We start from the raw sequence: 68,948 nt of genomic DNA, 5'->3' as shown, positions 1-68,948 counted from the left end.
AAATCAGCAGGTGGGTGCAGCAATGTGAGAAGAACAAAGCAGAGGGCAAGGGCATCTCTCTGGTGAAGAAAGTGACTTAAATTTCTTCTGTGTTTGAAGAAAAGACCCACAAATACCAGGCTGGCTCCAGCAGTGTCTAGAAGGACCCATCTCCCCTGATGCTTGGATCTGCAGGGAGGATGTGGTGTACTTGACCCTGTCAACTTGAAACACTAGAGGCCCAATTCAATTGAAATGTGTGTCCAGGAGAGTCTTGCTGAAGGGTCAATTTGATTGGCCCTCTTCTGGTTATTCTAGGGAAAGATACTGTACACAGATTTTATTTGCCATTGTTTTCTCAAAACTTCTATCCAATAACAATGTGGTTACAACTAGGTAAGGAAATCAAATACATACTTGAGTTAATCTGACATCACTGAAACAAAGTTAACTTATGATTAGCAAGTTATCAACAACTGTTAGAGATGTTCTTTATAAGCCAGACACTGGTAGCTCATGTCCGTGGAGGCTGAGTTCTGAACACATGGTTCAAACCCAGTCCAGGCTGAAAGTTCCCTTTGTGACTCTTATCTCCAATTAATCATTCAGAAATTGGAGGTGGTGCTGTGGCTGAAAGTGGTAGAGTGTTAGCTTTGGGCAAAAGAGCTCAAGATCAGCACCCACGTCCTGAGTTCAATCTCTACAAGTGATAAAAAAAAAAAAGGTCCTTCATAGTAGGCCTATTAAATTAAGTTATTATGATCACTTGTGTCAAAACAAAATAACCCAGAGCATAAAATCCTGCTAATAACATTTCTAAATGAAAGAGAAAAATGACAGAGAAAACCAAATTTTCCATAGTCCATTTCACAATCAATAAATATGGAATGACACTTCTTCAGCATAACTCTTCACCAGACTAACAGCAGCATTCTTAATATTTCTCTCTCTTCTATAAGACAGAATGGACAAGAATGCCAGTTACTTTCAGTCAGTTAGTAAGACTATTGCAACATCTATTTTTTTAATCTTTCTGCAGAGTCTGCTCCTGGAAAAGTTATTAACTCTTTATGAGACCCTCCTTGTCCTGCCTGCATTCCATGTGGACAGCCATAGCCAGGACTCCACACCTCATAGCATGACCCAGCAAGAACTGTTTTCATGTCTCTGTATAACAAACACTCAAGATTAAGTCTTCCCTAAAGCTTCATAATAAGCTACTAAGAAACTGAATGCTGGTTCAGACTTGTACAGAGGAATTCATATTCCACTTACACCATCCAGAGTCTGAAGAACAAACATATCTGTTGCTTTGGCCACTGTGACATTTTCTTATGGGTTTCACAAAAAGTTTTTTCTATTAAACTTATTTTGTAGCAAATTTTTATTGTGATTAAGTGATTAAATAAATTTCACAAATTTCACAGGATGGTAATACTTACAGTCACAAAGTAAGTGATACTTATAGTCACAAACACAAGAATGTGTGGGATAAATTATCTTTATCATTGTTCATAAAGTTTGTTAATTCTATGAGCTCTGACAATACAATTATTTCTTCCACATGGGGTGATATATACATGTCTTTCCTTTTGCTTAGTGTCAGCTTTTTCCTCTTTGCTGCTCATTCCCTCCCTACCATTGCTTCCATTGAGTTGCTTAGTTCGCTTTGATCAATGTCAATTGCAGCTGATAGATCCCACTGTTGTATGTTTTCCCTGTTTCTCTCTGTTTCTCTGTCATCCTCCTAGTTTCCTTCTGATGTGCACATATATACCATATATGTGGTATATATTATTTTTAAATATGTTTTTTTTTTTTGGGTCCGGTCGTGGGCTTAAACTCTGGGCCTGGGCGCTGTCCCTCAGCTCTTCAGCTCAAGGCTAGCACTCTACCACTCAAGCCACAGAGCCACTTCCGGCTTTTTTCTTTTTGCTTATGTGGTGCTGAGGAATCGCACCCAGGGCCTCTGGCTTGCAAGGAAAGTGCTCTACCACTGAGCCACCTTCCCAGCCCTTAAATATGTTTTTTATTTTAAAAACACCATACAGAGGGTATGAGCAAGGTAATGAGTACATTTCTTGTCAAGCATTGTTGCCTCCTCCTTTGTTTCCTCTTCCCATCCATTCCCTTCTCCTCCACTTTCCCCCCTCCAACCCACCCACCTTATTCCCCCTCAGCACCAAAGTTGCAAAGTTCATTTTTCGACAAAACGTCTTGTACATCTCATTATTGCAGTGGGGGCACATGTATCCCTATTTAAACAATTTGTTTTTTCCCTTCTCCTCCCTAAATTATACCAACACCAAATACAGTGAAAACATGGTTTACACCATAGGGGAGTGACATACAAAGCAACAAAGAAATCATCTTGTAAGTATGTTATTTGTAAATTATTTCATTTATTCCTTTGCTGCTTGCTTATGCAAAGAGAATGAGCATACTTTTTGAGATACCAGGACTGAAAGAAAGTTCCAAACAGAAATTAAATGCCCATCACATGGAAGGGGAAATGACTAACACAGGTAATTTCCCATTAGGTTGTAACTTCAATCGTGTATATGAGTTATAAATAATATAGATCAAAAGAAATGATATAAATCAAAATGATATACATCAAAAAAAACCTTTTATTTCCCCCACCCCAAGGATGAGCAACCATAAGAAGACTCATATATGACTAAATTTTTGTGCATTTTTTTACTTTGTGTGTGTTTGTGTGTGTGTGTGTGTGTGTGTGTGTGTGTGTGTGTGTGTGTGTGTGTGTGCGTGTCTTGGGACTTGAACTCAGGGTCTGGTCCATGGCCCTGAGCTTTTGTACTCAAGGTCAGCACTCTACTACCTGAGCCACATCTCCATTTCTGTAATTGTTGGTTAACTGGAGGAAATATTCTCTTGTACTTTCCTTTCCTTGGCTCGCTTTGAACTGGGATCAGCAGGTCTCAGCCTTCTGTTTAGGTAGCTTTTCAGGCATGAGCCACCCGCACTGGCCTCTTGTAGATACATAAGCCATGTAGAACACCAGGATTTGAATTTATACTTCTCAAAACAGGACAAAGTATAGCTCTCCTTGCCAAACAACCAGGCATGGTAGGGTTTCATTCTCAGGCTTGGAACATTGTGAAGTTGCTGATCAGTCCTGCTGAACATTTGCCCTCAACTGCACACCAGGTGATGGTCTGCTCTTCCCAGGTGTTGTGCACTTGTAGAGGCTCAGTAGTGGTCATTGTTTTTGGCAAGTTTGATGCAGCGAAGCACCAGGAAATATAAAAAGATAATAAGTTAAAATGTTGTCATGAATTGGAGAAGAGTGATTGATAAATTATCTCTCAATTGACCAGGGAAAGAAAAATATTACCTCAGCCCCCCCCCCCAAAATATGAAGCAAAACTATTTTCAACATTATACTAAATGAGGAAAACTGAAATTATGAAAGTATTTCCTCAAAAGTAAGAATACATAAGCATAACCAGGAGATGAAACATCTCTAAAAGGAAAACTATTATAATAAAAATAAATGAAATGCACAAATGCATACATACATAGAGCTTTTTTATTTTACCTAGACAGCCTTCTCTTTCCTATGTGAATCCAAAGTAATGGCACAACCCTGACACCCCAGAGTATATAGATATGTCATTTACAAGTCAGGAGAGGCATGATAAAGTCTGAGCTGAGGGCCGTGTAGAGAAAAGAATGTTAGGATAAACAGGATCTTCTCAGTCGCTTACAGAAGAAAAAGTGTATGTACATCTACAAACAATACCAGAAATGCATCCAATTTAGTTGATGTTTTTTTGATTCTGATCCATAAACTAAGCAGGGTTACACCTTCACCTGATAGGCAACATTCTTGAATTCAAGCTCACTGAGAATGGAGCCTGAGTCCTGCTTCCTCACCATGGCTGGAAAAGCAGGAAGAAGAGAAGCAAGTCTGCAACTACATGTCCAAACTACATGTCAATTCCTAAGGCTGATCCTGCTCAGGGAGAGCTGGTTTGGTGACTTAGTTTCCCTGCAATGCCATGGAGAACACAGATATCTTGCGCTGGTAGAAAAATTTATGGAATAGTTATAAAATCAAAGTTCTGGAAGCCGGGAAGTCTAGAGTGTCATCTGTTTTAGACTCTCTTCCTGACTGTTCACTTTCTTGTAATGACCTCACAAGGACTTTGATGTCTGTGACAGAGACACAGACAGGGCCATCCAGGGCCACATCTCCTCAAGACACTAGCACTACAGGACTTGCTACAGTCTCAGAGACCTCACATCACCTCACTCACTGTTACAGAGTTCTCCAAGGGCACATCTCCTTGAAAGGTGGCCTTTGCTGATAAATAAGGCAAGAAAAAGAGGCAAAGCCAAGCTTCCAGTCTATAAATTCCAAAAACAGAAGACATTCCCCCACAATTCAGCCTGCTGACAGCTCCTTCTGAGTGTCCCTGGTGTTAGTCAAATACCCAAGCCTGGAGACTCTTTGTTGATGATAAAACACTAAACTCTGTGATTTCCATAGAAAACTTAGCTAGATAGCTCTTTTAATATATACTGTGGGATTTCACTGCCATCTAGTGGTATTATTCTAACATTAAATGTTTTAAAATCAGGAATTTTTAAAATTTTTTATTAATTAAATTTTAATTTGACTTTATTGTAAAAATGCTGTACAAAGGGGTTACATTTACATGAGTAAGGTAATGAGTACATTTCTTGTCAAGCATTGTTACTCCCTCCTTTGATTTTCTCCTACTATCCCTTCCCTCCCTCAGACCTCCCCCACAAAGTTGTAAAGTTCATTTCCAATATAGAGTCTTGTGGATATCATCATTGCAATGGGTCATTCTGTGTCCTTGTTCAGCGTTTTGTTATTCCCTTTCCCCTCCCCAAATTAGACAAATGTATATACAAAATTCAGGGTAACAAATTCAGTACAGTGAAAACAGGGTATATACCATAGGGGGAAGAACGTACAAAAGAAAAAAAAAATCATATAGTACATTAAAAACAACAACAAAGAAAGACCTCTTGTGTCCATATCTTAGGATTCAGGTTTCCCTCATTTGCAATAATTAGGATACATCTAGGATATTTTTTATCAGAAAAGCAGAAAAGCTTAAAAAAACTATGTACATATGACCATCTAAGATGATGCTAAACTAAATGGACCCCAGCATTCTTTTTTCAGGAAGAGATATAAATTACATTTTGAGATGTGTTTTTAACTTTTCTATGGATTAAATTCAGATAAGATGGGAGTTTTGTGTTTGTGGTGTGTGAATATATCTCTGTCTGTATCTGAGTGTGTATATGTGTTTGTGTGCTTGTGTGTGTGTGTCAGTGGTTTGCCAGTGATAAGTTGAAGATTAAGAGCTAGTAAGTCCACACAGGTGAAGATAGAGAAAAAAGAGGCAAAAGCTGCACAGAGATCCCCAAATGTCTCCGTTCCAAACTCAGGTAATTTACTAAGTATGAATCACTGACTGCATGTGGAGGGCTGAAGTGGTGAGGAAATATTTATCACTATTTGTTGCATGACATGGTACAGGTGGAGAGAATCAATGGCTCACCTTGTGCTTGTGTGGCTTGAGTACTGAGTAGCTAATTTTGGCTTCCTGGACTCTGTCTGCTGGGAAAGTATTCTAATTGGAAGGAAAGGAGCCTGTTGCTCTCCCTGTGTATTTGTCACTGTTCTTAATCACAGTTGTCAAGTGTGCTCAGCACAAGATGATTTATCTCAGGATATGGATTTGTTCACAAACTTTGAGAAGTCAAGGCAGAAGTTCTGGCACCCTTTCCAAGAGTGGAGTTGAAGATGGAGCCAGTAGGATGAGCACTGGCTACTGGGATTCTCTATTCAGTGATCTCTTGCAGAGAAGAGCTGTCCCTTTCCTCCTGCTCTGAGATTATAGAACCCAGTCATGAGTGCTCAGAATCCACCTCCTGGCCTGCAGCTCCTCTTGTGCTGTTTACATCCACATTTCACACTCCTGAGGATAAATCCAATCCATGTGTTCATGAACTGATTCATTTTTAATGACTTGCTTCACTAATACATACATTCCCACATTTAAACTCTGACTTAAAAAAATCTACCTCAACATATTGTTACCACTACAACTAATAGCCATTTCTCTCAAGTCAGTGCTTGGGACCCCAAATGCTTCTGGTGCCTAATTCATCTTCCATCATTGGTTAGAAAGTAAGCTAGGGCCTAAGTTAGGAAGATGTGTTACTTAGCTTTCCCTTATTGTGGCTAAGACCTCAGTAAAAACAATATAAAGGGCAGAGTACTTGATTGCAACTCTTAGATCATAAAGTCTAGTCTACCATGTGGGCAGTTTGGTGAAGATCACAACATGGCACCCAAGAAACAGAGGAAATGTTCTACCTGGTGGCTATATCTTGCTTCCCTTTTCATTTGATGAGATCCTAGCCTTTTGTAAGGGGCTGTGTATAATAAGGTGGGCCTTCTCTCTTAGGAAATTCTCTCTAGAGAATCTCGCACAGCCAGGTCCAGAAGTATATTTTTTCATCTCCAAGCAATCCAACCTAGAGAACCATCATAAAATTTCATCAGAATTTTTCTGTTTCCTTAAACCTTTCAAAGAAAATAGTGAGTATAGAAAGAAGAATATTGAGCCATATATACATGGTTTCCTCTAAAGTCTACATGCTGTGTGTTCATACATATCTTTCTTTAAGACAGTCTCTGCAAAGGATAAACTATGTTTCATTGGATCCCTGATAATTTCTCTGTGTGTGTATTGTAGCTGCATGTTTATCCAGCTACATTTGAACATTTATATGTACATATATACACATCTATATATGTATATGTATGCCTGTTTGTTAACTGTGAATTACTCATATTTGTTAAATCTGTACTACCTATTAAAATATCATTTTATTTCTCTACTTATGCATTGCTATATAGTATTGTATATTACATCATATATTACTGTAATATGGATAAAGTAAACGCTAATTGTTCCTTACATGTTTCTACAAGTGAATTATAATATATTCTATATATTAATATATTTTGCATATTTTTTATTTTTCCTTTTCTCCATTGTTTTTTACATATCCATAGTTATACAATTGGTTTTTTCAACAATAGTATGCAATGAACCACTGGTACACAACTACTAACAGTTATGTATATCAGTAAATCATGCTTTGAGTAGGTGATGATCTTGCTGGAGCTCCTTTAACTGTTGTGCTGCAGATCACTCAGCTGGCCTTTAAATTGGATTATGTTTGATTTTCCACAGTGACTAAAGAGGCAGAGAATTATAGAGATCATGAACAACCTCTAGAGGTCAAGGTACATAGAGAAATTCCGGTCACAAAATATCCAACAAAGAAACACATTTTTAAAGGGTTTGTATTCTGAACATTCAACACTGCTTTGAGCTTGCTAAGCAAGTCCTCTAAAATGAGCACTACTCCTAAACTTTTTCATTTTAGTTTTGTTTAGGAGATACAGACAAGGCCATGTACCACATTATCTGTACCTCCTTGGTAACCATGACTATAGGAGAATACCCTAATGCCTAGATTTCTTTGGAGATAGCTTCTTGATAACAATTGGCCAGTATAACCTCATCTTGAATCCACTTCTTTACTTCTCCAAATTATGAGTATTATCGACAATATTTTGAGTCATATTTAATCTTGACATATCATTATTATTCTCAGGCTGAGACCTTATAATTGATAAATATTTGTGTGTGTCTAAGTAATTTTGCCAAGTGAAGATATCCTTAGCAAAAATAGATCTCTCCTAAAGCCTAGTTTCTAAAACCTTGTATTGATCCTTGTTACCTGCTTAAAGTACAGATTGCTATGCAGTAGGTATGGGTGTGTTCATAAATTTTGTGTGTGTTGTTGGGGTGAGCCAAAACTAACTCCATTTTTAATATACCAGGAGTTACCCCCACACCCCTGAGAATCAAAATACTGGATTCTTACAAGCCCCCAGGGTCAGTAAATATGCTGCTAATTGAGACCCAAGGAAATGTGGAAACTGGAAAGCCCTTATGATTATTGTGATCAGGTTGTGTGATGTGTAGCCCTGTTTGCTTATCAATAGCCCAGACAGGATCTCAATAGTCCAGACAGGATCTGCAGCCCTGTTTGGTTATCAACAGTAAAACAACCCAGCCACCTTTGCTCTTCCAGAAAGGAGCAGCCTTATGTCTCCTCCCATGAGTGAGAATATCCACCTGCTTTGTGTGGGGACCCCAAAATTTGTGTGCCAATTCAAACCAGAATGATAGGTTAGTTCAAACAGATACTATGAGACAGACTGTAACCCCATTGGCCACTGACATAAAAACACAATCTTTGTGTGTGCGCTACAATATCGTTGGCCACCTGTGTCTAGGCAGGATTGACCACATGAATTTTGCCTTTAAGAACCCTAGCTTGTGGGCCATTCAGGGTGGCAGTATCAGTTGCCAAGTCTGTGCTACCTCCCTGGCAGGTCAGCAATCCACTTCCCCAATGAAGTCATATATTTACATGAGGCTGTATCTGAATCGTGGACTCTTTAACCCATAACATGTGTAAAACCAAGTACATGACAAGAACAACAGGGAAGGAAAGTTTCACTAGACAATCCTCGGCTTCCTTGGCCTGTGGTGAGGCCCAAGATCAGGTGGTGGGACCATCTAGCAGAGGCTGCTCAACTCAAGGCACATTAGAATCCAAAGGGGGGAAAAAAAAAAAAACACAGGAAGTGGTAAGGGCAAGATATAGCCCCAAGGACTTGCCCACAAGAGATGTATTTCCTCCAAGTCCCTCCCCATGCTTTTCACACTTCCCATAATACCACCCTATTGTTAACCTATCAAGGGGGTGAATAAACACACAAATACAAGAGTGTGAAGTAAACAGAGGGGACTAAGCTACACCCAGAGAGACCAGGTCTCTGCTAGTTTTCAACAGAACAGAGAACAACATGAGTAAGAAGAAAACATGAATTTCACTGAATAACAAAAAACTGGTTCACTGAAGGAAAATTGTCCTTTTTTCTCTATTTGTACTATGTGACTGCAGATGGAGGAATTAGTCTCCCCTGTTCTTGTTTGACTTCAGTGTGAAGGCCTGGAAGGTTGTTCATATTGGCCTCCTCTTACAAATCTAGTGTCAGAATATGATAGAAACAACAAACAAACATTGTTGATACTATCTGGTGGACTAGTTATTATTTTGGTTTCAAATATCAAAGTCTAAGAAGCAGAAAATATTACATTCTGGAATACTGAATTACAAACTATTGGGAATCTGAACATGTTACATTCTGGAATACTGAATTACAACCTATTGCGAATCAGAAAATGTTACATTCTAGAATACTGAATTACAAACTATTGGGAATCAGAAAATGTTACATTCTGGAATACTGAATTACAAACTATTGGGAATCCTCAAGCAACAAACTACTACCAGTTTCAATAATGCCACTGCTGATAGAGCCTCTGGAGGGTCCCTCATACCTGTGGCTCAACTTTCAGGCTATGACCTACAAAGAAGACAGCTTCTCCTGTCACTCTAGCCACAGGAGGCTCACAGCCCTGCCTACAGGAACCAGAAGCCTGGCCTTGTGGCTTGCAGCAATGCTTGTGTTGACTATATTCCCATGTTGGTCACATGAGGATATGTAGGCTTTGTGGACCCAGGGGCTGTTTCTCCCTCAATCCACATTTGCATTCTGACACCATATTGCAATCTCACTTTTTTTTTCTCACAGAAGATGCTCAGAGTTTTTTTTTTGTTACAAAGGAAAGAAATGTATCTCAAATGACAAGTAAACCAAATGCACTCAGCACCTCCCTCATCAACATTGGGAATGTACCTATGGTCCCTGAAGGACTAAAAATTGAGTTTTAATATACTTCTGTGTAGTTAGTGTTAGTGTTATGCTCACCTTTGTTCCTCAGCTCCAACCAGAACTGGGCCCTCCTCCCATCCTGGAGTTCCCTCCATACTTTGGCTCCTCCCTCTCTCTGCCCAGACCCACCTGAACTCCCATTTACCTCACTTCCTATCCCTCACACCCTCTTGCTATCTGGATGGTGATGGAGGCCATGTGCTACCATTTGGGGGAAATACGACTTCTCTAATAAACCTTACAATATTCTTTCTCCTATGCTTCCTTGCCTCTGCCTGGTCCCATGGATGCATGTGTCCGATCCTCTTACACTTACATTGATGGGCTGACAGCATAGTTCGGGATCATGATCACAAGCCTTATTACTAGAACAACCATGCTGGTACTTGAAAATCAAAGGTCTATCCCACAGGTCTGAACCCAGCTGGAGGATGTATTGCATCCAGGTTGACATAGCATGTGAGAAAAATTCAGACTCTTCTAGGATTGTTTCTGCCCATCAAATGATGGAGATATTCTGTCTTAGAGACACTAAAAGAGACACAATGCTTGAGACCTATAACATGTCAATAGAATCTAGACACAGATATAAGACAGAATTAAATATGAAAGACACCCCTATACAATAATTTTTCAAGAAAAAAAATCATACAATCTGACCAGAAATGGATCTTGATTCTATGCCCATTGAACAAGGGCTCAGACTCAGACTTCTGTGACCTATGAACACTATTACAGGACTTCATCACACTCCACTCTCTTAAGTAGAGCGAGCCCCAGAACAGAGACCACTGTGGAGATTCCAGTACTGTATCAACCCAAGCTTGATTCAATCAGGAACCAGTGAAAGAACTCTGTGAAGGGCTTGATATTCATTCAGGGTTTGGGACAAACAGAGAAGATGCTAGACAAAGTACAACTGGGCTTCCAGCTTCTGAACAGAAAACATAACATAGACTGTATGTATGGGCCAAAACCATGCTCATGATGGAAGTTTTATAAGTTTCCTTATGAAGGGAATAAAATCATAGAAGATACTTGATGCTTATATCACTGATTGTCTATAGTACAACTTAAGAGACAAATATATTTTTTACATAGATACTTCATTGTTTACCTAAAGTCTCTGGTCTTTATGCTTTCATGATTTTCTCCTGCTCTTTGTAGTTTGCAAGTCATCCAATTATCAAATACTCTTCATGTCCACCCAGTCACATTGATCACAATGTCTTCCTCATCAGCTCATTCAGACAATCCTCTCCGCTGCTTCCCAGACAAGCAACACATGAGGGCTGCTCACCCAGCCAGAGGAGAGGTTCTAGTTCAGGGATGTATCACTGTGGGAGGATCATGTGTAGCTTGACAGCAGTAATACACCCCAACAGCCTCAGCCTTCACAGTGCTAACTTTCAATGTGCAATCTGTGCCTGACCCACTGACACTGAATCTTTCTGAGATCCCAGATTCTCTGTTGGAAACCTCTTAGATCAGGAGTTGTGGAGACTTCACTCGCTTCTGCAGGAACCATTTCAAATATGTGTTTCCATTGCTATATAGAAAGTTCTGACTAGACCTTCAGGAGATGGAGGCCGGCTCTCCTAGGGTGACAGGCAGGGAGAGTGGAGTCTGGGTCATCACAACATCTTCGCTTGATTCTGAAATTAGAATAAGATAGAAGTTCAAAGTTATACACAACATACAGAGACATGCTTTTTATTTTTATTTTTATGTATCACCTATAATTAATATTACATGATTTGACTTATAATGTAAAAACATTTTGGATCTAAAATTGTGAGTTAAAACTCTTTATTCATAGCTTGTGACAAGAAATTTGTTTTACTAATGAACTAGTACAGATTATATGCGGGGGAGAGAGAAATGGGGTATTTGAGTAGAAATGATCTTAAATGATTTAATTAAGAAGGAAAAGGCATCTCTCTATCTTCCATGCTCATTAACGTGAAAAAAGAGAGGCAATTTTAAGCATAAATAGGTCTCTAGGCATAATACATTTTTCTCACAAAACATAGGTTTTTCACTCCTTCTGCAGACCTAATCCTCACGTACCCCATCATGATTAACAAGACCTGCACATCTAACACATGGATAGGGCACAACTGGAATCTCAGATCTCACCCTGCCACCCACTCTCATTTCTCATCCTCCTTTGCTGTTACCAGGGATACAGAGCATTAACAGCCACAGGAGCTGAGACAAGGTCTTCATTTTTTAGGACTGAAATGAGGAGTTTTGGCAGGTCAAGGCAAGTTCTGATCTGAGCCTTTATCTCAGACTTAGAAAGAAAGGCCCTCCTTAGGGTATGCAAATAGCCAGCTTGGGGCAACAGTGTGAGAAGAGTCAAGGGGAGGTAAGGCTTGCTCTTCTGAGAAAAGTACAAGCAGATGTGTTCTTTATTTGGTGACAACCAATAAAATCCATGATGCCTGCAGCATGGAAAGAATGACTCCACTGATAATATCTGGAATTGAGGAAAAACAGGGTGCACATCACTCCACCACCCTAAAACAGCATCAGAGGCCCAATGATATGCAGCTTTATGTCCAGGAGAGACTCTAGGAAAGGAATGGACATTGTGCCTGGGTCCTCCATTCCTCCCTCATCTAGTCTAGAGAAAGACACAGTGTCAAGCATCAGCAGCACTGATTCTCAAAATAGTTGAACAATAAAAGCACAGAGTTGAGCTAGATGAAGAGGCATACCATAGTTACCAAGTTATTTCTTTGGGATGCTAGCACCTCTATTTGCCAGGATCTTCATATTAAGATGTAGGGTATAGAATTGACAAGGATGACAAAATTTTCTCTTACAGGTAGTAAGTACCCTAATGGTCTTTTAACCTAATGAGAGAAATTATTGCACTTGAAAGTATGAATTCAATGTAACAGTTTTGTAAATTCACTAAATATCTTATCATTCTTCCACAATGTATTTGTACAGCAAATTAATCAAAGGATTTGTTAAAGTTTCCTCTGGAGAGTACTGCTAGGGTGAAAGGATCAAAATATAGTGTACTTATCAGTTGACATACAGAGGTGAGTCCATTTTGTGTAACTAGTTGAAATGATATAGATGTGTGTGTGTGTGTGTGTGTGTGTGTATATATACATATATATATACATATAATTTTGATTATCTTAAATTAACATAAAATCTCCAAATGTCTCCAGTCCCAATCCAATTTAACCAGTCTCTGTTTATTTGTCTCAGAGATTTCAGTCTCTACTTCACCTGAAGGAAGGAAGCGCACATGCAGGATGTTTGTACTGATGCCCCAATGGATGAACCTGGCCAATGGAAAAGGTGACTTGTGGGAAGTGATTGTATTATGGGATTGGAGGTTATACCACTGCTCACCAGAGGGTAAAAGATACTCTCATGCAGTGAAGCAGTTCTCATAATAGTTACCTGCTATCAAATGAAGACAACCATAGGCTTGGCCACCTCAAATTACAACTGGTTCTCTCTTTATTAACACAACATATTGTACCATGTGCAAGACAGGCCTCACCAGAGAAAGACAGATGAAGATTCGGCATTGGGGATTTTCTGCATCTAAAACTGAGGTAAACCAACTCTTCTTTATTCAGATTTTAGGTCAGTTACTTTGTTATAGAAAATGACTGACACAGGTGTGTCATGTTTGTGTGTGTGTGTGTGTGTGTGTCCAAACACATGTTTGTGTGAGAGAGACAAATGTGGTTTAAATAGAAGTGCTCTTAATAGGGTAATTGAGGAGTAAAAAGCATCTCTCTACGGGTGATACTCTTCTTCTTATGAATATGACTTCCCAAACATTACAGAGATTACTTGTTAACTTGCTGAAAGTCAGATTCACACTCAGTAGATGTGAAGTGGTTTTGTGATATTGTATTCATAACATGCTTTCAGGGATGCTTTTGATGATCCTGAATTCTGGACACATTCTGAGTAGGAAAGAAAATAATACTACATACATGTTTAGTTTTGTTTGCTTCCTTTTTGTCAAGAAATGTTTCTATTTGAGAATGGTCCCTCACATATTTCATGATAATATCTCATTTTCCATGAACTGAGACTTCCTGAAACTCTTGCTATGGTTACAAGTTGCTAGTAGGAAGAGGCATGTGTGTACCTGGTCTTGGACAATGCCCTCAATGATATAGTCTGAGAGTTGGGCGGTGACTTCACTGGTCATCAGCTGTGGGCTCCCATCAGCATAGTCTCTTCAGGAAATACATTTCCCAGCACTCCTCTCCCTCTCTGCTTTCCTGTTTATATTCTGAATGAGATGGGACATCTTATAATCACTTATAAGATTGGAAGGTGGAAGGAACTCAATCCTATCGATCCACAATATGCAAGGAACATGGACAGAGGTGAGAGTGTGGACAAGTGAGAACTCCATACACATCAATTGTCTTAAATTCTATGTTTAATATCAATCAGTAGCTGTACAAAATGATGTCCATTAAACATGCAAGGTTATAAACACAATTCATCTTTACCTATCATTCTGAACCATCATTCTGAACCATCCCTCCCAATCCAGCTCTGTTCTTCCATATAAATTTCCATGTGTAAGAATACATGTTAATTACTAAATGTGAATTTATGACTCTAATTATGTCTCTATGATATATGGAAGTCACTTCTGATTACTCTGATAAATATAGATATAATATGTGTGTAACTGTACCTAGTGCATGACTCCACAAGTGTCTTAATTCTTTTTTTTTTTTTTTTTTTGTGTCGGTTGTGGGCCTTGAACTCTGGGTCTTAGCGCTGTCAGTCAGCTCTTCAGATCATGGCTTGCGCCCTACCACTTGAGCTACAGCGCCACTTCCCACAAGTGTCTTAAATGTATTTGATTTATTCACATATATTTATTTCCATTCTACAGTTTGGATTTATTTGAACTAGGCCAGAAGCCAAGGGTGCTTTGAATATCTGCTCTAAGGTCAAGCTCCAGAAAAAAAAAATGTTCAGACCTTCCAAAACATGTTCAAACCTTCCAAAACATGATACAAAGTTTTAGTTAATTTTTTCTTGATATTTCCTGAAGTTATTTAAAAACTTATTTTTCCACTCTACTTTCTATGGTTTGGACAACAGTAGTGTAAAACAATAATATGTTACTCGGTATCAAAATAAAATAATTTTCTGAGAACTAGATTAAAATGATGGATATTTTAACCTGAAAGTTGAAATGAGTATTTAAAAATACATTTGCTGAAAAAAATTCCCTGACAAGAAATTGATAAATGTTTAAATTACTAAACTCACATGTTTATTTCATTATTTAGCAAACATCATATTCTACTTCAAATAAAATTATTCCATGGTAATCTAAAATTGATTTCAAATAAATTTTAACGAAAATTTTTCTTCAAAAAATTGTTTTTAAAATGTTTTCACAAGGTATTTTTCCTTGCCTTTAAAAACTTACCCTGACATATCTAGAATGGCTTCGTTATTGACTGACTGCAGAATTTTAGGACAGACTGGACCATACATGAGTACAGAGCAGTGTTCTTTGTAAGCCACAGAAAAAGCAGTGGCAGGTGTGTGCTGCTTGGGGTGAGCAGGAGGACAGACAGTTAAGGTATGCAATTGACTCCAGAACCTATCTCCCAATGCTTTCCAGTGACCTTAAAAAGGGGGCTGCATCTGAGATGTTCTGTCAGCAGTTGAAGCACCAGGGTAAGCATCTGGGGCAGCCCAGCCTCTCACTTCTGCTTCCCTGGGAGGATTTCGTTATGACTGGTGTCACAGGGATAGATAAGTAATTACCTTGCTGACAGTAGTAAGTGGCAAAATCTTCAGGCTGCAGGCTGCTCATGCTGAGAGTGAACTCTGTGACAGCTCCACTTCCATTGAACCTCCATGGGACCCCAGATTGCCAAGTAGGTGCAAAATAAATCAGGAGCTTTGGAGTTTTCCTTGCTCTTGGCTGGTAAGAATGTAAATAATTGCTAATGACCTGACTGGCTTTGGAAGTGATGTTGACTCTCTCTCCCAGAGATGCAGTCAGGGATGGCCACTGAGCCAACTGGACATCACAATGGGCAACTGAAATTGGAAACATTAAAACAATTAGTCATTTAATTAATGATATTATCCAAGTACTTCCAAGAAGCCACAAGCTGCTCTATTAATATGAGAAGAGTAATCCCCAACATTGTTCTTCCTTACCTGGGAGCCAGATCAGCAGGAGAACCAGCAGCTGATCAGAAGCCATTATGTCCAAGCTTTTAGCTGAATGGAACCTTCTCCTGATAGGGTGTGAGCAGCCTATGAAGAAGTTCTCAGGGCAGTGGGCTGTGCTCAGGGCACATGAAAATCAGCTGGGTTGAAAAGATTTAAAAGACATGGCTATATATGTAGCTTGGTGATCTTCATGAATTTCTGAGCTAGCAGTCTCCAAATCTCTCAGGTAACATTCCTGTCTCCTATCAATAGCCTCAAAAGACCCCCCTCAAAATAAGATGTTCCCTAAACCAAGAACTCACATCTACTTCAGTCTCTTCTGCTTCATAAACCTTCATGTTCTTACACTATCGTCTCTTCCAGTTCAGAATAACATTTTTGAGTAACTGGGCTAGAACTTGTGGTGCCAGCAGGTTCAGATTTGATGAAATGAAACACAGTAAAGGGTGAGCAAGGCAATGAAGCCACAAGGAATGGAGAAGACATCCTTAGCATGGGAAGCAAGGAAAAACTGCCACAGACAGTGAAGGCAGAGCACAGTAAGGAAGGCTCCCACATCAGGACCAGCATGTGGGGACACTGTCCACCCTAGTGCAGGATGTCACATCTGGGGAGCCACTAGCAGGACATTTACATGTCAGTGAATCAACCTCTCATCATTGTGAGTCCAAGCAGCTGCTGCAGGCACACAAAATAACACTGCTCCTCACAGTCAGAAACTCACACACAGGGACAGTCCCTGCCAAAGTCAGAGTTCTCTTCATCATCCTTTACTAAATGAACTGCATGTGGATCTGGATTTGAGAGATTCACCAACTTCGACCCTTGTTATGATGTATCTGTGACCTGAAATATCACACTTCTGAAGCCAAAGGAAGCTATAATGAAACTGTAAAACTCATGCCTTTCTATTTACCAGCATTTAATGAGTAGAACTTTGAAGGTGGACCTGTCTTTTGATACACTCCTGGTACATATAACGTCCCCCCACACCTGGCTTTGAGACCAAGACATTTTAGGAATGGCTATGATTCAGGAGGAAAGAAGAGTGGATATGAGAGTGGAGATCAACCACTTCACAATTTGTGTAATAAGACTGTTATGCCCTGAGCCTCAGGTAGGAATCATGAACATAAAGATCTCTTGTGTACACAATACTAATGCTACTAGCACATGTGTTGAATAAAGCATTATTTACCATACCTAAGATACAGAACCAACCCAGATGCTCCTCAGTAGATGAATGGATCAAGAAAATGTGGTATATATACACAATGGAATTCTATGCCTCCATCAGAAAGAATGACATTGCCCCATTTGTTAGGAAATGTTAAGACTTGGAAAAAGTTTTATTAAGTGAAGTAAACCAAGCCCAAAGAAACATAGGTCCCATGGTTTCCCTTATTTGCAATATCTAGTATATGTATGAGTCAAGGCGAAAAGGTCAGATAAGGTGATATTAGGGAAAGGAACCCTAAGATACGTATTCAAATGTTTTTATTTCTTTCATGGATTGTTTCTAACACATTTATAAGGTTATTTCTTTGTTGCTTTGTATGTCCCTCCCCCACAGTATAACCACTGTTATCACTGTATTTGATTTCGGTATAATTTGTGGAGGGGAAGAGGAAAAACAAGTTGTTTAAATAAGGTGGACCAGATGCAGCAATGAGAAGTACAAGTTGTCATGTCGAAAACGAACTTTACAACTTTGGTGGGGGGTGGGGGAGGCTGGGAAAGGGATGGGAAGGGTAAACAAAGGAGGAGGCTACAATGGTTGATAAGAAATATACTCATTATCTTGCCTATGTAGTTGTAACCGCTCTGTACAGTATGTTCACAATTAAAAAATAAAGATTGTGGAATACTAAAAAAAAAGAAAAAGAAAAAGAAAATCAGGTCTACCTAAACCCACCTTAGGTTTTTCCTGCTCCTTCAAGTTGTGCTCATTGGATGGCTGGTCTTCAACCATGCATGTCTTGACGGACAGTGTGATCCTCTCCTTACTTTGGCTTAAGTTCTCTGGCTCTGAATGTCCTCCCTGTCTGTCCTCTAGTTCCCCAATAAAAATTAACCTGTCCTTTTCCATCTGCAAGATGTGTCTCAAGAAAGCATTTTGATCTGTGCCACTCTATTCCATGTATGTCTCTGAAGACTCAAGGTAAAATGCACATCCATAGACACAATCCAGCTGCTATTCTGTGAGCCTGAGGTCAAACAATGTGCCCTGGTGTCCCCGGCCTTGCATGCTTTATGGAGTGTGGCAGCTGTTAAGTTCCTTAATTCTCTGCTTCAGCATCCTCATTTGTGTAACTGTTACAGTAGTGTTGAACACTTTTCTGTATCTTTCTCTGGGATTTTAACTTCTCCCATCCATGGACCAATTTTTCCCTTGGCTATTTTCACTCATAGGATCATATATTTCATAATCCTTAGTATTTTCTTCAATGGCAACAAACCCCTGAAGTACATCTCCAACTCCTCAACACATTTCCTCCTACATCCACTGTTAAAACATTGCCTATAAAAGAGAGATGCCCTAAATTTGTCATTTTAACTTGCTCTTTTTTTTTGTGAACACACTGTACAGAGGGGTTACAATTACATGGGCAGGTTAATGCATACATTTCTTATCAAGCATTGCAGCCTCCTCCTTTGTTTACCCTTCACATCCCTTCCCAGCCTCCCCCCCCACCCAATCCTCCCCGCCTTCCCCCACTACCCCCCCACCCCCCCCACAACATTGTAAACCTCGTTTTCGACATGCCAACTTGTACTTCTCATTGTTGTAACAGGGCCACCTGTATCCTTAATTGACTTGTTTTTCCCCATCTCCTCTACAAGTTATACTGACATCAAATATAGTGAAAGCAGGGTTAACTTGCTGTTAATTCACCTTTTTGTATACCTTTTCCCTAATACTTAACTAATGATATTTAGTTAAAACTTCAATACCTACCATAGAAACTCTTTCAGAGTGAGTTTTTCCCTCAAGTTATTCCTTATGATTAGTTGGATATATTTCCAGGTAAAGTTATAATCAGTAGGACAATATTTTGTAAAATAGAAGAGTTCACCTATACATTGTTTAAAAAATTTGTTAAATCTTAAGAAGATACATAAATGACATAACATATAATAACAAAACAATGTGACAATAATACTTATTAGACAATATATTGGAAATGAACTTTACAACTTGGGCTTGGGGAGTAGTTGGCAAGGTAGACATTGGAGATAGTGAGGGAGAGGGGAACACTATTCAAAAAGAAATCTATTCATTACCTTACATTTGTAATTGTAACCCCTGTACATATCAACTTTACAAAAAATGTGAAAACAATAACATAGGGAAAATCAGAAAAATCATAGACTAATATCTAATAATACATCATATATACAAAATAACACATAATATATTTTATATAATATATATTTAATTATTATATACTGTATCTCATACATTAGGTATATATACATAAATATGATACATAAATTGTATGCATATGTTCACTTGTCAATCTGAGAATCAGAGGGCTTCTGACTTAAGGAAGATCTGCTTTATCTTGAGGTTTCTCCATTTTTCTTTTTATAAATAAAAGACGTCAGTGTTGTTCCTCTGACTGTCAAAGATTCCTTGATTCTTGAGATTAAAACAGAGAAGATTCAGTGAGCTAGGAACACTGCTGTGATTCTTGATGGGAACTGGTCTGGAGGACAGAGGGACTAAGCTCAAGAAACATCTCACCTTCAGTGAACCTTGCAGGGGAGAGCACAGAATGGCAACAGTGTTGTTTGTATTCAGTGTTTCTCTTGATAATTTCAGCTTGGTTGATAAGTGGAACTGTGATTTAGAAAATAGAAATAAACTAAATTTATCCTCCTTTCACCCCCCCCCCCTTCTCTCCTTCCATTCATCTCCATCTCCTACTTTGCTTTTCTCTCTCTCTCTCTCTCGCATTCCTTATTTTTCTCAGGCAATGTTTGTTGATCAAGTCGAATATGTTCCACAAGTAGAAATCTCTTTTAAAATTAGATAACTGATCTCTGCATTTCATCATTCTGCTTGAGTTAAAGAGAAAAACTATAACTGTCTACATTTATGTGAAACAATATTTCTAATAGCATCAACAGCTATCCATTACATATCAGCAGGTCAGGAATAATGGAAAATACCTGTTTTAATAAGTAGGCAAACTCTGCAACAAACTTTGTACTCATTGATATGGTTATTTAGCATTTTACCACTCAAGCTGCATTAAACTATGAAATGTTCACTATTACTTTCAGTACCTAAAATTGTACTGAGGCTCTCCAAATACAATAAGAAAAGCTAAAACTAATTGGAAAAAAAGCACAAAAGACCTGAAGCAGAAAAAGGAAGTGGCAAACTGTCTTTACTTGCTGATGAAATTCATGCATAAAGTATTGAAAATTCTCAAAATAAAAGTTTTGAAATAAATTCGAAGTGTCTTTGTGCACATTGTGAATATCTATTCAAGAATAAAATAACCTGGATAAAGTCAGAGTATTTCCATGTTTATAGTCTGGAATGTAATATTAATATTTCAACATTTAGCACAGTGCCAGTTTTGCACATCTATAATTACACTTATTCCAAAGATTGAGATATAGAAGCTCACTGGTCCAGGTTAGCCTGGGCAGGATTCCTGTCCTATGATTCTAGGACAGCTCTGGCAAGAGGAAGCATGAAGAAAGCAGCTGGGACAGCCCAGCCTCACACTTCTGCTTCCTGGAGGTTTATGTTATGGCTTGTATCACTGTGGGTGGGTTATTATAATACTGTTGACAGTAATAATTAGCAATGTCTTCAGGCTGCAGGCTACTGATGGTGAGAGTGTACTCTGTCCCAGATCCACTGCCACTAAATCTGGAGGGGATGCCGGATTGTAAATACTTTGCATCATAGATCAGGAGCTTTGGAGCTCCCCCTGGTTTCTGCTGGTACCAGTTTAAGGCATTGCTAATGCCCTGACTGGCCCGGCAAGTGATGGAAACTCTGTCTCCAGGAGATGCAGACAAAGTGGATGGAGACTGAGTCATCTGGATGTCACATCTGGTACCTGGCATTGGAAAAGTAATAAATATACATAGAATCAAGCATATTATAAGAAAGCTTCATAAACAGCCAAGCATCACTGACTACAGCAAACTGAGGAGATCCTCAACGTAGTCTTTCCTTACCTGTAATCCAGAGCAGCAGGAACCCCAGGAAATGAGCAGGGGCCTTCATGTCCATGCTGTGTGCTGACTAGGACTGACTCCTGCACAGGATGTGAGCAGCTTTCAAGAACTGTTCAGGGTAGTGGGCTGTGTTCTGGGCACATGCAAATAAGTAGGGGTTGGAAGGGGCCAGCACAGCTGTACCAACATGCCATATTTCAGTATCTCAGTCAAGACATGATGTCCCAGATACAAAAAAACATACCAGGGTATTGTAATTAATGAAGTTTTCAGTGATTGAATTTAGAGTTTATGATATAAGCAAGCTCTGAAAGGATGACATGTAGCATAGTGAAGTGTGAAGAGGGACACCAGAGATGCAAAGCCCAGAGAAGACAAGGGAAAATGCCACAGGTGATAAATCCAGAGTACAATGAGGAAGGCTCCCACCTGGAGTCCAGCATGTGAGGAAGCTCTTCACCCTAGTGCTGGATGTCACAAGTGAAAAGACACGGACAGGACATTTGCTTAACAATGAATACACCATCTTATTGTGACTCCAAGCTGTTGCTGCAGGTGGACAAAGATAGCAATGCTCCCCCAAAGGCCAGTAGCTCACAGACCAGGCACTGCCAAAGTCAGAGTCCATCTGTACCAGGCCCTACATGACAGGTTCCTATAGCAACCCTGTTAACTGAAGTATTTCACACACTATTGGAGCAAAGCAGAGTATAGAAATAAATTCTTGTTTTCCTCTTCCCCCTCCACATAATGAATAGAGCTTTGATGCTGGACCTGGTTTATGGTAAACATGCACTCCTGGTGCAGACAAGGTCTCCTGATTATCATTCCTCTGACATGGGTTTGAGAGAAGAACAGTTAGAGGAATAGCTCTCAGTTGCAGGTGGAAGAGAAGTGGATATGAGGATGGAGTAAGAATCACCCGACTAATTGTGAAATAAGACAGTCAGTCCTGGGCTGGGAATGTGGCTTAGTGGTAGAGTGCTTGCCTAGTATGCATGAATTCCTCGGTTCAATTCCTCAGTACCACATACACAGAAAAAGCCAGAAGTGGTGCTGTGACTCAAGTGGTAGAGCACTAACCTTGAGCACAAAGAGCCTCAGGGATAGCATCCAGGCCCTGAGTTCAAGTACAGGACTGGAAAAAAAGACAGTCCCAGAGACCTAAGGTGGAGTAAGCCAGACCCAAGGAAATAAAAGTCCCATCGTTTCCTTCATTTACAATAACTAGTGTATGTATAGGACAATTTTATCAGATGAGCAGAAAAAGCTCAAAAGGTATGTACATATGACCATATAACATGATGCTAAGTGAAATGAACCCCAAGATATGGACACAAGAGGTCTTTCTTTATTGTTGTTATTTTTAATGTACTATGTGATTATTTTGTTTCCTCTGTATGTTCTTCCCCCTACGGTATATCCCCTGTTGTTACTGTACTTGATTTTGATACCCTGCATCTTGTATATACATTTGTCTAATTGGGGAGGGGAAGAGGATTAACAAAACTGTGAAACAAAGACATAGGATGACACACTGCAACATATCCACAAGAGAGTATATTGGATATGAACTTTATAACTTCAGGGAAGGCGGGGGTGGAGGGGTAAAGGGGAGGGTGAAGGGGTGAGGGTGGTGGGGGAGGAAAGGGATGGAAGGAGAATAACTAGGGAAAGTGTAACAATGCTTGACAGGAAATGTTCTCACTGGCTTCCTCATGTAAATGTAACCCTTAGGTACAGCATTTTTACAATAAAATAGAATTTACCAAAAATAATAGTTATTGGATCTAATAAACTAATCAGAGTGATCATGGCTGAAAAAAATGGACACAGGAAAAAAACGGCCTTTCTTACAGTCAATGAGCTCATAACATTTAAAAAATAAATTGGAGGTCTGGGAAGGTGGCTCAGTGGTAGTGTGCTTGCCTTGCATGCGTGAGGCCCTGGGTTCAATTCCTCAGCACCACATAAGCAGAAAAAAACAGAAGTGGAGCTGTGGCTCAAGTGGTAGAGGACTAGCCATGAGCTGAAGAACTGAGGGACAGTGCCCAGGCCCAAAGTTCAGGCCCCACAACCAACCAAAAGAAAATAAATTGGATAACAGCAGAGATGTTTACACCTAAATATGTGAATATAAAACTTCACGGAATTATTTTAAAATCTAATTAGTAAACCTACATTATTTCTCCATGATAATTGGGCATTAAATCACATATTTCTTTCTATTTGTCTATGTACAATGGAACAATGACTAATTTTCTGATGAGCAAAATGTGATCCTGTCAAGGTTTATAGCTCTTAGTGAGAACCTTACTTCATCTCATCCCAGGCTATATGTAGAGCACCCACACCAAGGAGTCCATATTTGAAATGTAAATTTCCCAGATTAAAACACAAGAGTAAATCCACTGTATTTTTCTCAATGCAATGGCTGAAATTTCACTGGACCTTCATCAAAACCTGCTGAAGAACAGGATGCTTTGTCAGAGCTACACAGACACATTATTTCCCCTTCCAGCAATCAAATATATGACAAAACAATTTCTATCTGCTACTCTAAACACTAAAATTGTGAAATGTTGTTATGGTTGTCCCAACGATTAATACTGTAATTATCCAATATGGAAACTTGGATTGAGGCAAAATGAAGAATCAGTAGAAGTTATGTCATGAGCTCATAGAATCAAAATATAATCATGAAAACATTTGTCAGATATCAGTATCTCATGAATATATTCCTAACCATACAGGAGTATGGAGATCTCAAGGATCATGATCAAATCCCAACTAACATTCAAGAAGGTGGACTGAAAGTGTGGCTCATTTTATAGAGGACCAGACAAGCAAGGAAGCTGAACAAGCATGAGGATAAAAAGATAAATAATACAAACTAGGAAGGGATAGTGGGAGAACAATAAGAGAAAGGATAACAATGCTTGACAAGAAATGTACTCATTGATTTACTCATGTAAATATAACCCCGTTGTACAGCATCTTTATAATAAAATTAAATTTAAAAAATAAAAAATAGAAAGTACTATTTTTACAATGTAGCCTCTGACATGCTTCAAATTCCTAATCCTGTTTTTTTTTTTTTTTTTTTTTTTTTTGTCGAAGTAGGTGTCCCCAAGTGCCTAAGATCTGGCCACCATTAAGGAAAAGACTGAGGCAGGTGCACTGCCTTGTAATGTCCATTGTGTTGCAAAGTGCTATTGTTTGGGGACACGACACTGTCTGGCTGCTGCACATCCTGTGCCTTGGAAAACTACTTGTTGAGGAAACTCTTTACCATCCCTGGAGACCAATGTTGGCGAGTTAAGGAGCATGATTGGACCACAGGTTCTGCACACTGTCCTGTAGTCTCTGTCATCACACACAGCCCATCCCTTACTGTTTGAGAACAGATTAATTCACACAGAAACAGTTCCCTTCCAAGGCTGAAATGGATGTTCTTTCTGATGAAATTGGGAGTGTTTCCTTAATATAAAAGTGATGTCTAGTCACAAATCACACAACATTACTCCAAAATCTGTGTGGATGGAGTAGATCCTTGAATGTCAGGGCATGTAGAATTGTATCTGCCTGTTTTTTCTTAATAGCTTCTGAGTTTGAAATCTCTTATCTCCCAAGTAGACATTTCTTAACAGTCTTCTCTGCATCTGAATCCAGTTTAAAGATAGTATTTTGCTCTGTAGCTCACTCCTGTGCTCCATGATTAGCCAGCAAGAAGGGCTATGCATCCTATTCAGTGGTTGAAGACCTGTCTCTACTTTCAAGGAAAGAAGCAGCTAAACACCACATCTTGGAGTCCCAGTAAGGTGGCAGCAAAAGGTGAATATGAGTTTAAAATAACCCAATTGTCAATGTAATCCTCCAAACCTCACACCCTTGCATAGCTTAGGATAAAATGTACACACCGCTGTGTCCAGCTCTATCAGCTTAAAAGGGGTCTTGTGAACTTTTCAGTCCAGGATGGCCTTCAAACCACATATTCTCAACCCTCAGTTAGGTAGAATTTGAAGTGGGAGCCATTGGTGTCTTTTAAAATTTTATTTTATTGCAAAGATGCTGTGTAGATGGGGTTATAGTTACATGAGTAATGTAATGAGTACATTTCTTGTCGAGCATTATTAGACTCTCCTTTGTTATTATCCACCTATCCTTTGAATGGAGTCTGAAAAATTTAGTCCATAAGTTGTAAAGAGAAAAATGTCTGTACATATATGACTTGAATGACCCCTAGTGTTTTGCTAGTGTAAGGACCAGATGATTGTTAATACCATTGAATTCAGGAAGCTCTAATGTCAAATTCCAGTTCTTCTCAATTAAAGTTAATAGGAATTGCCATTATCTTTAAATATTTCTCTAAACTAATTTACTCTCTTGACTGAAGTCTTCTTTATCTTACCATGGTGATGGAAGTATTCTTTTATTTTCATTATACCATGTAAATATTTGAAATGTCAAGCATTATTGAGAACTCATCATATAGCACTATTTTAAAAGAAATTAAATGAAAGGCATATATTTGCATTAGCTCCTACCAAATAAACAAGTCATATTTATTTTCAAATTCGGATGGTTATATTATCAGAATAATGTATTGATATATTGTTTGATTACATTTTTATTTTTGTGATGATCATGAAAATACTATCACTTTAAACCCTTATTGAAAGGGATTTTTAACCCCGTTACAATGCTGTCATCATGGAATTAGCAAATAAGTAATCTACCTATACAAACTATGTAAAGAATAAAATAAAGGTGTATATTAATGTCATCACAATAAAGCAGAAGAATAAAGACCAGGAAGTATAAGACATCACAGTAAACATCTTTCCTTCTATTTAGACTGATGGTCACTTTCTTATTTTTCCACATTATTAGATAAATTTATATTCGACACAAGGTTACATTTGGTGTAGAAACTTCTGGGGGGTAAAGGTAAAAGGAATGAGCCACATCATAATCCAGTACAGACCCTGTTACAGAGTCAGTATCTGCTTTTGGATATTAGCTAATGACTGAGTGTGCAAGAAGGCTGCTGGTGGTTATGGAGAAAGATAGAATCTTGCACAGGCTCAGGTGTCTTTGCTTCCTATGGTTACACGATCATTCCTAATGCAGATCTGACTGATGAACATGGATTTCTACTGCCTCTGCTCCATGTTGGGAAAACCCTGATGGATCTTCTGTTATCATGTCACAGCATGTGACGTGTTCCTAAACGCAGCTGTGCTAGTCTACCCCTTGAAGCAGACAGCAGTTTGGAAGCTCTTTTTACCTGCAATGAGGGGAGTAACAGAGCATCAGGTTTCTTTGCATGGGATCAGCACAGGACATTGTTAGCTACAGACAATGCAGCACAGGACATTGTTAGCTATAGACAATGCATTACACTCCTGTGAATCTTGCAGATGTTCAGACTTTATGAAAGCCAGACTACTGCCTCTTCATCATTCATTGCTCACAAGAAACACCCTAGACCTCTTTTTGCACTCATGTCATTGACAGCCATCACATTTCCACCAGAGCCCACTGAATGAAGGCATGACATCAATGGTAGCTAACACCCCTCTATATCCTACATGCCAATCTCCGGCATTCTAGGGAAAATGAAAGGGGCACTTTGCAAGAACAGTGCTGTTGGAACCTCTCCCTCTTGATGTATATAATGTAGTGTGGACAGGAGTGGTTGCTTCAGGTTTATCAAGCACCTGGAAATAATGTCCATCCACACCTGTGCTGGTAAAGGTGATGTTCAACTGCTTCCTCCTCCTCTTCCCTCTGCCTCTGAGCCCTCACACACAATGCTTCCTATGACATGAAGTGTTGGTTTCTCAGCAGCCTGGCTATGAACCCCTTGGCTCCAGTGTGCCTCTCCAGCTGCCTCACAGTTGGAGCCCAGGTTGAGGGACACCACCTGTGTCTCTCAGCTTTCCATGAATCATCTTTCACCTGCATATTCTTAAAAACATTTAAACCCTTTTTAATGTACAAGATTTTTCGTAAAATTTTTAATTGTCACTATTTATTTGTTTGGCTCTGGTCCTGGGGCTTGAACTCATGGCCTGGTTGACCTTGTTGAGGTTTCCTTCCTCAAAGATTGTATACTACTACTTGAGACAAAGCTCCACTTGCAGAGAGTCCGGGAAGATGGCAGAGGAGAAGCTGGAGTCTAAGTAAGCTCTCGCATAGAAAGCAGTTTTAGAGTTCCAGTGAACAGTCCTAAGTCAGAGAATTACACCAAGTGAGCCATCACAGGACAGAGGGTTTGGCCAGAGAAGGAAACCCAGGAAAGGAAACACGTCTGAGCCCTTGCCAGCAGCCGCTGCGGCGGCAGCTGTGGCATTGGCGGGCGAGCGCAGGCGCCATACCTGAGCAACAGAGAGTCCTGGCGAAGGAGCCAGATGCAGCAGGCGAGCGGATTCTACTCAACACCAGCAAGAACCGACAAGGAGCAGACATCTTCATCCTGAAGTTCGCAGACCAGAGAAGACCCAGGAACTAAGACTCGGCGTGAGTAGAAGCCTGACGTCCTCACTCCTTCTCAGGGAGCAGAGGAGGGAAGGCCACCCCTCCCCCCCCCAGCACCGGAGATCTCCATCTTGGATACCAACAAAGCTCAGAGGAGCTGCTAGCTCCAGCTCAGGCCTTGGAATAAAACGAGTCATTTAGCAGGTCACAAGAACTTAACGGCGGCGTGACCTGCCAGACTCAGCTCCACCCAGGGAAAAGTCACCCAGCTCGGGCGCCAGCCCTAGGAGTGGTTTTCTTCACTGGGTAATCAGAGCCAGAGGCTGCCCCTCCCTCTAGCAACCTGGACAAGCAATTGAAAATCAGTAAACAGAAACCCTGAGAATGGCTCCAGGCTGGGCTCTGTGAGGTTTTCACAAACCAGCCCAGGAAAAGCTACCAGAACCTAGCCTCATCACTGCATCCCCCTCTTTTGGAATACTCAAAGCAGATCTGTCTCCCAATGAACTAGCCTGGGAGGAGGATCGCCAAATCCTGGGTAAAGCAGAGCATTTTACTGCCTGTTCGAACAAACTGACTTAAGAAACCAACCAAGCCACAGGACCACAAGCAGACCAGAGACTCCAACAAGAGGCTGGTTAGGGACACAAGGGAGATACAGGAATTTTCCCACTCCTCCCAAAAAAAATCAAAGAAGTTTTTTGTTTTTTTGTTTTGTTTTGTTTTTTGTTTTTTTGTTTTTCTTCTTTTTTCTCTTCTTCGTCTTTTTTTTTTTTAGTTTTTATTTTTGGTACCTTAGATAAATTTTTTTTTTCTTTTCTAAAACTTTTTTTCAATCTTTAATCTTTGCCTTTTTTGATTAAAAAAATGTTTTCCAGAAACTTTCTTTTCCTCTTATAATTTTTATTTTGGGGATATGGGAGTGTGCGTTTTTGCTTTCTTTTTTGGTCTTCTTTCTCTTTTTTCTTCTCTTTTAAATTATCTTTTTGTTTTTTGTTTAGCTCTACTGAACTTCTCATCTTTTTCTTCTTCCTTTCTTATCCTTTTCACCTTCTCCTCTCTTTTGTTCTTCTTTATGTGACTTAATTCTTGTCCTACACACCCTCAGATAAACCCGTAGTTGACTATTAGACCCTATCCCCCATTGTGTACACACTCAATCCACAAATTTATTACTCAATTCAAAACCTCTAAGACTTAAATTCCTTAATAGCAGTACTAACTCTGTATACCTATATAATATTTTAAGCATTTTTATTTTTAAGTTTTTCACATCTCCTTTATATCCCTCCCCTTCTCTCAATAAATTCACGTTCTGATCTAAATAGATTGTAATCGTTTCTACATAATTTTATTAATTTCTACCTTTCTATTTTTTCTGGTCTCTTTTCTTTCCTGTTCCATTTCTTTTTTTTTTCTCTCTCTCTCTACTTTCATCCTACCCAACCTATTTCCTGCTTTGAGATTAAGACTTAGTTAACTCCCACAGAGCCTCCCCACATCAATCTATTCCTATTTTTTTACCCACATCTCTCCCTAACCCTAATAATTTCTGGTCTTCCAAATTCTTCTTTGCAGTTCATAGCCCATTTACGTATAGTTGTTTGATGTTGAATAGATGTATCTGTTGAACTTGATTGTATCTGTAGACAATTGACTGTGCAAATTAAGACTTGGGTTGATTGCTTGCCTTAAGATAGTATTCTAGCACAAAACTGGTGCTATTTTCATCTCAAATGGGCAGAGTAAGCCAGAAAAACACAAGAAAAATGGTAAATCTGGGTATCTCAATTCCCAAACCCGATAATCAGGGGACAGAACAGATAATGAATAATCCAGAGGAGAATTCCCAAATAGCTCTACAAACACTGCTGGCAAACATGATAAATCAAAAGATTGAAAGCATACAAAGGTCTCTGTATGAGCGTGATAGAGAGAGAGAGGAGGTATTCCAAAAGTTTATACAGGAATATCATAAGCATGAGGAAGCTACTCAAAAGCTGATACAGGATTTGCATGAGCAGCTTGAGAATACTCAAAGAGAAAGGCAGGAATGGCGTGAACAGGCTGAGAACACCCAAAGAGAACTACAGGAATCCCACGAACAGGAGGAAGCTTATCAAAGAGTAATACAGGAATTGAGAGACCAGGAAGAGAATACACAAAGATCACTAAAGGCATTCATGGAATCCATTAACAAAGAGCTGAAGGAAGTCAGGGAGACCACAAAGGGAATGCTGAATGGAACCCAAGAGAAGGAATGGGAGTCCAAGGAAACCATAACCAATCAACTAAGTGATCTGAGAATAAACACTGAACATCAAATTAAGGAAGTAAAGAAGTTCATACAAGATCTAAAACAAAGCTTCAAAAAAGAACTTGAAGCCATCAGAGCTGACCAATTAGAAGGAAAAGAGATAAAAAACAAAGTAGAAAGTCTTGACAGCAGGTTAGACCATGCAGAAGATCGAATCTCAGGGATTGAAGACAGCCTAGATATTATGGAGAAAGAATATACAAACATCCAAGACAAGTCCAAGAAATATGATAGATCTATCCAACACTTGGAAGACACCATCAGAAGGCCTAATCTAAGGATAATGGGTGTAGAGGAGCACCTAGAAACGGAAGTCAATGGCCTAGGAAATTTGTTTAACAGGATCCTAGCAGAGAACGTCCCAAACATGCAAAAAGATAGGCCTATTCAGATACAAGAAGCTTTTAGAACTCCAAACAGACCAGACCAGAATAGGACATCCCACCGTCACATTATAATCCATACAGGATCAACTCAGACCGAGGAAAAGATCCTTAAAGCTGTCAAGGAGAAAAGATTAATCACCTATAAAGGAAAACCAATTAGAATCACCTCAGATTTCTCAGCAGAGACAATCAAAGCAAGAAGAGCCTGGAACGATGTATGCCATGCCCTACAAACAAACAACTATCAACCAAGAATACTGTACTGTACCCAGCTAAACTCTCCTTCATAACTGAAGGCCAAATAAAAACCTTCCATAGCAAAGAAAAATTGAAACAATACATCTCCACCAAACCAGCCCTACAAAAGATTCTTAAAGATGTCCTACACATAGAAAACCAACAAGACCACAATAAAGGTCAAGAAACTGCACCCAAACTGAAAATCCAAGAACCATAGGAAGAACCCAGTTTTAGCAACCTCCAAGAAGGTAAATAACATGGCAGGAACTCCCAAATACCTCTCAGTCCTTTCTCTTAATGTTAACAGACTGAACTCTCCAATTAAGCGACATAGACTGTCTAGTTGGATGAAAAACAAGACCCTTCTATCTGCTGCCTTCAGGAGTCACATCTTGCCCGTAAAAACAAACACATTTTCAATGTTAAAGGTTGGAACAAAATCTACCAAGCAAACGGCCCCCATAAACAGGCGGGAGTTGCAATCCTAATATCAGATAAAATAGACTTCAAATTAAAATTCGTGAGAAGAGATAAAGTAGGTGCCTATATACTAATTAAGGGATCTCACTTTCAGGAGGATATTACAATTCTAAATATCTACTCGCCAAACAATGGGGATTTTAACACACCACTCTCCCCACTAGATAGATCAACTCGGCAAAAACTCAACAGAGAAACTGCAGATCTAAACAGCTGCATAGATCAACTAGATTTAACAGATGTCTACCGAACATTTCACACAGCAGCATCAGAATACACGTTTTTCACAGCAGCACATGCAACATTTTCTAAAATAGACCACATTTTAGGCCACAAAACAAACTTGTCCAAATTCAGAAACATTGTAGTTATACCTTGCATTCTCTCTGACCACAAGGGAATAAAATTAGAACTCAACACCAAAAGCCACCAAAGAAAGTGCGGTATCACATGGAGGCAGAACAACACACTGCTGAATCACGAGTAGGTCATGGAAGAGATTAGAAAGGAAATTCAAATGTCATGCTATTCAACAAAAATGAACACACAAATTACCAGCTCCTCTGGGACACAGCAAAAGCAGTACTCAGAGGCAAGTTTATAGCTCTGAGCTCCTACATCAACAAATTGGAGAGATCTGAAACCAACAATTTAATGACACATCTAAACCTCCTTGAAAAAGAGCAGCAAGATAAACCCCAATCCAGTAGACGGAAAGAAATAATCAAAATTAAATCAGAATTAAATGAATTAGAATCCAAAAAAACTATAGAAAGAATCAACAAAACATAGAGTTGGTTCTTCGAAAAACTTAACAAAATTGACAGACCCTTAGCAAATCTTATCAGAAAAAGAAGAGAACACACCCAAATGAATAAACTCAGAGATGAGAATGGAAACATCACCACGGAAACAACCAAGATTCAGAACATTATAAGGGAATACTTCTCAAAACTTTATGCTAATAAGTTTGAGAACTTGACAGAAATGGACCTTTTCCTAGCAAATATTGACATGCCAAAACTAAACCAAGATGAGTTAAACCAGCTTAACAGGCCCATATCAATCGTTGAAATAGAAACAGCAATAAGAGACCTCCCAGCTAAGAAAAGTCCAGGACCAGATGGTTTTACAGCGGAATTTTACAAGGCCTTCAAAGCAGAGCTCACACCAATACTCCTCCAAATCTTCAATGAAATTGAAAGAGAAAGTTCACTACCGAACACATTCTATGAAGCCATCATAACCCTCATCCCAAAACCAGGCAGGGACTCATCAAAGAAAGAGAATTATAGACCCATCTCTTTGATGAACATTGATGCAAAAATTCTCAACAAAATACTGGCCAATCGACTTCAACAATTCATCCAAAAAATCATACAACATGATCAAACAGGATTAGTTTCAGGAATGCAAAGTTGGTTTAATATATACAAATCAAATAATATTATTCATCACATCAACAGGAGCAAGGATAAGAACCACATGGTTATCTCAATAGATGCAGAAAAAGCATTCGACAAGATCCAACACCCCTTTATGATGAAGGTTTTGGAAAAATTAGGAATCCATAGAACATTCCTCAATACAATAAAGGCTGTATATGACAAACCTACAGCCAGCATTATACTTAATAGTGAAAAACTAAAGCCATTTCCTCCTAATTCAGGAACAAGACAAGGATGTCCACTCTCTCCACTTCTCTTCAATGTAGTATTAGAATGCCTAGCTACAGCAATAAGACAAGTTGCATACATAAAGGGGATCCAATGAGGGAAAGAAGAAATAAAACTCTCCCTCTTTGCAGACAACATGATCTTGTATTTAAAGAATCCCATATACTCCATTCCCAAATTACTCAAGCTGATTCAAAACTTTGGCAAAGTAGCCGGGTATAAAATTAACCCCCCAAAATCAAAGGACTTTCTGTATGCCAACAATGAGAAAAGTGTGGCTGAAATTAGGAAAGCAACTACATTTGTAATAGCGCCACAAAAAATAAAATACTTAGGAGTTAACTTAACCAAACAAGTGAAGGACCTCTATGATGAAAACTTTAAAATCTTCAAAAAGGAACATCAACACAGAACTTAAAAAATGGCAAAAGCTCCCATGCTTCTGGATTGGAAAGATTAACATCGTGAAAATGCCAATACTTCCCAAGGCTATCTACAAATTCAACGCAATACCTATCAAAATTCCAACCTCATTCTTCAAGGAAATAGAAGAGGCAATCCAAAAATTCATATGGAACAATAAAAGACCCCGAATAGCAAAAACGCTCCTCAACGGAAAGAACACTGCTGGAGGAATATCAATACCAAATTTCAAACTCTACTATAAAGCCATAGTAATCAAAACAGCTTGGTATTGGCATAAGAACAGACCTCAGGACCAATGGAATAGAATTGAAAACCCAGAAATGAACATACAGACCTATAGCCATCTAATCTTTGATAAGGGAGCTAAAACAATAGAATGGAACAAAGACAGCCTCTTCAGTAAATGGTGCTGGCAAAATTGGTTAACTACTTGTAGAAACTAAAGCTAAATCCTTATATATCACCCTGCACCAGAATCAACTCCAAATGGATCAAAGACCTCCAAGTCAAAGCACACACTCTGCAAACATTACAGGATGGAATAGGAGAAACTCTAAGTCTCCTTGGCTCAGGCCGAAATTTTCTGAATAGAGACCCAGAAACACAACAAATCAAAGAAAGGTTGGACGAATGGGATTGCATAAAGTTGCAGAGCTTCTGCATGGCAAAGGACATAGCTAGCAATATCAATAGAAAGCCCTCGGATTGGGAGAAGATCTTTACTAGCCATACAACTGACAAGGGTCTCATATCTAAAATATACTTGGAATTCAAAAAATTAAATCCCCCAACAACAAATCCTGGAAGAAACAACTGCCCAATAAACAAGTGGGCGAAAGACTTAAAGAGAAACTTCTCTGAAGAAGAAAGAAGGAAGGCCAATAGACACATGAAGAAATGCTCAACCTCCCTAGACATAAAAGAAATGCAAATCAAAACAACATTGAGATACCACCTCACTCCAGTTAGAATGGCAAAAATCAAGAATTCTAACAACAACAGATGCTGGAGGGGATGTGGACAGAAGGGAACCTTACTGCATTGTTGGTGGGAATGTAAACTTGTTCAACCACTTTGGATAGCAGTATGGAGGTTCCTCAAAAGACTCCATATAGAACTCCCCTATGACCCAGCAATCCCACTCTTGGGCATTTACCCAAATGTTTACAAACAAGGCCACACTAAAGCTACCAGCACAACTATGTTTATTGCAGCATTATTTACCATAGTTAAGATATGGAACCAACCCAGATGCCCCTCAGTAGATGAATGGATCAAGAAAATGTGGTATATATACACAATGGAATTCTATGCCTTCATCAGAAAGAATGACATTGCCCCATTTGTTAGGAAATGGAAAGACTTGGAAAAAATTATATTAAGCGAAGTAAGCCAGGCCCAAAGAAACATAGGCCCCATGGTTTCCCTTATTTGCAATATCTAGTATATATTTGAGTCAAACGGAAAAGGTCAGATAATGTGATGTTAGGAAAATGAACCCTTAGATATGTATTTTAATGTTTTATTTATTTCATGCATGTGTTTCTAAAGCATTTATAAGATTATTTCTTTGTTGCTTTGTATGTCCCTCCCCCACAGTATAACCCCTGATTTCACTATATTTGATGTCAGTATAACTTGTGGAGGAGATGGGGAAAAACAAGTCGTTTAAGGATACAGGTGGGCCTGTTGCAACAATGAGAAGTACAAGTTGTCATGTCCAAAACGAGCTTCACAATATCGGTGCAGGGGCGGGGGGAGGATTGGGACTGGGGGGGGAGGGGGGAGGCTGCAAAGGGATGTGAAGGGTAAACAAAGGAGGAGGCTGCAATGCTTGGTAAGAAATGTACGCATTATCCTGGGTATGTAATTGTAACCCCTGTGTACAGTATTTTCACAAATAAAATAAATTAAAAAAAAAAAAAAACTCCACTTCCAGTAATGATTTTGAGGGTGAGATGCCTTTGGGGAAGAGTAGTTCAGTGGAAATGACAGGCTCCTGTACTTTCCTATCTGATCTTTTTGGAATCATGGTCTTCTTATCCCAAGATCCTGAGTACCTAGTATTGAAATCTTGAGTCAGAGGTCCTACATCTTTTCCTCCCTTTGGAAAACATGGGATCCTTTTCCCTATCCAGAGGCCCATTGAGTAGTCTATGCTTTATTTGAGCCTGAGACACACAAACACACTGGTTGTGTGTGTTTGTTGTGTACATGTGTATGTCTATTCTTTGCTCTATACAGATGTTCCCTGTGATTTGAAATCCCCCCACAATATTGCACTTATTTATTCATATATTAGTATAAAATTATTTCACTGATTTTGACCATGTTAGACTGTTTTCCCTATCCACAAATAATCTGCACAATGTGCGCACTTTGTGGGTCTGTGTGTGGGCACATGCTGCATCTTCACACAGCTGTTCCCTATGAATGGGAGAAAACACCTCCATCTCCAAGAGTATTAAAACTTATTAATTTATATATCTTCTAAACCCAATCCACGTGAGAGATACCTGTTAATTAGGACATCTTCCTTCAAGTTGTACAAGGGCAAGAGTTAAGGAGGGAGGAGTAGCCATGAGGTGCTAGGGTCCTGGGGTAAGGTAAGAGTGGAAATATTGTGAAACTGTTGCCCTGGCAGAGGCATTGGAAAACCAGTGGGCAGTGTCCTTTGGATATCTCCCAGTTGTTCCAGGCTTATTAAGATCATCACCAGGGGAACTTGTCATTGCCTTGGTTGTCCTCCAGAATGGTCTTGACCACGAGCCGGGAGGTTCTTACATCAGCGGCCTTTCTGGTGTTGCCCATAGGCCTGGCGGCAGCCTCGGTGGTACCGAAAGGGGCACAGGCTGTTGGCTGAACTTGGGGATGAAACACCCTGCCTCTGAGACCACTCATTTCTCCACTCTCACCACCAATGGCAACACGACCAGCACCCCTTCCTCCTCCTGCACCTCCAGCTCATGGTTGACCTGCAATGCCCGCAGGCTTGCTAGGTGGGTGGCGATGTGGAACCTCCCAGCAGGGGCCAGTTTGGACTAACCTTGCCTCCTCAGGACATGGCTGGCCTTACAGTCTGGCCAAGAAGCTTGCTCCAGGGCCAGGTGGCTTTTCTGAGGTGGGTGTAGACACTTCTGGACCTGTTGGCCTCTGCTCTTCTTGGCTTGGGCAGATTAGACCCTGGTCCTCACTGCTTGCAGACCCTGTGCGCCACAGGCCTGCGGTGACTCTCACCTTGATTCTGGTGCAGAGAAGGGGTATATGTCCTGGAAACCGGTGCTCGGAGAATGCAGGGCGGCCTGGGATTGACTGGAGCACTGTGTTGTGGGAGGCCCTGGAATTCCTGGGTGCTCCAGGGAGCAAGGGAGCCGCGCTTTGGTCTGCAGTACAGAGGCATCTTCAGGGACATTCTGACAAAGGCAAGGCTGCCTCTTCCCCTCCCTCTTTGCTTCTCTTTCTCCCACTTCCTAGGCACAGAGGCTCCGAGCCCAGGTGGAGGGAATGGGTACATCCACTACAGGTCGGGCAGCCCACCCGAGTTGACCTGCGACCCAGGGAAATTAGGGGTTTCACTGCTGAGCAGAACCATTGGCACCCTGGCTTCTTGTGTGGAATTGGTAACACTGGCTGTATAGTTGGCTGGGGCTGGGGCCAGTTGTCCCGTGCTCACCCTCCAGACTGAGCTATGCACCGAATCTGAGGGTCTACTGGGGCCATGGAAGCCATTCCCTGTCAGACCTCCTAGAGCCCAGACAGCGGCACGAATTCTGCCCCTGGTCCTCTCTCTCCTCCGCACCAGCTAGGTCTGGTTGAGGGCATCCTCAAAAAACTGTGGAGGTGAGAGGAATTCATGCTGTTGCTGGGATTGGCTCTGGTGATTGCCCCCACACCTTCTCTGGGTGGCCATAGGTCTGACCTTAGAGGGCCTAATCCTCATTTCTCCTCCACAGAGGAACAGCATCCCTCTTTTGGTCTGGCCCTGCCCTGTCCCTGGGGTTCCTAAGGGAGACCCTCTTGTGGGCACCTTGGTGAGTCCTGGACCTAAAGTTTGGGAGGGTGCCAGATGCCAGGTATGCCCCTTGTACCATTGGGCTCGTGGTCCTGAGGGCCTCTGGAGCTGTCCATGGACCAATGATGAGAACTGATGCAGCCCCCTTGGGGATGCTTCTCCCACCTGCTACTGGGTCAAGGGCTGGCAGTCTGCTTGCCAGGTCCCTGGAGTTCACACAGCTTCCCAGGCCTTGGGGACTCTGGCCCAGAGCAAGGGCCTCCCTTCCTGGGCACCATGGCTTTTCCCCCCGGAGACCCAAACTACACTTGACTCTACTTGTCCGCTTGAACCCACCCTGAGTCTGACAGCACAAGAGCCTCCTTCCTGGGCTCTGGAGCGCCATCCTGTTCAGAGACCTGCTGTAGAATCGCCGAAAGAAGTGCTGGGTTGCAGCCCAGGAGAGCCAAGGCCTCCCAGCGTGTGTCCAGCTCCTTTGCCATACTGCCCACCAGCAGGTACTTCCTAAAACCCTTCACTATCTCTCTGACACCCGTGGCACCAAGGATTTCTGCCGTGATGGGCAAGACTGAGAGCAGATTCAAGGATTTGTGGAGCTCCTCCGAATGTGTGCTGGAGGTCAGGTGCTCTTGGAGCAGCCGCACGGCTCCCCACACCCACTCGGTGGTCTGCGTCCCCATGCCACCCCTGGCCACGTCTACAGAGACACGGGAACCACACACCTGGACTCCTCCATCCAGGGGTTCACTCACCCTGCTCTGAGAGAACAGCTCCACATTTAACATCTTCAACAGGTCCTCCTGCTCCCTCTCACCATGCTCCACCTCCCTCTGCCCCTCCCCCTGCCCAAGATCATACTTCCTGGGCTCTAGACCTCCATCCTGGTCAGGGACCTGGCTCAGAGCCTCTGATTTGTGGCTCAGAACAGTCAAGGTCTTCCAGTGTTTGTACAGTTCTTTAGCCGAACCGGCCGCCTGTGGGTGCTTCCTAAAACTCTTCACTATGCTTCTGACAGTCATGGTGGCAAGGATTTCTGCTGTGATGGGAATGATTGAAAGCAGACTCAAGGATTTGTGGAGCTCCTCAGCATCTGTGCTGGAGGCCAGCCACTCCTGAATCTGCCTCACAGCTCCACACACCCACCTGGCCACCTCCATCCTTTTGCCAACCATGTCCACGTTTACATAGGTGCCTGGGCCAGTCACCTGGGTTCCTGGATGCCATGGGTCACTCACCATGCTCAGAGCACTTGCTCTGGTTGGTCACTGTGAGGCACGTGACAATGCTGGGCAGCATCCAGAGTGACTCTGCCTGCCAGCTGCCTGCCTTATATAGTCCTGTGACACTGACGGGCAGCGTCCAGAGTGACTCTGCCTGCCAGCTGCCTGCCTTATATAGTCCTCTGACTGCCCCACCTCTTCCCACAGTTCCTCCTCTAAGCCCTTCCCTGTCTCAGGCCTGTTAAGCCCTCACATCCTAATAGGAGTCTCCAAGATGCACTTTGCATGATCTTCCACAAGTCTCCTCCCCACAACTGCCTAGGACATTGGCCCAAAGCAGTACAGACAAACTGGGGCAAGTCTGGCATAGAGAAGCATTCAAAGACTAAAAACCAACAAAGGGCGAGTCCTGGTGAGAACTGTACCTGCGGCTTTGCCAACACAAAAAATGGCGTCTGAAAGCTATGAGTGCTGCCCAAAGCAACATGAGCAGAGGCTTACAGGCCCAGATGCTCCTACACCAACATCCAGAAAAGCCTCCTGGCTCTTCCACAAGCTTCTGGGCCATGACAACAGGGGCACAGTGTCCCGAGGAGGTCAACTCCAGCAGGACCTGGCCTGCACTGGGAGGAGTCGCCAAATCTCTGCCCACCTACCAAGTGTCATGGGCAGTGCTGGTCAGCCAGGAGCTGGAGGTATAGGAGGAGGAAGGGGTACTGGTAGTGTTGCTAGTGCTGGCGGGGGTGAGGGCAGGGGTGGTCTCAGGGGAAGGAAGTTTCATCCCAAGCCCAGACAACAGCCTGGGCACCTTCCAGCACCACCATGGCCTTTGGACAAGGGTCCATGGGCAACACCAGAAAGGCCGCTGGTATGAAAACTCTCCAGCTCATGGTGAAGACCATTCACAAGGACAACTAAGGTAATGGCAAGTTCCCCTGGCAATGATCTGGAGAGGCCTGGAACACTGTTGGGATGTCCAAAGGACACTGCCCACTGGCTTTCCCATGCCTCTGCCAGGGCTACAGTCTCACAATATGTTCACTCTTACCTTACCCCTGGGACCATAGCACCTCATGGTTACTCCTCCCTCCTTAATTCCTGTCCTTATACAACTTGAAGGAAGATGTCCTAAGGAACAGGTATTCCATGTGGATTGGGCTTATAAGACATATACATTAGTAAGTCTTATTACTCTCCAGAAGGAAATGGGTTTTCCTCTCATTCACAGGGAACGGCTGTGTGGAGCTGCATCATATACCCACACACAGACTCACAAAGTGCACACATGCAGACAGGCTGTGGATAAGGAGAGCAATCAAACATGGTCAAACTCAATAAAATTATGTTTTATACCAATATATGAATGAATATGTGCAATACTATTGGAGGATTTCAAATCACAAGGAATACCTCTATAGTGCAAAGAGTCAACACACACACACACACACAGATATTGTGTGTGTTTGCTTGTGTGTGTGTGTGTGTGTGTGTGTGTTCAGATCAAGCACTGACTACTCAATGGACCTCTGGACAGGGGAAATTAATCAGATTTTTTTCCAAACAGGGGAAAGCTGGAGAACCTCTGACTCAAGTTTGCCATACTAACTACTCAGAAGATTGGGATCTGAAGACCGTGGTTGCAAAAAGACCATGGAGGAAAGTACAAGAGACAGTCCTACGCACTGAACTACTTTTCCCCAAAGCTTTCCCTCCTTCAAAATCATTTCTGGAAGTGGAGTGTTGGCTCAAGTGATAGAGCACTACCTTGAGGATGGAAACCTCAGCAAAGGCAACTAGGCCCAGAGTTCAAGCCCCAGGACCAGAGCCAAACACAAAAATAGTGACAACAATTATGTGGGGTAGTTGTGGAGGTGGGAGGGAAGGGATGGTAGGGGCAAAACAAAGGAGTAGGCAATAATGCTCATTAGGAAATGTACTGATTACCTTGCTCATTTAACAGTAACCCCTCTGTAAAGTAAATAAAAAAGTATTTAAAATAATGTCTTGCATAAGGTTACACAAGAACTAATATTTCAGTTATCTTTGTTATTTCCTATTCTGGTATCTCAATTCAGCTTCCACATTGTGTTTCTATTGAAAGAGTACAGTTGATACTTAAAGTACTTATCTACTGGAAATTCTTGAAAACGGTGCATTTAAATGATCTTAACCTATAGCAGGTCACAATTACAATTGCTGCAATGGCTCCATTTTTTAATTCCTTTCTAAAAGATTCCACATTTACTTTTTTCTTTCACACCATCTGATCGCTTGCAGAGTATCCTTGGGACCAAACCTGGCTACTCAGAATCCTGCTTACAATTAACTTCTTCAGGTGCAAGTATTTTCTGAAGAGTGATAGTACCTTTGAGTCCAGATCAACCAGCTTTTGGAACCATTTTTGCCTACATCCCTTCACTTCTGAAACATGGTCAGGACAGCAAACAAAAGCTGGAGGAAAGGGATTTACAGATTGATGCTGGAAGCAAAGATCAGGCTTGTATGCCAAGCTACTTTGGAGGTTGAGATCTGAAGAATCTGGGTTGAAGATCAGTACATTGTCACAAAGGCTCACAATAACTACCATCAAAGAATGCTGGAGGAATTTCTCAGGGATAGAGGACTAGCCAAGCTGGTATAAGGCTCCATGTTCAACCCAGCAGTTATAAATAAATAAATAGTAAGAAAATATAGTTTTATATAATTTAACCCAAAACCAAGTAATAAAATGCAGTCTTGGGTAATAAGCCCAAATTAAACCCAGTACTTTATTTATTAAAACATCCATAAAACAAATCCATTTCTAGATTTGGTTTTGTAAGAAAGCTAAGTTTGAAATGTCTTTTGGAAAATTTAGCTCTATATGATGCTTTAATCACTTTACAAGAGATAAGAGTAAAAATTACATTGGCTTTGAATGTTGAATTCAGTGCAATGATCTCTGTAAAGAACAACAAATGATGATGAAGGTGTCAAATTGGAGTAAATATTTTATTTTTTCATAAAGATATTATTCTTTTTTAGTGTAGTTTGTAAGGGTTGTGGCATTTTTTTCACTTACGTCAACTAAGAAAAAACTGATTACCATTCTCTGAATGAATAAGTCTATGCATCAAACTATTCAAAATGACTTACTTGGTTATAGCAACTGGAAATGGACTGTGTATGTGAGTATATGTACGTACATGTGCATGTATATATGTGCACAGTCATGTGTGTATATGCACATGTGTGTTTTTAACATGTGGATTAACTAGATATGTTCTTAATAGGGGCTAATAGAGAAGTAAAGAGAATCTCTCAACCTTGATATTCATCCTCTAAACACAGCTGGTTTTCTTTTGTTTCTGTCTGTTTGCTTGTTTGTGCAGGTCTTCAGGCTGGAACTCAGGGTGTGGGCAGTGTCCTTAAACTCTGTTAGCTCAATGCTAGTGCTTTGCCACCTTCAATCACAGCTCTTCTTCCAGATTTTTGGTGGTTAATTGGAGATAAGTAGCTTAATATATTTCCCTACCTTGGCTGGTTTTGAACCATAATCCTCAGACCTCAGGCTCCTGAGTAGATAAAATGACAGTTGTGAGCCACCAGCTCCTAGGTTAAACATGGCTTCTTAAACCTAATAAAGATCACCTGCCAACATGCTGAAATGAAGATTCATGTTTCATAGATCTAAGTGGTTTCTAATTTTGTATTTGCAACATGTTTTCAGTGTTGTTGATGATATTGTCGAATTCTGGAAAACTGAATAAGAAAGGAAATATTATTTTCATATTTAGTTGAATTTTCTTTTTATTTTGTTAAGCGAGAATTTAGTTTGAAAGAGACTCACATATATATAATATAAAAACTTTATTTTCATTGATGTGTGACTTTATGAAACGTTGTTGCTTTTATTGCAACCTTCTGATGACACTTAGATGCAATACGGAAATGTTCTTGGGCAATGCTCTCCTGATCAAATCCTGAGAGTTGGGCCATAAGACCACACTGGGTAGTCAGCTCTGAACTTCATTACACAGTCTCTGCAGGAAGTGCATTTTCCAGAACTCCTTCCCTCTCGAGATCCCTATCCATATGGTGAATAAGAGCCTTATTTAGGATTTAAAGCTGTAGAATGACAGAGTCCTATCCATCTCTCAGAGGGTAGAGGACAAGGTTGAGGGCTGCAGGCAACTGAGCTCTTTATACAAGTTTATATGTACAAATATACAATTTGTTGTTAATGTGTACATTGTTGTAAACTTCTTATCATTAGTACTTTCACATGTTATATCTAAGTCCTTTTATAATTCCTCTGATATTTATTGATGTTGGTGGATCTTTTGCAAATTAACTGCTCCTGATAGAAGGTTCGTTGGAAGATGTCTCTCTAATTCATTAATTCACATGATCATATTGTCCCTGTATTCTCTTTATAATTTTTCTAAATAGTTTAGTTATGTAGTCAGTTTTGATAAAAATTCATCTCTCTGTGTGCATATTTGACATGAAATCAGTCAGTGTTTCAAAAATTATCGTGTGTAAAAAAATCCAAACCCAGGGGATCCTAACACAAAACATGAATCTTTGGTCATAGAGAAGTTCGCCATTACAATGATTTGCCCAATGCAGGCTGGGCTCAACTGAAGAGTTCTGTTGCAGGTCACTGGACTTGTCTCCATTGTGTGGATTTGTTTGATCTGGAACAGACACCAAAGGGACATTGAACACTTAAGATCATGAACATTATCTTGAGGTCAAGATATAGAAACACATTTATGTCCATGTATCTCCAGAACAGAAATACACATTTGAAATTAGTATTTCTTAATAGTTCATCAAGTTAATGAGAACCAATCACACCATTAGACTTTCAAGGTATTGGATCTTGCAAATAAAAAATAATTATGAACTTAAACTTCAACAAACAAGAAGAAAAATTAGTTTTTATTACTTACACAAAATGTTGGTGTTTTGCCAACAACTTTTCATAAGAGATCTCATTTGCCAAGGTAAGTCCTTCTAAATCATGAATTTGAAAACATTTCAGGACAAGTGTTACTTTGATAAAATGCAGAGTAGATCAGCTATTCTGCATTTGTAACAATTGCTAAGCAATGATGAGCATATGTCTCATTTTAGGAATAAAAGGAAGAAGAATGTATATTCATATACATTCAGGTAAATGAGTGTTATATGGTTATATTCAGTATGTGTGTTTGCCTGTGTATGTGCTTTTCAAGAGAGATTTTCCACTATTTGTCAAATGTTGAGAATGCTTAATGTAATGTCTTCTTTTTATTTACCAAATTACAATGAAGATTTGTTGCACTAATCTTAGTACCAATAAAAGTATCTGGAAATACTTCCAAGTAAGCTCCGCCCCTTCAATCAACTGTTTCTGAGCTGAGAGTAGTGATGACAGCTGACTATCAGTCACCCAGCGTCAGCACCACGCTGGAAGCTCAGGGATCATTTACTTTTTCTTGTCTGGTGACCCACAAACTTACACAGTGAGGAGACTCAGTGACAATTAGAAATCAGAAGGGTGCCTTTCTGTATGTGGGTAAGATGCTTGCCAGGACAGAGGAGAGAACTGATAATACACTCTAAGGTAGTTCTGACTAGCATTCTACAGAATGCTACAAATGAGGATAAACTTTACAATAACTGTTCATAAGTGAAACAAAGGTATCCCTTTTGTTAATATACATTCTAGTCATATAATTTACCAATGAATGATAAATCTGGAGCTCAGAGCATCTCAAACTCCAATCGTTAGTTTCCCAGATGGATTTGAGAAAATCATGGTGAAACAGTTTACACCATTAGATGCAAATACACACTAGATGCTGGCATAAGTCAGAATATCACCCAAATGCTAGGGAGTACATTGTTTAAAATTAAGGATTATAGAGATGGATGTAAAATAAAATTAAGCTATTAATGATGGTGTCATGCCATGATTTTTCAAATCAATTCACTAATGCTGGCCAGATAGAGCTATGAATGCTGTGCCTGTTGAACAAGGCTTAGTCTTGCACTTTTGGGCCCTATGGACACCATTACAGGGCTTGATCACACTCGACAGTCTTAAATAGAGCCAGGGCCTAGGGCAAAGAAGGTGAGACACTAGTTTACAGAGTGCAGTACTGTAACTGGGGAAAGGTTAATCTAACCAAAGGACATTGACCAAACTCTGCTTAGGACTTGAAGGTAAAGCAGCATTTCGGGAACACATAGAGCAGAGGCAAGAAATGGACAACTATACTTCCAGCTGGTGAACAGAAAGCACAGCATTTGCTATAGTTGTGAGCCAGGACCATGTGCTTGATGGAAGTATTTCAAGTTTCATTATAAATGGAATAAAATCACAAAAGACATTTCATTCTTTTTTTTTGGGGGGGGGGTGTGTGTTCCGGTCGTAGGGCCTGAACTCTGGGCCTGGGTGCTGTCCCTCAGCTCTTTAGCTCAAGGCTAGTGCTCTACCACTTGAGCCACAATGCCACTTCTGGCTTTTTTCTTTTTGTATATGTGGTGCTGAGGAATCGAATTTAGGGCCTCAGGAACGCAAGGCAAGTGCTCTACCACTGAGCCACCCTCCCAGCCCAGACATTTCATTCTTATATTACCTGTTAGCTATAATATTACTTAAGACACAAAGAATTTGTTCAATAAATACTTCATGGTTTATCTGAAGTCTCCTGGCCTCTGTGCTACTATGATTTTTCTACTGTTCCATGATTGTAGATTGAATGAAGTCATATTGTCACTCAAACCTCATCTGCACTCATAGTTACATTGATCAAAATATCTTCCTCTTGGGCTGGGAAGGTGACTCAGTTGTAGAGCGCTTGCCTTGCATGTATGAGGCCCTGGGTTGGATTCCTCAGCACCACATAAGCAAAAAGAAAAAAGCCGGAAGTGGCGCTATGGCTCAAGTGATAGAGCGATAGCCTTGAGCTGAAGAGTTGAGGGACAGCGCCCAGGCCCAGAGTTCAGGCCCCATGACCGGAACCCCCCAAAAAAAATATCTTCCTCCTAGACAAACTCAGATGGTCTGCTCTGCAGTTCCCCAGACCAGTAAACCCTAAGGATAGCTCACACAGCCTAAAAGGAAGTTTTAGTTCAGGAATGTATCACTTTGGGAGGCTTATGTGTATCTTGAAGCAGTGATAAACTCCAACATCCCCAGGCTCTACCTTGCTGATGTCAGTGTTAAATCTGTGCTTGACCCACAGCCAGTGAATCTGTCGGGAACCACAGAAAATCAGTTAGAAATTGTGTATATCAGGAGTTGTGGAGACCGGCCTGGCTTCTGCAGGTAAAAATTCAGATAAGTGTCTCCATCGCTATGCAGGAGACTCTGACTAGACCTGTTGGCGATGGAGGCTGGATCTCCCAGCGTGACAGGCAGGGAGACTGGAGTCTGGTTTATCACATCTCCACTTGATCCTGAAATTAGAATAAGACAGAAGTGCAAGGTTATTCACAAGCATAGACATGTTGATATTAGTTGAATTTTGATATATTGCCTGTTTTCGTATTTCATAATGATTACTAATCTAAAAATATAAAAGATTATAAAGATATTTCTAAAATATAAAGAGGTCTCTAGGAGTCACTGACTATATTTTCATCTAGCAATCTTCACCCAAGCACAGTTTTAGCTCTTTCTGGAATGTTCTTCACTCTCTCACACCTAACTATCACTTTCCCAACATGGATAACAGGATCTTCACAGATAGGGCACAACTGGACCCTTAGATCTCACCTTTTCACCCACTTTCATTCCTTATCTCCCTTTGCCCTTACCAGGGATCCAGAGCATTAACAGCCCCAGGAGTGGATAGAAGGACTTCATTTTTAAGAGTTAAATGAGGAGTGTTGACAGGTCAAGGCAAGTCCTCCTTAGGGAGCAATATGCAAATCTCCAGGTGGGTGCAACAGCATAGGAAGAACCAAGGGGAAGGTAAAGCCTGCTCTTAGGAGAAAAGTGATACCAAATATGCTCTGTGTTTGGTGACAACCAATAAAATCCTTGATTCCTGCAGCACTGGGAAGAAAGGCCCCACTGTGAAGGAAGATAGGGTGTACATGGCTCTGACACCCTAAAACATCATCAGAGACCAAAGGTATGCACGTTCATGTCAAGGAGAGTCTGTAGGAAGGGAATGAGCACAATTCCCGGCTCGCCTTAAACTCGAGCAGAAGGGCTAGAGAAAAACACTGTACTCACCAGCAGCAGCAAGGATCCTCAAGGGAGATGAATAGTTTAGCTATATAAAGTGGCATCTTATGCCCATAGTTACTAAGTTATATGTTCAGGAATCTGAGCTACAAGTGTTAGAACTTCTGTTTCCAAAGGAAATTTAACATAAAGAATTGATAGGAAGAACAAAATTTTCTGCTATTAGTAGTGATCTAAATGCATTTATTTATAAGATTAAAGGACAATGCCCTCTTTCTGACAGAAGCATATAATTCCAGTATAGATAGATAGATAAATAGATAGATAGATAGATAGATATAGATGTATACAGATGTATGTATATATATATATATATATATATATATATCACATTTTCTTGATCCATTCATCTATTGAGGGGCATCAGTGTTGGTTCCATATCTTAGCTATGGTGAATAGTGTTGCAAGGAATACAGTTGTGCTGGTAACGTTAATGTGGCCTTGTTTGTGGTCACATGAGTAAATACCCAGAAGTGGGATTGCTGTATTGTAGGGAGTTCTATTTTTAATCTTTTGAGGAACCTCCATACTGCTTTCCATAGTGGTTGAATCACGTTATGTTCCCACCATCAGAGTAGTATCTGGCCTCATCCCTGCCAACATCTATTATTATTTGTTTTCTTAATAATGGCCATTGTAAATGGGGTGAGGTGGAATCTCAATGTGGTAGTGAATTTCATCTCTCTTATGACCAGAGATGTTGAACATTTCTTCAGGTGTCTATTGGCCATTCTTATTTGCTCTCCAAAATAGACTCTTAATTCTTTACCCAATGATTACTGGGCTGATTTTTCTTTGAGGATTTTTTTGGAGGGGTGTTTATTGAGCGTTAGGTATATTTTTTATATGAGGCCTTGTCTGTTGTATAGCTAGTGAATATCTTCTCCCAATCTGTGAGATTTCTATTTATCTTCCTGGCTATGGTGTTTGCCATGCAGAAGCTCTGCAGCTTAATATGATACCATTTATCCATCCATTTGATTCGTTGTGTTTCTGGATCTTTATTTAGAAAGTTTTCACCTGGGTAAAGGAGCCCTAGAAATTCCTTTGCAAGAAAATGTAAAGACTTAGGATAAACTATATTAAGTGAAATAAGCAGCCCCAAAGAAACATAGGCTCCATAATTTCTTTCATTTGTAATAATTAGTATATGTCTAGTATTGTCCTTGCAGAGGATCACAATAGATCAATAGCTACATACATACCACCATATAAAATAATGCTAAACCAAATGAACTTCAAGATATAGAAACAAGATGTCTTTTTTGTTGTCTTTATTGCGGTCTACAGACTGTATCAAGTTCCTTCTTTTTATTATATATTTTTTAAATTTCCCTTTGGCTTATCCCCTGTAGTCACTGTTTATATTCTGGAACCATGCATCTTTTATACACGTTTATATGACTTGAGAAGAGAAGGAGAATAACAAAATGGTGAAACAAGGACAAAGGGTGACCAATGCAACAGTGATACTCACAGGACACTATGCTGGAAATGAACTTTATAACTTCGGGGTGGGTGGGTTGGTTGGAGAGATAGTAGGAGATGAAAGAATGAATAACAATATTTGACAAGAAATGTTCTCATTACCCTACTTATGTAACTGTTTCCCTTCTGTACAGTACCTTTACAACAGAATGAAATTAAAAAGGATAAAAGAAAAATGTTATAAAGTTTTACTTCAAAGTGTGACTATATATTCAATGTAATGAGTAATCTTGCACACTGTATTTGCACAACAAATTGCTCACAGAATTTCTTAAATCTTCCCTCTAGAGAGTAAAGGGAGAAAGTGATCAAGATATATTCCACTTCTATACTGTTAGGTTTTTTAACCCTTTTTTAAACTATGTAAAGACAAATGTAGGTATATAATTCTGGTTATCTTAAATTAACATAAAATCTTTTAATGTCTCCATTCCCAATCTGAATTAACCAGTCTCTGCTTATTTGTCACAGAGAGTTCAGTCCCTACTTCTTGTCTCCAAGGATTCTACTCTGTCATGTGGCAGAATATCACATGTTAAGGAGGAACAGGTGGAGAAGGAAGTTGGTGCTGATGCTCCAGAAGACCCCACATGGTCATCTGAAGGGCCTCCTTGTAGGAAGTGATTAGATCATTGGAGTTCCTGTTCTCAGAAGGGCTATATCTCCTCTCATGGAGTGAGTCAGTTTTCACAGAAGTTGCTTGTTATAAACCATATATTTGGACCCTTCTAACTGCAGCTTGTTTTTATTTTTATTTATTTATTTATTTTGTTTGGTCGTGGGGCTTGAACTCTGGGCCTGGGCACTGTCCCTTATCTCTTCAGCTCAGGGAGAATGCTCTAGCACTTGAACTACAGTGTCACTTCCAGTTTTCATGTGGTTTATTGGAGGTAAGACTCTTAAGGTCTTTCCTGCCCGGGCTGGTTGGGAACCTTGATCCTCAGATCTCAGCTTCCTGAGTGGCTAGGATTACAGGCGTGAGCCACCAGTGCCCAGCTACTACTTGTTCTCTTTACATTAATACAGCATATTAGTTGACAAACAGAACAGGCCTCACCTGAGTAGAAGCAGATGAGACTATTTCATCTAGAATTTTCTATATTTAAAACCCAGTTAAAAACTGGAAGTGGCATTGTAGCTCAAGTGGTAGAGTGCTCGCCTTGAGCTGAAGAGCTGAAGGACAGCACCCAGGACCAGAGTTCAAGCCCCACGACCAACCAAAAACAAGACAAAACAAAACAAAAAATGCTTCTTAAGTAGAGCAAACAACAAAAGCCTGCAAGGGGAGAGTTTTGTGGGCTGTAGGCTCAGCTGAGTGGGGTCTCAGAAGATATGCTCTGCTCTGCATTCTGAGAGCCCATGGCAGCTGAATAAAATATGTTACAAATCAGACCATGGCTGTTACAGGGATTGCGTAAACTTGCTATTTTATGTATTGCTACTGGTTGTTTATATATATATGCATTTATACACACATAACACATATATATCTGTATATATAGATATAGATATAATAACTAATGGATGTGTCACTCAATGAACTAGAAATTTCCCATTTTAATCAAGAAATCTGCTTTATGTTTCAATACTTAATGATGATTTTTTTTCATAATCTAAAAACAAAATCTTTTCTAAAGCTCTATTGCCTTGCTTTTAAAACCTGGTTTGATATACATAAAATAGCTCTTTATTTTTGTGGCTGCAAATTGTTAGCACAATGTAAGTGAAACATGAGTATAGATAACTGATTTTTAAAGTCAGAAGAGTCGTTGTAAGGTGTGTGCTGCTTGGGATGAGCAGGAAGGCAGAGAGTTAGGGTGTGCAAATGCCTCCATGACATCTCTCCCAATACTTTCCAGTAACTTTAAAGTTTGCGTCTGTCTGAGAAGTTGTGTAGAGTAGAGGCAGTTGTGCAGGTAGAAGAGAAGCTGGGGCAGCCCAGCCTCTCACTTCTGCTTCTCTGGGAGGTTTTTGTTATGACTTGTGTCACTGTGGGGGGATAACTATCACTCTGTAGACAGAAATATGTTGCGGCATCTTCAGGCTGCAGGTTGCTGATGGCGAGAGTGAACTCTGTCCCAGATCCACTGCCACTGAACCTTGATGGAATTCCAGATTGCAAAGTAGTTGCATAACTGATCAGAAGCTTTGGAGCTTTCCCTGCTCTCTGCTGGTACCAATGTAAATAATTGCTAATGCCCTGACTGGCTCGGCAAGTAATCTTGACTCTGTCTCCCAGAGGTGATGACAGGGATGTTGGCTGGGTCAACTGGATGTCACATCTGGCACCTGACATTGGAAACATAAAAGCCATTAGCAGTTTAATTAATTCTGTTGTCCAAGTACTTCCATGAACAGCCAAGTAGCTCCGCTGAACACTCAGTGAATAATCCCCAGTATCATCTTTCCTTACCTGCAACCCAGAGCAGCAGGAGCCCCAGGAGCTGAGCAAAGGCCCTCATGTCCATGCTGTTTGCTGACTGGAACTTCTCCTGCACAGAGTGTGAGCAGCCTATGAAGAAGTTCCCAGTGTAGTGGGCTGTGCTCGAGGCACATGCAAATCAACATGGCTTGGGGAATGGGAGTCAGAGCTTCAGCTGGCAGATCTCCGTGACAAAGCACACACCTGAAGAACCCAGATGTCCAATGCGCTTGTAGATAAGGTGTTTCTAGAGACAAGAAAACATTATGATTCTGTTGGCCTGTGATAAGAATAGATTTTTTTCCCCCAGAGCTGAGGACTGAACTGAGGACCTTGCACTTTCCAGGTAAGCACTCTTCCACTGAGCTCAATTCCCAACCCCAAATAGAATTTTTAACATTTTCAACTTATCCATGACTTGCTATGATTTTCTTCATTTAAATCAGTCACTCAAAGACAAACATTTCCAAGGGAAATTAATTTTAGAATGTCCCTAACTCTGGTATCAGTGGAGTTTGTGATACAGAATTCTTAATTGTTTGCCTGAACCTTGTTAAATGGTTTAATAATAAACATTAGTACACAGACATGTGTTATAAAAGAGATAATATATGTGTAGGTAGAAAGACAGATAGATGCATTGATAGAAAGAGAGAAATGAACAGTTTTCAAAGTTTTTAATGGAAGGTAGCTCTGAAATATGTACAATAAAGTGTCATGATCAGAGGTATATGGACAATCCGTTGGTGCATTTATTGGTGTCCTGTGAACTCATATACATGACTGGATTGCTTCCCTTCTGAATGTTCTTCCCTATCACCTCCCTCTAGAACAGTTCACCTCAGGTATTTCTTCTTTAGTTTTAGGAAAATACCTGGAATCATATCTAGCTTTGTGGGTATTATGCATGTATGTGCCAGATATTTCTGAACTTTTAGAGGTCATTTGTTTCATCTGTTAATGGAAACTCTTCTTTCTCAGAAGCTGAGTTGTTCTGTAGACTGAGGACTCAACTCTACTTTAACTTCATTTTGCTCCTTAAGCTGCATAGTCCTTCAAGTTACATGTCTTTTAGGTCCTAAGTCAAGCAGTTTTTTGTGTACTAGGCATAGTGCTTGACTTAGTCCCTGAGCTTTTGTGCTCAATGGTGGTAGTGTGTCAAATGAGTCACAGCTTCACTTCCAACCTTTTGGTGTTTAACTGGTGACAGAGACTCATTGTCTTTATGTCCAATGTGACTTCCAACCCTAATCATCAGATCTCAGCCTCCTCTTTAGCTAGTATTATATGCATGACCACCAATAAAGCAGTTTTCACAAGTTGTATTTAGGAGCTGTGATTCATATAGGTACAGAAATGACAAATTGCAATGAGGTCAAGGGTGGAGTTGAGAAACTGGAGCCACCCAGTTACCAAAGAACAGCTTTAACCTGGGGATTCACAGTGAAGCCAAAGTGTAGTGAAGAAGGCCTCCACATAGAGATTAGCATGTGGACATACTTCATCCCATTGTGTAGATTTGACAATCTAAACAATCATACCGGTGTTAGATGAACAGGGTGATCACATGGTATTTACCACTGGCAGTCCGAGAAGATGATGTGTAAAGATAACACTGCTCTTTCAAAACTAATAGACCATGAGTAACTCATTACCCAATCAGTGTTTACTTCAGTACCATTTACTACCAGAACTTCATCTGAGTCTTGATTTGATGACCTACATCTTTTTAAATATTAATGTTCTCTGCACCACATGCTCACATAATTCTTCTACAATGCTCTTTTCCCCTAATTTTCATGATGATTTATAAGCTTCCCTAAAAGATATGCCAACCTCCTTTACTGTTCTGAAATATCACTTCTATCACATGGTCCCATGAATAACTCCTACTGCCCTTGCTGGGAGAGATCTGGTGTCTCTTACCTGCACTGCAGGACAAAGCTGGTACTAAAGAAAACCAGGAGAAGGCCTCTGGCTGTGATAGTTGTGAAGGCAATCTGGTAAATTCAAGGAGCCATAATAATAGGATGAGGAAGACTGACCCGAAATGTATCTATTTGAGCGTGGTTAAAATCAGCCAGGCTCTGGGAATAACACATTACATTCTCCAGATCCACACTCCAGGGCTGCCTTCAGCATGTGTGGACATGTGGCATGGGACTTGTGAATTTGAAATCTGCACAGACTTCAGGTACTGAAATACATGGAAGACTTGGAATACTAGGCTCATATCAGAGCTGCCAGTAGGCATACACTGCCATGAGGTGTGAGGAATGTAGCCACCAGGCTGAGAGATGAGGCTGAAAACCAAGGAAAGAGATGAAGACCAAGGAAGACATAAGAAAACATTTCTGAGGATCTTCCTGGAAGAAGAAAGAGCATACAGGAAAGAAAGGTGTTAATGGTCTGGGCCATGACCTGAGTGAGGCCTGGGTCCAAAGAAAAAGTCTATTCCTCTCAGAATAGAGAGTAGCACTTCACAAATGAATGTAGAATTTATATATCTATTGTTCATATGTAGTAAATTACCTATAAAACTAAAGCATTAATTAATATAATTCTAATTGTCTACCTCAGCATTTTAAATTGTGACACTGAGAAAGAATGCTAGGACAATGAGCAGTTATATTTCTAGCCTGACATCATGAAGCTCAGGACACCATCTGTGCCTTTAAGGACAATCAGTAGCCTGTTCACTGCAGAGGACTCTTGGGAACTGCTGGGGACAGCACTGACATTGCAGCCCCCTCTCACCTCCCACAGCTGGACAGGGTGTGTGTACATGTTCCCTTCAGGGCTGTATATCTGCAGGGTCCACCCTCCTCCCCTCACCTTTCTGACCTGTCCTTAATTACTTCACTACAAGAAACCCTGTGCATCATCCTTGTCAGCTTTGATTACAGTTTACAAGATGAACATGGGGAGACACAATTCCCTCTGTAAACATGGTCCCACATGCCATGTGTGCCAAGAAAGCCTGAGATGAACTCCCTGGCTTCAAGCTCCTATGGACAAGGTTAGGTTTCAGGTTTTTCTTTGTGAGATTTGTTTGCCATCTAGTGGCCTTTTTATGACATAGCAGTAGACAAGATTTTCATTAGGAGATTTACGGTTCTTGGTTAATAGTTGTGCGGATTCCCAGGAGTTTTATATGTATAATCATGGAAATTCCATGATTATTTTATTGTTGGATAAATTGTAATTGTCATATCTTAACAACACGAGGTTAGTTTGTGATGAGAATCCCTACCTGAATGCAGCTTATTTTGAAAAAATCACCACCTCCTTTCTATTGCTATACTCTTCCTCTCCCACTCCCACCATTTTTCATACTGTGTAAAGGAACTTCATAACTCAAATGCACACGTGAGTATATATATATATATATATATATATGTATATATATATATATATATATACATGTATATCTATTTATTTATATACCAATTCATCTTCTACACTTAGTGTGCTTTTGTCCCTTTCTTTCACCCTTACCTGTCTCCCTTCAGATATTTTCCATTTTGGCATTCATGTTTTATTATTATTATTATTATTATCAATGCCATCATCACCATCACCACCATCATCGCTACCATCATTTAAGTCTGGGTTCCACAAGTAAGTAGGACCGAACACTATTTTGCTTTTGCATCCTGACCTATGTCACTCAATATGAAGATCTAGTTCCTTCATTTCCTTGCAATTTACATGATTTCATTGTTCTTCTCCCTCTGTCCTTACCAGTGAGCCAGAGCATTAGTAGCCCAGGAGCTTACTAAAAGAATTCTTTTTTAAGAGTCCTGATAGGACAAGACAAGGGCAAGCTGAGCCTTCATCTCAGACTCAAAAGGGAAAGTCCTCCTTAGGGAGCACTATGCAAATTAGCAGGTGGGTGCAGCAGTGTAAAGGGAGCACAAGGCGGGCAAAGGCCTCTTGTGTGACAAACTGCAAATTATATCCACCTGGATACCATATTTCAGAGGCTCAGAAGTAAAGATCTGTGTTTTTTATAAGACACCAGAAGCATTATCTGGTTGGTGCTCCTGAGGCTGATGGAAGACAGACAGACAATATTGAGATGGTTGTCAATGACCCCCTCTACCAAATCTCCCAGTGACCTTCAGAGCCTGGCTGTGGCTGAGATGCACTGTAAGTAGGCCGAGCCACCAGAAGGGGCAGCTGGCACAGCCCAGCCTCTCATATTTGCATCCCCCAGGGAGGTTTATATTTGGTCTTGTATCACCATAGGAGTTGAACTATTGATTACTCATTTGACAGTAGCAAGTTGCAATATCTTCAGACTGCAGGCTGCTGATAGTGAAAGTAGACTCTCTTCCCCATCCATTGCCACTGGATGTCACCCTAGAGTGTAAATTGGATGACCAATAAATCAAGAGTTTCGGAGCATCGCCTTGTTTCTGGTGATGCCACTGTGAATCATCACTAATCCCTGATTGGATCTGCAAGTGATGGAGACTGTCTCCTACAGATGCACACAGAGAGGATGGACACTGGAAAATGGGGATGTCACATCTGGCCCCTAATATTGAAAACAGACACCAAATATCCACAGAATCAATTATGTTCTGGGAGTTTACATGAGGAGTGAGGCATCACTGTTAACCCTGGGCTCAATAAATTCCTAGTCTTGTCCTTCTTTATTTTGAGTCAGAGCAGAAGGAACCCCTTGGTTGAACAGGGGTGCTCACTCATCCTGTGTGCTGACTGGGACTGACTTATGCACAGAGTGTGAGCAGACCATGGAGAAGGGTCCAGGAAATTGGCTGTGCTGGAGCACATGTAAATCCTCAGGAGCTGGGCACAGCTGCAGGACCTGGGCACAATCCCTGAGCTTTCTTGCTTGAGGCCCATGACCTAGGCGTTCTAATATTTGATTCAAAGGAGTGGAGAGTGTGGACATCCTTGTTTCATTCCTGAATTTAAAGGAAATGTCTTTAACTTTTTGCCATTTAGTATAATGCTGGCTGTATGTTTATCATATACAGCATTTATTGTATTGAGGAATGTTCCATAGATTCCTAATTTTTCCAGAGCTTTCATCATAAAGGGCTGTTGGATCTTGTCAAATACTTTCTCTGTATCTATTGAGATAATTGTGTGGTACTTATCCTTGCTCTTGTTGAGTTTTATTAATTGATTTGCATATATTGAACCAGCTTTCCATCCCTGAAATGAATCCTGTTGATCGTGGACTATGATTTTTTTGATGATTTGTTGAAGTCAATTGACCAAGATTTTGTTGAGAAGATTTGCGACCATATTCATCAAAGAAATGGCTCTATAGTTCTCTTTCTTTGCTGAGTCCCTATCTTGTTTTGGATGAGGGTTATGCTGCCTTCATAAAAAGAATGTGATAGTGAATTTTTGCTTTCAATATCATTGAAAAAAATACTGAGATTCCACCTCACCCCAGTTAGAATAGCTATAATCAAGAAATCTAGTAACAACTAATGCTGGAGGGGATGTAGACAGAAGGGAACCCTCCTGTTGGTAGGAGTGTAAACTTGTTCAACCACTTTGGAAAGTAGTATGGAGGTTCCTCAAAAGACTCCACATAGAGCTCCCATGTGACCCAGCAATCCCACTTTTGAGCATTTACCCAAACAATCACAAACAAGGTCATACCAAAGCCATCATAACAACCATGTTTATCGCAGCATTATTTACCATAGTTAGGATATGGAACCAATCCTGATGCCCCTGAATAGATGCATGAATCAAGAAAATGTGGTACTTGGGGGCTGGGAAGGTGGCTCAGTGGTAGAGTGCTTGCTTTGCATGCCTGAGGCCCTGGGTTCAATTCCCCAACACCACATAAGCAAAAAGAAAAAATCCAGAAGTGGCGCTGTGGCTCAAGTGGTAGAGCGCTAACCTTGGAAGAGCTGAGGGACAGTGCCCAGGCCCAGAGTTCAGGCTCTATGACCATAACCCCCCAAAAAAGAAAATGTGGTACATATATACAATGAAATTCTATGCCTCCATCAGAAAGAATGTCATTGCCCCACTTGTTAGGAAATGGAAAGTCTTGGAAAAAATTATATTTAAGTGAAGTAATCCAGCCCCAAATAAACATAGGTGTCAGGGCATGTGGAGGGCTTAAGTGGTAAAGGAAAATCTATCACTATTCAGGCATGACATGGAAAAAATGGGGAGAACCACTGGTTCATGCTGAGTGAGTTGTTTTTTTTTAAATTGTGAAAAAATCAAACAGAGGGTTTACAATTACATGGGCAAGATAATGAGTACATTTCTTATCAAGCATTGTAGCCTCCTGCTTTGCTTACCCTACCATCCCTTCCCATCTCCCCTACCATCCCAATCCTCCCCGCTCCTCGCCCTGTGCCAAAGTTGTGAAGTTCATTTTTCAACATAAGGTCTTGCACATCTCATTGTTGCAATGTATCCACTGTATCCCTATTAAACAATTGTTTTTTCCTTTCCCCTCCACAAATTATATCAACATCAAATAGAGTGAAAACAGGGGTTATAACATGAGGGAGGGACTACAAAGGAACAAAGAAACATCTTATAAATATGTTAGAAACAATAGCAAGACAGAAAAATGAAACATTTGAGTCCTTATCTTGGGGTCCATTTTGCCTAACATCAACTTATCTGACCATTTCTGCTTGTCTCAGACATATACTAGTTATTTCAAATAAGGGAACCCATGGGACCGATGTTTCTTTGGGCCTGGCTTACTTCACTTAATATATTTTTTCCAAGACTTTCCATATCCTAACAAATGGAGCAAGGTCATTCTTTTTGATGGAGGCATAGAATTCCATTGTGTATATAGACCACATTTTCTTGATTCATTCATCTACTGAGGGGCATCTGTGTTGGTTCCATATCTTAGCTATGGTAAATAATGCTGCAATCAACATAGTTGTGCTGGTAGCTTTAGTGTGGTCTTGTTTGTAAACATTTGGGAAAATGCCCAAAAGTGGGATTGCTGGGTCATAGGGGAGCTCTATGTGGAATCTTTTGAGGGACGTCCATACTACTTTCCAAAGTGGTTGAACAAGTTTACACTCCCACCAACAATGAAGTAAGGTTCCATTCTGTCCTCATCACCTCCAACATCTGTTGTTTTTAAAATTCTTGATTTTAGCCATTCTAACTGGAGTGAGGTGGTATCTTAATGTCGTTTTGATTTGCATTTCTTTTATGGCTAGGGAGGTTGAGCATTTCTTCATGTGTCTATTGGCCATCCTTCTTTCCTCTTCAGAGAAGTTTCTCTTTAAGTCTTTAGCCCACTTATTTATTGGGCAGTTGTTTCTTTGAGGATTTGTTGTTGGGGGACTTAATTTTTTGAGTTCCAGGTATATTTTAGATATGAGACCCTTGTCCATTGTATGGCTAGTAAAGATCTTCTCCCATTCTGTGGGCTCATATTAAGTGAAGTAAGCCAGCCCAAAGAAACATAGGTCCCATGGTTTCCCTTATTTGCAATATCTAGTATATGTCTGAGTCAAGCAGAAAAGGTCAGATAAGGTGATGTTAGGGAAATGAACCCTAAGATATGTATTCAAATTTTTTTTTTTTCTTTCATGCAATTGTTTCTAACACATTTATAAGATTATTTCTTTGTTGCTTTGTATGTCCCTCCCCCACAGTATAACCCCTGCTTTCACTGTGTTTAATGTCGGTATATTTTGTGGAGGGGAGGGGGGAAAAGCAAATCGTTTAAAAGGGGATACATGTGGACCCATTGCAACAATGAGATTTGCAAGTCTTTCTCTCAAATAATGAACTTTACAACTTTGGTGGGGGGCACGGAGGAGGATGGGAAGGGGAAACAAAGGAGGAGGCTACAATGCTTGATAACTGATGTACTCATTATCTTGCCCATGTAATTGCAACCCCTCTGTACAGTATTTTCACCATAAAAAATAAAAAAACTTATTAGAAATAAAATACAACACTTAATTTGAAATATGAAAAAAATAAAAGAGTGGAGTTGTACATGGAGCCTGTAGGGGGAAACCTTGCTATATACACAGTTGCCTCCTGCAGAGAAGAGCTGCCACTCTCTTCCTGCTCCAAGAATATGGCAACCAGATACCAGTGTTCTGAACCCACCTCCTGGCCTGTAGCTCTCGTGCCTTATTCACACCCACATTTCATCCTTCTGGGGCTAAATCGATGAGTTTGGGATATTATTCTACACATCATGCGTAGAAACTTAGTTTCCCTCACTTATACACCCTCTTTAAAGAAATCTACCTCACCATATTGTTATCTTACAAATTGCCAAAGTTTCTACTACAAATAATAGCTATCCCTCGCAACCCAGAGATGGTGATGCCAAATGCTCTCAGTACAGCATCCATCTTATATCATTGGTCAAAGTTAGTTAAAACATGTTATAAAGATGTGTACTTAACTTTTAATTGCTGTGACAAGACCTTAATAAAAACAACCTGAAGGGAAGAATTCATTATTTCAATCTTAGATTAGAAATTTTACTCTGCCATGTGAGCAGAGTACAGTGGATCTTACATCATATCACCCAAGAAGCAGAGTTTATGTTCTCCTTCCTCCTCCTTGCTGTTTTATTGCACAAGAGACTGCATCCTATTGAAAGGAGCTGTGGACTATGAGGTGGATCTTCCTCTCACAGTCAATTCTCTCTAGAGTGTTTCTCACAGACAGGTTCAGAATTTCACTTTCTTAATCTGCAAGCAATCCTACCCATTTGACAATGCAGAAGAACTACTATAAAGGGTCTTCCAAAGTATTTGTTTTCTTGAAACTTTCATGAAAGTGCTAAGTGTAGAAATAAGATTATTTAGCAATATATATGTTTCCTCAGAAGTCTCCATGCTCTACATTCTTACATTTCTGTCTTTAGGACAGGCTCTGGACAAACTAAGCTATGTTTCATCAGATGGCTCATAATTTGTGTTTGTGTATGTGTGTTTATGTGTGTGTATCTGCACATGATGCATCTTTCTCTTGATATTTATAAATATACACACATATATATGTATGTATGCAGCAATAAATAAATCTAGATGCATATTTTAAAACCTATAGTCCATAGGGATATATGACACTCATTTTTTAACTGTAAACTTAATGATATTTGAAAAGTCTTTACTGTACATATAAAGTCACATTTTATCGCTCATTTATATATTACTATACATTACTCTATATTACATTATATAATTCTGTAATATTGGTAAAAGTACTAACTATACCTTGGATGTTACCATAAATGAACTAAAATGTATTCTATTCATTCATATATTTTGTAGATTTTTTTATTTCTCCTGTTTCTGATTGTTTTGTAAATATCTAAAGTGAAGCAATTGATTTTTAACGAAAATAGTGTGCAATGAACCACTCTAAAAATTTTTGGCATATAACCCAATTACTTATATTCATCAGCAATTCATACTTTTTTTGGTCACTCATGGAGCTTGAACTCAGGACTAGCACTCTCCACTTTAAGCCACATGTCCACTTCTGTTTTTTCAGTGATAATTGGAGGTAAGAGTCTCATGGACTTTCCTGCTGACATCCTCAGACGTCAGCCTTCTGAGTAGCTAAGATTTACAGGCATGAGCCACCGGCTCAAGAGTATTCACACTCTTAATGACTGTTGATCTGACTGGAGCTCTTGTATTGCAGGTCACTCAGCTTGCCTCTGACATGGATTTTGTTTGATCTTCCTCAGTGGCCAAAGAGTTACTTTTAAAGTCATAAGCAACATCTAGAGATCAAGGTACATAGAGAAATTCAGGTCACAAAATGCCCAACACAGAAACACATTTGAAAAGGTCTTGTAGTCCAAAGCCTTGAGCTTGCTAAGCAATTGTTTTATTTCAATTTTATTTCATTTTATTTTAAAGATGCTATACAGAGGTACAGTTATGAATAAGGTGATGAGTACATTACTTGTCCATCATTGTTACCCATTCCCTTGTGGTTGTCCTACAATCCCTTCCCTCCCCAACCTCCCACACTCCATGAGCCATACACCTAGCCTTTCTGGTTTAGTTTTGTCTATCAGATAGAGGTAAGACCATGTTCTATCTGTACCTCCCTTGTAGCCATAAGTATAAGGGGGTATAGCACAATGCCTAGATTCCTTTCAGATTGCTTTGTGATAATGATTTGCCAGTCTAGCTTCAACTGCAGTCTACTTATTTCCTTCTGTGACTTTTATGCAAAATGCTTAGTAATTGTTTAATCTTCATATATACTCAAGTTTCTAAAACTATTATTATTTTGAGGCCTGAGATCATGGTATTGATAAGGAGTTGTGCGTATCTAAATAATTTTTTCCAAGATCTTCTTAGCCAAAATAAGCATGTGCTAAAGCCTAGTTTCTGAAGCTTTGTATGGATCCTTGTTACCTGATTAAAGTAGAGATTGCTAGTCAGAATATATAGGTGAATTCCTAATATTTGTATGTCTGAACCCAAGTACCTGACAGGAACAACCTAAGGGAAGAAAGACAGTATTCATTTGGGCTCATTGTGTCAGAGATTTCAGTTCACCATCCTTAGCTTCCTTGGCCTATGGAGAGGCAGAACATCATGATGTTGGACCATATAGTAGAGGCTACTCAACTCATGGCAAACACGAATTCAAAATTATATAGGAAGAGGTAAGGGCAAGATTTAGGCCCAAGGACAGTCCCACAAATGTATTTCCTCCAACTAGGTGCTTTTACCACCTCCCAGTAACTCCACCCCATTGTTAACCCATCAAATGATGAATAAACACAGAATCCAGGAATGTGAAGAAAGCATAGAGGACAGACCTAACTGAGAGAGCCCAGTTCTTTGCTACTTTTCCACAGAATGTTGATCAATGTGAATGAGAGAAAGCATGAGTTTGGCTGAGGAAAGAAAAGCTGATTGGCTGAGGGAAAATTCCCTGTTTGCTCCTTTGTACCATCTGACTGTACAGGTGGAAGAATTAGTATCCCCCGTATTCTTGTTTCACTTCAGATTTGAAGACCCGGAAAATTGTTCTTATTTGCCTCCAATGATAAGATACATTGGATAAAAATTATAATTAGCAACAATAGCCTTGGAAAAAGTTGTACTAATTAAAGCAAGCCTGACACCTAGTAATATAGGATGTGCCTATAAATCTACAAGTAAACACAATGGATACTAAAAGACAAATCATTACATATAGACATAATTTAACAATAGTCTAAATATTCACACAATGAAAACAAAGGAGTATGTTCTTAGGAACAGAACACAAGGGTTCAATAGCTGTGTGCATATGACCATATAAATGATGCTTATCAAAATGAGCTTCAAGACATGTGCTGTTTCCAGTTCTCTCTCTTTTTTCTTCTCTTTTTTCTTTTTTTAATTGTAAAAACACAATTGTAAAAATTGTAAAAATACAATTGTAAAAATATAGAGGGGTTGCAATTACATGAACAAGGTAATGAGTATATTTCTTATTGTCTCCTCCTTTGTTTCCCTTTACCATCTCTATGTAGGACAAAAATCAGCATCACATCACCTGGGTTATTATTCTGAGTTCAGAGACACAGAGAGGAAGAGAGTGAGGGCAGAGATAAAAAGTGCTCCCAGGAATCTAAGAACAAAAGAAAGCACCGAACTGATGGATCAAAAAGGACACTATATAAAGAGCAGTGTCTTGGTTCAAGTTTCCATCTTCTATTTCAATTAGGCCCTCAGAATGTAACAACAATAATCAGAGCTTCATGCCACACAGTCCCATTTTGACAACCCAGTAAGTATACGTTGCCACTTTGATATCTTCCTTTGATAACCAGAAATTAAATCTCTGGCATAGCTCTCCTTCAGACATTCTGACAGAAAGGACAATTCAAGCATCAATTTTGTCCTTTGTCTCATCATTTCGTTGTTCCCTTTTCCTTCCTTAATTCAGATAAATGTATATATAGTACACAGGGTACCAAAATAAAATAGAGCCAACAAGGTATAAACCATAAGTGAAAATAGAAAAAAAAATGAGATGTACAAGTCGTTTTGTGGAAAAACGAACTTTACAACTTTGGTGGGGGGTGGTTGAGAATCGGGTGGGGGGGGGGGAGAGCAGGGAGTATGGGAAGGGATGGGAAGGGGAAACAAAGAGGAGGCAACAATGCTCGATAAGAAATGCACTCGTTATCTAGAACATGTAATTGTAACTCCTTTGTACAGTATTCTCACAATAAAAATAAATAAATAAAAGAAATAAAAAGAGATAATGCAACAGTGATACTCACAAAACAATATGTTGGAAATGAACCTTTCAACTTGGTGGGGTGTGATGAGGGAGGGAAAGTGGGAGGAAATTGGGGGAGAGTGTAACAATATTCAACAAGAAATGTACTCACTACCTTACATATGTAACTGTATCCTCATTGTACCTAATCTTGACAATAAAATTGAATTTTGAAAAAGAATCAACTTTCCTTGGAGGGACAGGAGAGAATGATATTATTTTACTCAAATCTGACTTGTTGAATGGTAATTTCTTATCTTACTAGTTAAAGATAATAAAGATGTAATTAAAACGGAATCATCTTTTTCAATTTATATTACCCTCATGACCACAAAAGTTTTAAACTAAAATTCAATGCTTAAATTTTATAGGCTCTGTGGCTCTCTTCCTCAGATCTATCCTCTTGACCATCATTCCATGACAGGTTATCCATTCCCCAGATCCACAGGGGTCCAACCCTGCTGCTTTTAGGAAGGTGGATGGATTCTGAATATGTGAACAGACAGTCCACACAAGAGTTGTTTTGTGATTTGTGTGGAGAAATGTGAGATGAAGGGTCGAAGTGATCTGCTGACGATCAGTACAAGATCAGGACTAACTATTGCTAAATCAAGCAGAAGAATTGAAGGAGCCTAACTTCAAAAACAGAGCTCCCAGACAATTAAATTTGTGCCCTAAAAAATCTCAATATTGTTGAATTACATGGGTGTCTGGATTAACTAAAACACAAGACACTTGAGTGGAAAAATCAATACAAAACATTGCCTTTTAAAATGAAACAGCTGGGCACCAGTGACTCAGTCTTGTAATCCTAGCTACTCAGGAGGCTTAAATCTGAGGGTCGCAATTCAAAGCCAGCTGAAGCAGAAAAGTCCATGAGAGTCTTATCTCCAATTAACCACCAGAAAACCAGAAGTGGCACTGTGGCTCAAGTGGTGAGTGGTAGCCTTGACATGAATATTTCAGGGACAGTTTCCAGTATCCAGTGTCCAGAATTCAAGCCCCATGAAATACATACACACACACACACACACACACACACACACACACACACACACACACACATATATGTATACACAATATGCATAAAGAATCAAGAAATCCTATAGTCTGCAGCATGATGGATAGAAGTAGAAAACACCTTGTTAAACAAAGTACTAAAAACATAGAGCATCATCTATACTGCTTCTCACTCAAGCAGACTTCAAAAAAATAAAATGCAATAGTGATACTATGGGGCTGACAAGGGCAAAGGATCAGAGCGCAGGAGGTTGAACACAGAAGAAAGATGGAAGACTATGATCAACGCACATAATACACATACACTGAGAAACCCAGAATCCCATTAATATTTACAGATATGTACATTAGTAAAAAATAGGCTATCATAAAATAAAGGAATAAAATCTGAAGCAATGAATCCATTCTTTGTATTAGAAGCAATTCCTGCTTAAATTACCGTTATTTATTTTATTATTGCATAAATATCAACTGATGCCACAATTCAGACTCTCGAAGTATTAACTGGCTTTTTCTGACAACATTCTGAGCAGGTGGAGGCAGCAGGAGGAGCAGCTGGGGCAGCCCAGACTCACACTTCAGCTTCCCTGGGAGGTTTTTGTTATGCTTTGTATCACTGTGGGAGACAAACTGCTATACTGTTGACAGTAATAAGTGGCAACATCTTCAGGTTCCAGGCCACTGATCCTGAGAGTGAACTCTGTCCCAGATTGACTCCCACTCCCACTAAACCTTGATGGAACTCCGGTCGCCAAACTATCTGCATCAAAGATCAAGGGTTTAGGAGCTTTTCCTGGTTGCTGCTGGTACCAGGCTAAAACATACCCAATGTCCTCACTGGCCCTGCAGGTGATGGTGGCAGTGTCTCCTAGAGACACAGACAGTGAAGATGGAGACTGGGTCATCTGGATGTCACACTTGACACCTGGAAGCAGAAACATGAAAATAAATATCCACATTAATTATCAAGTTATAAGGAGGCATCCCTGAAGAGTAAGCATCCTGGATCACACTGAGCTGTGTTAATCCCTAGCATTGTCCTTCTTTACCTGGGAGCCAGAGCAGCAGGATCCCCAGGAGCTGAGCAGGGGTCCTCATGTCCATGCTGTGTGCTGACTTGGACTGACTACTGCCTAATGTGAGCAGCCTATGAAGAAGTCCTGAGCACACTGGGCTGTGCTGTTGGTGCATGCAAATCAGCAGCAGAGTTATACACAGCTGTGCAGCTGCCTCATCTCAGAAACTCTGCACATTCTGAGTCTCAAGGGAACTAGGTCGGGCAACAGAATAAGTTTTAAACACAGAAGAGAATCTCCAAGTTGCTTTCCTGTGATGTGCTCACAACAATGGTAGCTTTGAGGATCAAAGCTTCTTTTCTTCTTATTTCTTTAACTGAGTCAAGACTTGTTCACTGGACTATTAGATCCAGGAGTTCACAAACAAATTTTGCACAACACAAATTTAGCATTTCTTTATTATTATGCTGGACAGAAAGTTTTACAGTAGCTCTGATTCACTGATAATCTATATGTGTCAACTTATCAGCACTGCTGTCCTGTAATGAATTCAATCCATGGAGGTGGAATAACTGTAGTTGTTGTGTTGTTAAGAAAATGCCTGGACTTCTGTACTGTGCTGTTCAGGCTTATTATCTCCTCCATCTCTGAGTTTTTGTCCCAGGTGATCAATACAAGCATGACCTTTCACAACCTTTCTCCCTATATATCTGAACAGCCTTTATAATTTTTACTGACCTAGAATTGTGTATCATTTTATATATCCATGCTGAAGGTTCTCATATTATTCCTTCTGGCTTTTAATCATCTTCACCACAACTACTATGTTCAGAAGCAGAGATAGATTATCTTGAAAGCTAGGATAAACTCAGGTTATCTTGAAGCCTATTTTGTGGCCTAAACCTACATATGTCTCCTCTGTTCAGTGGACTCTTCTAGTTCCTGAGAGAACACTGTGCTGCACACCTTGGTAAAGATATTGGGCCAAAGCAGGGTGAGTATGTTGTAATCTCTGAACGGAGTCTTGAAATCAATAGAACATGGAAATGTCATCCATATTGGGAGGAGGCAACATGGGAGAGCTGATTTTCTCTGCAAGGGAGAAATAGCATTGTTGACTCCATTGTAGATGCTGAGATGGAGTGACCCAAGAGGACATCCATATGTGTTGGATTTGCCTGTACAGTTGTCAGGGCTCAGGAAGTCACTGTTGCATGGGATACAAAGTTAGCTCATCTTATCCATGTTATCACATTCTGAGGAATGTCTGAACAAATCTGAGGGTGGAGACAGGGGGTGTATTATATAATAATGTAAGTGACAGTAACACTAAGAGTTTCATATTACCCAGAAGAGTTGTTGATGATATGACTAAATTAATGAGGGAAAATTAGAGCCAATATTCATACTCTTGAGTTAAAAACTGTAAGCTAATTAAATGAAAATTTTATCTATTGTTAGTGACATATTTCAAAGATTTTATACTGATTATTTTGTGGAAAGAAGAAAATCAGAAAATTTTTCCAATAATTCATTTAATAATAACCTAATTTTGTGATGTGAGTGAAGTAATTACCATAAACAAACATGTATATGCATGTATACTTATGTATATATATATGTGTACATATAAATATATATACATATAGATGAATAGATGCACAAGTGGATATTTTTTTCTAATCTAGAAGTAATGATGCTTTAGCTTTAATAATGGATAGCACCTTCATTAATTGACCTCATTTCTTCTCTCATAAATAAAGCCAGTGACCCTTGAAGAACAGTTTATTTCTTTATGAAAAGCAGGAAGAGAAGAAGATGAGTTTGGATCATTTGTTGTCACAAACTACAAATTCATAGTGGATGATGTAAAGGAAGAGTGGAGAGAAATCAGCTAACAAGTAATGCCCACTGGCCAATTTTGTGAATTTTTGAATATTGAATAAATACCAAAGTATTCCATGAAATAAATTGTAAGTCCTTGGATTAGTAGTGATGTTTTCACTAGGGATGTGATATCCATAAACCACCATATATTTCTCCATAAATCTTCACAATTTCAAAGGAAAAAGAACAACTATATAGCTGAGAAATCCAATAGCCAACACCTTAATCTAGAATTGAAATAAAGATCATCAGTAATGATGTCCTTACAGAATTAGCAGCATTTCAGGACTTTGCTCACAAATATCCATTAATGACAGAACACTGAGGGGGAAAAGGCACAAATCTAATCTAATCTGGTATGTGATCACCATGAGTGATAAGACCACAAAATTTAAGACCAAACTAAAAACCTGTTCCTTGGTGGGTTGATTATTGGGGATGTGGTCTGACTAATTTGTTCTGACTCAACTGGAACCACATTCCTACTGTTCTCTGCTTTCCTAGAGGTTGAATTATAGCTGTGAACCACTATGGCCATCATGACCATTAAAGTATTCTTTTATTTGGAATTTTTGTGTCTTGAGATCATTCATCTACTGCCATCTCTTCACAAGTTCATAAGCATGGTATGTACAGTGACTAAGATTAAAGTTTGAATTCACATGTCTGGTTAAGAGAACATCAGTGACTTCAAACTGAGATCTTTTTGAAAACATAATGACATAGTGAGCTATATCTGTAAAAAAAATAACCAGTTACGTATTCCTAAAATAAAAATTATAAGAGGAAAAAAAAGTTACTGGAAAACAATTATTTTTTCAAAAGAGGCAAAAATTAAAGATTAATAAAAGTTTTAGAAAAGGAAAATTTTTTTTATATATATAAAATGTTCTTCATCATACCAATGGTCCCTTTGTTTCAAAGCTGTGTTTCTTTTGATTTCTTTTAACTGAGACGAGACCTGTCCACTGGAGTGTTAGTTCCAGAAATTTACAGACTTTTTTTTTTTTTTTGGTCGGTAGTGGGGCTTGAACTCTGGGCCTGGGTGCTGTCCCTCAGCTCTTCAGCTCAAGGCGAGCGCTCTACCACTTGAGCTACAACGCCACTTCCTTTACAGACATTTTTGACATATGTCTTTATTATCCAGAACAGAACATTTTGGAATTGCTTTTGTTCACTGATAACCTTTATATGGCAACATATCAGCACTGCTGTCCTATAAAGCAATCCATAATGGTGAAATAAGAAAGTAGACCTCATTGATAAGAAAATGCCTGGACATTGTGTAATGTACAATTCTACCTTGTTCCTCCTTCTTCTCTGAAGATTTTTTGTGTTGATCATTTCATAAAAGCAAGTCTTTTCAGAGATTGACTCCCTTCATACATGAATAATCTTTTCTACCAACCTAACCTTGTGTATAATTTCAAAAGCTTGTGCTTAAGTGCCTTCTGGGTTTTAAACATCTTCACCATAGCTACTGTGTTCAGAAGCAGATTATTCCTGATAAGGAGGATAAACTCAGGTTATCCTAGAATCTATTGTGTTGTGCAAACCTGCATCTGTCTTCTACACTCCATGGTGTCCTAGTTACTGAGACAATACTGTGCTCATCACCTCTGCTAAAGATATTGGGTCCAAGCAGAGTGAGTAGAACATCAGAAAGGAAGATGATGTTGGCATCTTTGAACAGATTTTTGGAACCATTAGCACCCAGAAATGTCATCCATATGGGGAGGAAGCTACAAGGGGCTTGGAAGCAAGAGTGAGGAGAGCTGATTGTCCATGCAAGGGAGAAATAGCATTGTTGACTCCATTGAAGGTGCTGAGATGGAGTGACACAAGAGGACATCCAGATGTTTGGGATTGGCCTGTGCAGGTGTCAGGACCCAAGGAGTCACTACTGTGTGGGATACAAAGTTAGCTTGAGCTAAACTAATAAGAGAAAAGAAATGAGCTATCAAGTGCTATTCACTGATGAATTTGGATATCACATCCATTAAAGAAATTACATGTCTGGGTAAGAGAATTTCCGTGACTTTGAACTGAGATATTTTTGACAGCATAAAGACAAAGTGACATTTTTCTGTAG

General features: G+C 39.9%; 2 long non-coding RNA genes and 1 gene segment (V, D, J or C); all 3 read right to left on the bottom strand.

The window, feature by feature from the left end:
* Positions 1–10,841: 10,841 nt before the first annotated feature.
* On the bottom strand, positions 10,842–34,308 carry LOC122114160. Its single transcript, XR_006148536.1, has 3 exons — positions 34,298–34,308; positions 16,351–16,354; positions 10,842–11,520 (listed from the first exon to the last, which is right to left on the bottom strand). It is a non-coding gene; the product is annotated as an uncharacterized LOC122114160 (long non-coding RNA).
* On the bottom strand, positions 19,505–21,380 carry LOC122114156. Its single transcript, XR_006148533.1, has 3 exons — positions 21,293–21,380; positions 19,836–19,931; positions 19,505–19,730 (listed from the first exon to the last, which is right to left on the bottom strand). It is a non-coding gene; the product is annotated as an uncharacterized LOC122114156 (long non-coding RNA).
* Positions 34,309–45,781: 11,473 nt separating the features above from the next.
* On the bottom strand, positions 45,782–65,108 carry LOC122114175. The segment is given in 4 exon segments: positions 45,782–45,966; positions 50,201–50,349; positions 64,686–64,878; positions 65,003–65,108. Coding segments are annotated over 4 exon segments (582 nt in total).
* Between the last annotated feature and the right edge of the window lie 3,840 nt (positions 65,109–68,948).

This window comes from Dipodomys spectabilis, unplaced genomic scaffold, assembly GCF_019054845.1.
Source record: "Dipodomys spectabilis isolate Male_0828 unplaced genomic scaffold, ASM1905484v1 ptg000106l, whole genome shotgun sequence".
Lineage (NCBI taxonomy): Eukaryota > Metazoa > Chordata > Mammalia > Rodentia > Heteromyidae > Dipodomys > Dipodomys spectabilis.
This window is presented reverse-complemented; position numbering and strand designations above follow the sequence as displayed.